The sequence below is a fragment of the Medicago sativa genome, chromosome 4, assembly GCF_051527215.1.
Source record: "Medicago sativa cultivar Bolivia chromosome 4, Bolivia_mono, whole genome shotgun sequence".
Classification (NCBI taxonomy): domain Eukaryota; kingdom Viridiplantae; phylum Streptophyta; class Magnoliopsida; order Fabales; family Fabaceae; genus Medicago; species Medicago sativa.
This window is the reverse complement of record NC_140752.1, coordinates 52,599,537-52,671,625: the sequence shown is the minus strand read 5'-3', so window position 1 is coordinate 52,671,625 and position 72,089 is coordinate 52,599,537. Positions and strand designations below refer to the sequence as shown.

The 72,089-nt window shown below is 35.3% G+C and overlaps 2 protein-coding genes and 1 pseudogene across 2 annotated transcripts; 2 read left to right on the top strand and 1 right to left on the bottom strand.

The window, feature by feature from the left end:
- The first annotated feature begins 18,368 nt into the window (after positions 1-18,368).
- On the top strand, positions 18,369-46,836 carry LOC146929768 (cytochrome P450 71D10-like). The gene is made up of 2 exons (XM_085701522.1): positions 18,369-19,303; positions 46,058-46,836. Exons 1-2 carry the CDS (start codon positions 18,401-18,403, stop codon positions 46,667-46,669), a joined length of 1,515 nt encoding a protein of 504 aa, XP_085557648.1. The 5' UTR covers positions 18,369-18,400; the 3' UTR covers positions 46,670-46,836.
- A 3,275-nt stretch (positions 46,837-50,111) lies between these two features.
- On the top strand, positions 50,112-51,418 carry LOC146929767 (protein FAR-RED ELONGATED HYPOCOTYL 3-like; annotated as a pseudogene).
- A 6,755-nt stretch (positions 51,419-58,173) lies between these two features.
- LOC146929766 (putative F-box protein At3g49980) lies at positions 58,174-59,242 on the bottom strand. The gene has a single exon (XM_085707402.1). It carries the CDS (start codon positions 59,240-59,242, stop codon positions 58,202-58,204), a length of 1,041 nt encoding a protein of 346 aa, XP_085563528.1. The 3' UTR covers positions 58,174-58,201.
- Between the last annotated feature and the right edge of the window lie 12,847 nt (positions 59,243-72,089).

Here is a 72,089-nt window from a genome sequence, read left to right as displayed (position 1 = left end):
TGCCCCTCTCCATCTCTGAGCATATTCACGAAGGTTTCGTCTGACTTCTGAGACAAAGACTTAAGAGAATCCCTATTCGGCTTCAAGCGGGTGTTAAACTCATAATGATTTTCGAAAGCGGCGGCGAGTTCCTTAAAAGTGTGGATATTGTCTTTACTCAAGCCAGTGTACCAGTCTGCCGCATCTTCCGTCAGGCTGTCCTGGAAGCAGTGGATCATTAGTGCATCATTATCTGCGTAGTTGGCCATCTTCCGGACGTAACGAATGACATGGCTATGTGGACAAGAAGATCCATTATATTTGTCAAAATCTGGCACTTTGAACTTCTTAGGAACCTCAAATCGGGATACCAGGCATAGATCACGAGCCTTAGCAGAAACACCGTTCCCACAGCTAGCTTTGACCTCACGGAGCTCTCCAGCTAGCTCTCTTAACTGTTCTCTCATAGCCTCCACTATAAGGTCTCGTCCACACGGAGTGTCAACATCGATTACCTGTTGCACAGTGTGTACAACAGGATCGGTAACAACGGTAGTTACTTGAGGCATAGAGGTGTTTGCAGAAGCAAAGGTTGTTGCAGGAATCTGATACCAGCTGCAGTGTTAGGAGCATAGAAAGCTGAGAGTCCATAAGGGCGCCCATTGGGCATAACAAACCGAGCGTCGGAAGCCACTGTGGACAATGGGATGGATGGAATCATTTCAGTAGTAGCTGGGACAGACGTGGCCGGTTGTTCATGAGCCTTGGCCAAGTCTTCTTTCATAGCAGCCAATTCGGCACGGAGCTGAGCATTCTCTTCTTCGAAATTAGCCATGTGTCTCCTTCTATATAATCTTGTTTGATGAACTCTGGTTGGTTGGTAAACTCTACGAGCACAAGCCACTTTTCAGACTGCGGCAGAAGAACCAGGAGGTAATGAGCACAAGGGGAGTTTTTTTGTGACCAATGAATGCATATGATGCATGAGATGTGTAAATGCATATGCCGAAAAGACTCTTTTTTGTGTTATCGAAGGGTTTTAGACAAATTAGAAATTTGTAAACATTACTAAGATAATTCCCAAAGTCTTACAAGATAATTCCCTTTGAAATGCTAAGCCAAGGGATAGACTTTGAAATGTAAAACAACATAAACAACAACTGGAAACAACAACAGGAAACAGAAATCCTCAAGCATAGGAAGTGGAAGGATCATCCTCAGACTCAGACTCAGACTCATAGCTGCAGTATCGGGCATAGAAGTCACGGGCCCCCTAGCCCTCTTGGAATCCCTCATAAGCAACTTATCTTTTTCTTCAATTTCTCTTCTAGCCATAGCCAACTCCTTCTTCAATATCGAAACCTCATGAGTCTTTTGCTCATCCTTTCCATCCAAAGTTATGATCAAATTCTCAGCATCATAGTATCTGGCCTTCCATTGGTGCTTCTCTCGGCTCTCCATAGCTAGATGCTTCTGATACATCTCCTGAGTAGGCAGAGGTAGAGGCAAAGGCATGGTTGGAATAGATGCAGACACATATCTCATGGCGAGGTAAGGCATGCCGATCTTCTCAGCCTGGTTTATTACCCATTGAGTATAGGCCTCATGAACAATACCGGATCTCACACCCATATGCTTCACATCTTTCTTTCGAATCTTGGACCAAGCCTCTATGAAATCTTCTCTTATCCCTATAGAAGAAATAAGGAGATGTAGCAAGATAGATGGGCTTCTCTTTCATCGGGAAACCAAATTGTCGCAAGGCGAGCTCCGGGTTATAGTTGATTCCACCCCGGGTACCAAGAAGAGGTACATTAAGAAACTTTCCACCACCGAAGATGAATTCTTTGACCCTAGCGGCGGGAGTGAGCCAAACCACTTCGTTAGGGGTGAGAGCCATAATCCACTGTGAAATAGTCCAATTCTCTGGATTATCATGGAAAGACTTCGGGAGGTGCAAAATAAACCACCTGTATAGGAGATGTACACATCAAAGAATATATCCACGACCCTTACCAGATCGATCATGAATAGCATGGTATGTGTCAGCCAACAAAGTAGGAACCAGATTCTTGGAGCGGAAGATCACAATAGCATTCATATCCACAAAGTCATCAAGATTTGGAAAAAGGATAAGCCCATAGATGAGTAGTGCAAGGATAGCCTCGAGAGTGTCCTGACAAGTAGTTTTGAGATTGGCTTTCTCAAGTAGATACTTCGAAGTGAACCCTCGGATGTGAGCCTTAGTGACAATATTCTTGGAGACATCAGAGGTCTTGAGATGGAGATCCTTAGCAATGACCGAGTAGAAGGGTGTTCAAGACCCGTGAAAGGTGTTCCTTCGGCTATGGGTAACCCTGTCAAGGAACAATAAGCCTCAAGAGTAGGTACCAACTGAAAGTCAGGAAAAGTGAAGCACCGATATTCCCGATCATAGAATTGCACTAGAGTGTGCACAAGCTTCTCTTCCACATTAGTCCGGAGAAGAGTAAGTAAGTCCCCGTAACGATGTCGGAAACTGGTCGGATCCTTGATCTTGAGTGCCAAGTCTCTCAAGCTAGCCAAATAAACCTTCATGAACTTCTAGGACTTAGTCTTCCCCATTCCTACAATGTTTACAAATTCAATTTGTCTAAGCCCTTCGACAAATGCATGAAAAGAGTTTATGCATGTATGCATGATCACATTCAAGTACGGAGAGAACATGGTGGGTTAAGGTTTAAAGTCAAGGAGTCAAGGGCGGACACGGTGTCCGGTGAAACTAAGGCTTTGGATAATAGTAACCGGGTTCTACAAAAGGTTCCCAAGTCGCAACCTCTCCTACGTATACCATGGTGCCACGAGACAAACACTCGCTCCATGATTATTCGTAAGAAGGTCTAACTTGAGTGTAGTATCGCGTGACGACTAAGACTCGAGACAACACTCGGTTTAGCCTCCGCACTACATCCTAGAAAAAGCCATGGATGGGTTTGGTTATCTACGGTCCATAACGTCATAGAACAATTGGAAGCAAAGTGCCTAAACGCGACAACACGCGCCGAAAACATCACCCCCAAAATTCCTCAGCTATGTGGGATTGATCGCATAATCCAATACACGAGGCAACCCTCGGAATGAATTGTCGATTATATCCCCCCTAAATCCTAAGTTCACTCAGCCCGGGTGTAGGGCTTTAATATTCTCACCCCCACACGTTTGCAAGAATTTAAACATTTATTCATATAAGAAAGCAAATAAAAGAAGCAAGTAAAAACAAAAGCGCAAGCGTGGAAATAAAGACTAGGCGTAACTCTCGAATCTCCCCAGTGAAGTCGCCAGCTGTTTTATCTTGGTTTTTCGATTGTCAAACATTGATTAAGTTTGAACCTTTTTAACCTTTGATATCTCATTTTTTCTTGGGAAGGGAAAAATAAGAAAAACCCTTGAGAAACGAGGTCCGGGAGTTGTTTTCGCTATAGGAAGGTGTTAGGCACCTATAACGACTATAGTATTCTATAGGAACCGTATTCACTTTCTACGCACGCGCTTTGCTTTTAAATGCTATTTGAAAATGTTATTTACACCTAAGGGTTTGCTAGGTTAAGAATTGGAGGGAGAAGAATGTGTTTGGATTTTTGTTTTATTGGACTTGGAGAAGTTTTGACTTCTTGCCTACATACCCTTTTAAGGGATCAAACTCCATGCAGTTCTCTTCCAAAAAATGTTTTTGTGAGTTAAGTTTGATTTTAAAAGTTTGAAAAAATAGAAGTTGAAGAATAGAAAGAGGCCTCATGGGCTTGAGGATTGGAAAAGAGTGAGGTTGGTCAATTTATTTACAAAAACTTTAGTCAAAGTATTTAGCAATTGTTTTATCATTTATTAAGAAAATAAAAGGGAAAATTCAATGGGACTTTGATCCCAAGGTTTCTTTGGAAAATTATTTGAGTGAAGTTGTTCACATTTTTTTGGAAAAGATAATTTTTCTAAGTATCGCGATTACTAAGCATACATCTAAAGCATACATTCCCTAAGCATACATCTAAAACATACATGTGATGTGTGTGCATGTGCCGGTGAGTGTCGGTGTACATCTTTAGAGTCCATTGTCCTTTTACATCATTGGCCTAGATACACACTAAGGTCTTGCAAGAAAGATAAAGGCATAAAAGTAAAGTTACAAAACCTCAAAGTTTACATTCTAAAATTTGCAAGGAAACTTAAATTGCAAGCAATGTAAAGCTAGAGAATGAAGGGTGAAATGCTATGTCAAGATGAATGGAAAATGTATGAGATGGTTAGTAGCACAATATAGAGGAATATGGTAAAAATTATAAGCAAGTAAAAGCTCCAAACAAGTAACAAGAATTAACAAAAAAAAGATGCTAAATATACCTAAAAATTTACCACAAGATAATGGCAAGTGTAGGACCTATAATTCCTACATTATGACAATTTTATAGAGCATTTTTCTTTCAGCCATAACATGGAAATTAAATGGAAACAACAAGCCAAGAAATCATAGCAAGATTTTAGGTATATTTATCACTTTATTTCTACAAAAAATTCAAGTTACTTAAAGCACAAGATACCAAAAATTCACCACACAAATCAAGGTAATTGCATACATTTCAGAGGTAGAAAATTCAGCATATTTATTATCAAGAATCATTATCAAAATACAAAAACACATGATCAATTTTGGTGGTTTTTTCACAAAATTTTAACAAAAGAAAAGCATTAAACTAACAAGAATATCAAAACTCATCTCCATATATTTTTCAGGTCAAAATTAACATGTAAAATTTTCAAGAACAACTAAAACTAACAAGAAAAAGCATTGATAATTTTTTAGGGATTTTATAGCACAAAAACAAGCATGCAGGGGTTCAATCAGCAAGAAAACAAGTATATATAGCAAGAAAAACAAAGGAAAACGAAAAAGAAAGCCCAGGCCCAAAGGAAGAAGATCCAGAAAGATCAGGGAACAACAGGGAACGCAGGATTGATCCAGATGGATCAACCCTAGATCCAACAGCCAGGATGAAGGGGAGTGGACCGGTTTCGAACCGGTCCGGTTCAGTCCTTTATAAAAACCTAATCACACCGGTTTGTTTCATTCTCCTCTTTCACTTCTCTCTCTTCTCTCGTTCTAGTGAGAGAAGCACTCGCCTCTCTCCTATCTTGTTCATCCTTCCCCGGAATCTTCATCGACTCCGCCGTGAATTCCAGATTCCGGCGAGCCCTAACAATACCGGTTTAACTTAAATCAAACCCTAATCCACTCTGTTTTTCACACTGATTACGAATATGAACTTAGTTTTGCAAAATAAACGGTGAAAAGTCGTAGATCTACATTTGAAACCTCGGTTTCAAATCTTTTCAATCTGTTTCAAAGTTTTTCGAAAGGACAAGTCTTAGAACTTGTTAATCTGCTTCGATTCACCGTTTATTTGTGTTTGTAAACCTTCGTTGAGCTTTTGCGATGAAAACGAGAAAGTTTTTTGCGATTACCTGAATTTAAACGGAGATTCGAACAAAGAATTCTTCGGAGAACTTCGTAGTAGCTTCGAATCCTTCTGGTGATTAATCTTTAACTCTGGAAACCGAAAATAAATCGGTATTTTCTTCTCTCTTCTTCACCGGTTCGATTCCTCTTCTTCAATCCTTCTTCTTCTCAACTTCGATCCTTTCGTAATCGTGCTTGAGTCCGTTGCTTTCAGTGATGAAGATCCAACGGTGAATCTCTGAGAACTCTCACAAATTTGTTGAAATTGTGTTGAATTTGTGGTTCTGGAATTTTAGGGTTTGAGATTGGGGATGAATTTTCTGGAAAATTGTTGTGTTTTGATCGTAACTACCAAGAGAGAGAAAGTGTGATTCTGTTTCTGTGATTTTGATGAGTTGTTACAATCTGAATGGGACTGTGATGATTGGGCCTTTATATAGGTGGCATGTGTACTTGAGACCCAATGAGCTTGTCACATGTGTCCTTGGACCAATTGGCTCGGACTTGGACTGATTTTGGCTTGAGGACCTTTTTGTAATTTCTGGAAATTAAGGGACTGACCTGCAATTATTTTAAAAACAAGGACCAAACTGCAATTTGCAACATAACTAAAAAACAGAGTTAAAAAGCTTTGAGGGACTAAAATGCAATTTTAACAACTTTGAAGGACTGAAATGAAATTTAAAATAAAATTGGTTAAAATTGGTAAATTGAAAATAACGTAAGGTGAAACAAATAAAAAACACAAAAAGGACTAAAATGAACCAACTACAAAAATGAGGTACTTTAAAGTAACCTCTCTGTCAAAATTTTATGTGAAATGACCAAAATGCCCCTAGGGACTAAACTGACTCAAAATGACTCAAATGCAATTTTTGAAATGGATTTTAACATGGAATTAAAGCAAGGATTTATACAAACTAATTGAAGAGACTCAGAGACAATTTTCAAAGATTAAAAGGAGTTTTAACACAGGAAATGACTAAAATGCCCTTTTCAATGATTTTTGCAAATAAGGTTCAAATAAAATGCAGAGAAATATGCAATTGATCAGAGACAAATTCAAATGACTTGAGGTGCAAGAAAACCCTTTTGGATGGCTTGAAATGCAAGAAAACCACAGACAAAAGCACAATTAAACATTTTCAAGTAATAGTAGTAAATTTCAGATAGAGTAGAGTAAAATGTCAGATTAAAACAACAGTCAACTGCAATCTCTCAAGAGTCAAAGACCCATCTCAGAGAAGAGGAAAATCATTTGGAGCAAGTATTTTTAGGTCCAAAATTGGGGTATGACAAACTCGTGCACACTTCACTTAAGTCACGCAGAGTTATAAGGTGCGCGACTTAAGTCACGCAGCGTGACTTAACTAACACATGGGTATTTTGGGAAGTTCAGTTGGGCGCGAGTTATTTTTGTTGGGTAAAGAGCAGAATTCAAAAAATCATACAAATTATGGATTAAGGAGTTCAGGCCCACTTCTATTGTATTATAATTCTGAGTCCAACTATTTATGTAATATGAGTCAGAAACAAAGGGTAATAATGTTATTTTGTCCTTAGAGTTTTTTAATGATGTTAAAACAAGAATAAACTAGCCGTCATTCAAAGCCTTTCTTCTTTCTCCTCTTCTTTCAGCCATGCAATTGCGTCTGTGAAGACAAAACGACAATATTGGGAAAAAGTAGACAGGGTGCGCTGATTGTTTGTGTTTCCTATTGTTATATCCTAATTTTGGACATAAAAATACTTGCTCCAAATGTTCTTTATCTCTGATATGTGTCTTTGATCTTCGAGAGATTGCCAATTTGCCACTGTTTACTCTGATATTTTACTCTGCTATATTTGCATATTTCTACTGTCTGTGTTTGTAAATATTTTCAATTGTGATTTTGTCTGTGTTTTCCTGCATTTCAAACCATCCAAAAGGTTTTTCTTGCATTCCAAGTTATTTGAAATTGTCTTTGATTAACTGCATATTTCTACAATGTTATTTGCAAAAATCATGAAAAAGGGTATTTTAGTCATTTCCTGCATTCAAACTCATTTTCATCCCTGTAAATTGTCTCTGAGTCTTTCCAATTAATTTGCATAAATTCTTGCTTTAATTCCATGTTAAAATACCATTCAAAATTGCATTTGAGTCATTTTGGGTCAATCTAGTCCCTAGGGGCATTTTGGTCATTTCACTCAAAATTTTGACAAATAGGTATTTTAAAATACCTCATTTTGTAATTGTTTCATTTTAGTCCTTTGGTTGATTTTATTTTTTTGGGTTGCACTTTACTTTTACTTTGTTAAAACCAATTTTGTTAATTTCTTTTTACATTTTGGTCCTCAAGTTTTAATAATTGCATTTTTAAGTCCTTTTCCTCATTTGCAGATTAGTCCTTCAGTTTTCTTATTTTGCAGAAAGGTCCTCAAGTCCAATAAGTCCAAAGCCGAGTTACCCAAGTCCAGGGATGGGTGGCGCATTGCTATTGGCTCAAGAAATCACAGTTGTCCTATAAATAACATCCATCTCATCACATGTGTCAGAGAGATTCCATTAATCACACGCCACATCACAAACGCTTCTCAACTTTCTCTCTCCATTCGGTTAAGATCAAAACCCAGAAGAACACCAAGAACGTGAAGAACAATCCAAAACCCTAAATTTCTAGAATTCAAATTCAAGACCAAATTCAACGAATTTGTGGTGATTCTCAATGATTCATTGAAGAATCTTCATCATCGAATCATTACCTCTGCAATTCAAGTGTGAATCTACCACTGTTAGTGGCGAACTCAAGCACGATCACAGAGAATAACCAGAGAAGAAGAAGAAGAGGGATCGAAGGCGAAAGATCAAACCAGAGAAGAAGAAGAAGAAGAGGAATCACCGATTTATTTTCGGTTCAAGCACTTACCAGAAGGATTCGAAGCTTTTCGAAGGATCTTTTGTTCGAATCTCTGACTAAAATTAGGTAATCACGAAGAACCTCTTTATTTTCATCGCAAAAGCTCAACGAAGGTTCGTAAGAACGAATAAACGATGAATCAAAGCAGATAAACAAGTTCCAGAACTTGTTCTTTCGAAAAACTTTGAAAAGATTGAAAAGATTTGAAACCGAATTTCCAGATGTAGATCTACGACGTTTCACCGTTTATTTTCCAGTTTTGAATTCATATTTGTGTTCGGGTTGAAAAAACAAGTGGACTAGGGTCTAGAACTAAGAAGATCGGAGTTGTTTGAGGTGGTGCCGGAATCTGGAAATCACGCCGGAGAATACGAAGATTCCGGCGGATCTATGAAGATCCCGGCCGATCTTCATCTTCCCCGGCCATTTCTTTCCAGAAACCGGCGAAGGGGAGAGAACCGGTGAGAAGAGAGAAGCGAGAGCTTCTCTCACTAGAATAGGTTAGAGAGAGAAAGAAAGGGGAAAAGTGAGGAGACCGGTGTGGGGAGGGTCTTATAGACCTCTCCTTCGCCTCTCAGCCGTTAGATCTAGGTTAGGATGGATCTGGATCAATCCAATGGTTGGGAGCCCTCCCTGTGATCCGGATCCATTAGGTTTGGGCTTGGGCTGGATCTTGTACTGGATTCCATTCTTTCTCTGTTTTCCTTGCTATTTTCATTTTGTGTCTTGCTTTTTACACCCCCTGCCATGCCTAAAATCTTTTAAAAATTCTACAAAAATTCATGGGTGTTTCTTGTTAACTTTGTGATGTTTTGCATTATTTTTTTACATGAAGACTGATGAGAAAAATGATGTGATGGCTCCTTTCTTTATTTTGAATTTCATGTTAAAATCATGTGAAAATTCGCATAATTTTGTTTCCAATCCTTGATATATGTTTGTGGTTTGTGAATTGATAACGAATTTACCTCTGTTTGATATGTTTTTACTGTATGTGAATATATTGTGGTTAGTTACTTGTTTTACAAGTTTTGTTTGTGAATAATAAATGAAGGATATGTCCAATTTCTTCCTAAAAATGCTTATTATGACACATTTCTTCGATCCTCTTTGCAAAACCTGAATTTATGCCTTTGAAAATGTATTGGATTATGAGGATTATAAGTCATGTGAACTTGGCATTTTGTGGTATGATTTTTAGGCATATTTTTACTTTGTTTTTGCTTGGTTTTATGATGATTTTCTTACTTTTGTTATAGTGGTTTTACTTGCTTTATCTCTTGTTATTATATCATGTGCTACTAACCCTTTTGTTTCATGTTTCATGTATCACATAAGCATCTCATACTCCATCCTTTTCTACACCTTAATTTCTCGCACTTTATTTCTTTACGGTTCATTTTTGTGCGAGATTAAGTTCTCGCAAGGATAATAGTGTGTATTTAGGCCAATGATGTAAAAGGACAATGGACTCTAAACATGTACACCGACACTCACCGACACACGCACACACATCACGTGTATGCTTTAGATGTATGCTTAGGGAACGTATGCTTAGATGTATGCTTAGGAATTTGAAACTTAGACAAAAATTCCTTTTCAAAAAAAATGTGAACAATCTCACTTGAAAAAAATTTCTCAAATAAATAGGAGTCAAAACTCCTCCCTTTTCCCTTTATTTTCTTAAACGAGAATTTCAATGAATTTTAATCATACTTAGATCTTTTTTGCAAAATAACTAATCATACCTCACGTTTTCCAAAATCTTATGCCCTTGAGGCCTCTCATTTCCTTTCTTCAAAAATCCATTTTCAAAGTTAAAATCAACCAACGAAAACAAAAACTCTTTTTTGGAAGTGAACTACGATTGGTTTTGATCCCTTAAAAGGGTACGTAGGCAAGGAGTCAACACTCCTCCAAATCGAATAAAACAAAAATCCAAACACATTCTTCTCCCTCCAATTCTTAACTTAGCAAACCTTTAGGTATGAATAATATTTTCAATAAATAGCGTGTAAAAGTAAAGCGTTAGGTGTAGAAAGTAAAGACGGTTCCTATAGAATACTATAGTCGTTATGGGTGCCTAACACCTTCCTATAGCGAAAACAACTCCCGAACCTCGATTCTCAAGGGTTTTTTCCTCATTTTGCCCTTCCCAAGAAAAAATGGAGATATCAAAGGTTAAAAAGGTCCAAGCTTAATCAATGCTTGACACCCGAAAAACCAAGATAAAACACCTGTGAGTGTGATTGATTGATGATTATATGTAAATTGAATAGAGTGAATGGAATAATCAGACAAAAAAGAACCATGGGTTTGAAGCCATTGCACCCCTAGCACCAAATCAGCACCATGAATGGGTAAAACGAAAAAACGGTATGTGGAAAACCTGATTGGACAAATTCACTGGTACATCTGAGCAAAATCCACTGCAAGTTATGGAAGCACCGTTTCCCACTACCACAGAGAAAGGAGTAATTGCCATCATGGGTAAGTTGAGAAATTCTGCAACTCTTGGTTGTATGATATTGTGCGAACTTCCTGAGTCAATCAAAACAGTTACCTTCAATTCACCAACACGTCCCTAGACTCGAAGTGTGCGAGGCGAAGGTGGGCCCATAAGAGCAGCCTGAGACAACTGAAAATGCTCTGCTGACGACGGCGAAGATGTTTTCGGTTGCGAAAACGGTGGCGACGGTGCGGGAAGTAGCAAATTTGGTGATTCGACCATCATTGTTTCTGCATCTGCTTCTGGTGAGCTCAATTACACTTCCAAATCATACATGAGTAACAACAGGAATTATTTCTTAGCACATCGATGCCATGTATGGAACTTCTCATCACAGTTGAAACACAGTCCCTTAGCTCTGCGTTCAAGTTGTTCAGCTAGCGTGAGATGCCAGATTGGAACGGACGGCGGTGCACCGAGAATGGAGGGTTGCGGGTTAGATGTGGGTAAGGAGGGTTTGTTGGGTCTGATAAAAGGGAATTTAGTAGCTATGTTTGTTTATTCAACCAATTTGGCTAGATCTATGGCTTCGGTAAGAGATGAGGATTTGCGTATTGTAACAGCCCGATTTTTCGCTAGATTTATTTTATTATTTATTTATGTGTATTTTATGTGCTCTTATGTGATTAATTGCCTCTGTGTGTATTTTTGGTTGGGAGCGTAGAATTCGGTGTTAGAAGGGTATTTTAGTCATTTTGGACTCAGGGGTATTTCGGTCATTTTGTGAGTAGGGGTAATTTAGTAATTTTGATGACGATTATTTTTAGTGCTTAGTGAGAGCTAGTATTATTTTCCTAAGTGCTAGGGAGTTGTAGTGAATTGTTTTATTACCGGTGAATGACCGTTATTATTACATTTTACTGTTAAGTGGATAGAAACAATTTGAATTGGATTAGTAATGGGTTAGGCCCATTAAGACATTGTGAGTTGAGCCCAATTATGTAGAGCCTATATAAACTCTAGTGTTAGAGAGAATAGGGTCTACACCATCATTTTTCAATTTTGAGAAGAGGTAGAGAGAGAAAGAGCAAGAGAAGATAAGGGTTTGAAGAGGAAGCTAGAGAGAGCTAGAAGAGGATAGAGATTCAAGTCTTGGGAGCTAAAGTGAAGCCTTAGTTGGTGATTGTGAAGAATTAAGGTAAGGGGGGTTAGAATTCAATCATAATTAATAGTTGTAGTTCTTCCCTAATTCTTTGCTTAAGTGGTTAATTTGAATTTTGTTGTAGAAATTCGTGCTTAATTTTGATGACATGATTATGTACATGAATTGAATGATAATTGTGTTGTTGTTGTTGAATTTGTATGTCAAAATGGGTATATATGAACATGATGTGTTTTTGTGTAAAATTGATGATGAATGATGTTGTGGTTGTTAGATTGAGGATGAATTCATGATTATATGTTGTTGTTGTTGTTGTTAAATGTGTTGTTGATGAATTGATGCATTGGGTATCATGAATTGGTGAATTGGTAATGAGAATTGTTGTTGTTGTTGAAAGTTGTGGAAGTTTGGTGAATTGATGAATTTTGTTGTGTTGATGTTTTAATCTCAAACCTTATGCATGTTTAAGTGTTTTGAAGTGTATATGACCTATAAACATCTTTGGGATTAAGTTTTGGGGTTTAGAATGATCAAAATTGGGATTTTTGGGTGAAAAGGGGTGAAACCCGTAACATTTTTTTTTCTGCAGAACTATGATTGTTTGCTTAAGTGAACGCTAAGCGAACACCATAGCAGGTTCTGGAACTTGTTCGCTTAAGCGAACCAGGCCTTCGCTTAAGCGAACCTGCCCAGTTTCAGCAACCTTAATTTGACTTTTGTTTCGGGGACTTGGGGACTAATCCGAGCTTTCTAAAATGTTTCTTTTGACTTGTTTAACCTTTGTTTACATACTTAAACCTAATGAAACATCGTTGAATCGAATTGGACTTGATTTTGTGAATTTCACTTAACTTTTGAAAAATGGTCCAAAACGTCAATTTTCCGAAAACTCGTTTTTCTCATGGAATTGAAGTATGGTTAAGGTTGTGTACTAATTACATGATTTCTAAAAATGGTTTTGATTGGTTGCATCAAGTCTTAGCATGTTTTGCTTGAAATTGGGATTCTTTTGTAAAAATGATAAAGAGAGACGAACTTTGTGATTCTCATGATTTCGTCGTGTTTAGCCGGTGAAACGCCAAGGTATACTCTACTGCACTTATATGTAGCCTAGAGGAATACTTAGTTGAGGCATTGGAACTTGTTTACTTGGTTTTGGATCAATAACTTCAATTATTTTGAAAATGGTAGTATGATAGACGAACTTAGTTGAAAATGGTTCCTTTAAACCAATTACCTTATAAATCTTTCGTGAATGGTTTTATATGATTAATTGAGGATATGTGGATGGTTGTTGGAGGTTGAATATGATGTTTATCATGAAATGTTGTATTGATCCATTTTACTTGGTTTATAAGGAGTATATGGAATTGTTGTGATATTGTGTAGTTAATGTTGATGTATGTTGATCCATGATGACGACTCTTATTTGAATTGTGATTTGTTGAATGTGTGGACATAAATACTTGATAATACAATTGTTGTTGAGATAGTCAATGTAATTGGAGGTGTACTTTGACATTGTCGTTGATAATTGTTATGTTGAAGTTGCGCATTATCGGGTCGTTGTTGTATGTCCATGCATCATATCATATGAGTCGTATGTTGAAATGTAAAAGGAGGTGTACTTTTACATAGTTGTTGTAAGAGGAGGTGTACTCTTACATAGATGTGCGGTTGGCATCTAATGTTGTTGTATGGTACCACATGCATATATGTGTCGAGTATAGGCGCATTGCATATAGAAATGAGATCTTGTTGTGATATGTGAATGATATTTGTTGGTGATAAGTGTTTGATAAATGCTTGCTTGCGATACTTGGATTATTCGTATGAATGTATATGAAAATTTATTGTTCATGCAAACTATTTGAAAATGGAATTGATTCATTTATGTCAATTATTATTTATTAATTGTGATTGATGTAAAGCTAACCTCCAGTGGTTTTGACCGCCTACCTGTCTGTATGGATGGGTAGACACTGTGCAGGAGTAGTTGCTTTTGGTGAGTGCTTGGATAGCGGGAGCTATCTCCGTTATCGTTGGAGTCGTAGGTTTGGGCTCTGATTAGGTGATCGTGTCTTTACGTTATTGTTGGATTCTGTTTTTATTTAGCTGATATTTGCCCACTTGTCGGGACTTGGAGGATTTTATATGATGATGTATTGTTGACCATGGCATGTACACTTGGAGATATATGATTGTATCCGCTGCGTTTGTTGAGATATTTTTATGCATGCATGATTTTGTGGATTTTGTTGAGACGTAGTGTCTATTTATTGAATATATGTATTATTCGCGTGTTTTATCGCTTTAATAGAAATAGGGCGTTACACGTATTGTGAGTTCATGGTGGATTTACTTTCGGGAGGGAAGTTGGTGAGAGGCCAGTGACCCTATTAGAGAGGGTTTCAAATTGTTGTTGATATTCCATTACAGATCCTGTTTGGTGAAGTTTGTAGAGGGAAGCTTTATGATTGGCAAACGAGGAAGGACCAAATCTCACCTCAAGGGCGTGAAGGAACTCTGGCCAAGTAGTGAGGAGGTGGTTGGAATGAAGCCACTTGAACCAACTCAGAGCTGGATCGTGAAGGAAGAACGGAATGAGAATGAGGTGGCGGGCCGGTGGTGTTTCAGTGAGGTCAAAGTAGTTCTCCGCCTTGAACATCCAGTCCATAGGATCTTTTTCGTCAAAGGGTGTAAGGGTAATTTTAGGTAATCGAAGTTTGTTTTGCGGGTCGGGTCGGTTGAAGTTAGATCCCAATTAAGATTCGGGTTGGGCATGGAGCTGTTCTTTGATGAGCAGAGGTAATTGGGTTATGAGAAAAGATTGGAAATTGGTTTGTTGTTTGGAGACAGAAGCAAGGCTGGTCTGTAATTCTTTAATTTGGGAGGACATCTTCTGCAATTTGTTCAGATTTGACATCATTGTAGGGGGCCATGGTACAAAGTGAAAGCACCAATGATAGTGAAAGGATAGGGAAAGGGTGTACTTTAGAGCAGTACCAACTCCAGAAATAGAGGAAAGAAGAGATTAATTAGTTTTTCATTTGTATCTTCATTTCATACAGCATATAGACTATATAGAGTTAATAACTATCCTAGCTTATCAGATCGTTGACACATGTTAATGAAGGTGAGAAAAACACAAGAAGGGGGTTGAATTGTGTTAGCTTTTTCTTCGTTTTCTCCTAAGCTGAAAACACTGATTAGAAGCAGATAGAGTTCTACTTCTGAAGTGATGTTCAGGACTAGATGCAGCGGATAAAAACAGAGAGAGAGAGAGAGAGAGAGAGAGAGAGAGAGAGAGATAAAGAAGAAAGACACAAAGCAATTATACAGATTCCTTCCACAAACCGGAAGTAGTCCTGTCCCCTTGCACTTCCAAGGAGAGTTCACTAAAATGTAATATCTGATTACAACTGCTCACTGCTAAACTTAGCAAGAGACTTCAAACTGCTCAAGCATAACTGCGAGAGACTTCCTATGCTCCTGAACACAATCAAGAGACTTCTAATGCTCAAGCACAACTGCAAGAGACTTCTAATTCAAACAGAATTACAAAGAAAAATGTTTGAGGTTGAACACTTAATATACAATCAGTGGTGTTCACAATACAAATCAGATACAAACTCTTAAGACTCTAGAATTTCTAAGATATGAACTTTGAAAAAGAAATTCTAAGTGAACTTTTGAATGCAGGATAATTTCGACAGAGTTTTGGCTCTTGTAAATTGTTGTTGAGTCTTGCCAATCTCTAAGTCTTCACTCCTTTATATAGAGCTGTGAAAGAGACGTTGTGAATTGCCAGCACATCAAAATAGAGTCGTTTGAAGCTTTGATCAATCACCAATGATCTTTCGCTTGATATGGTTATTATCCTATGAAGGATCAATTTCAAATCCATTCCAAGTATGAAGGAACATCGTTGCAGGCATAGCTGTTTTTCTTGTCCTGTAGCAGAGACAAAAACAGAGTAGTGGAGGTAGTGGTTGTACACTTCGTACAATTGTACTTTGTCAACGCTCTTCAAAGAACATGCATCCAATGCTTTTAAATCCTTTCAAAATAGTTGTTGCTTCACTCTTCTAGTCTTCTGCAATGCTTAGATGAGATTAAATTCATTGAACAACTTTTGAAGCTTTAAGTCTTGCATCTCCTGATGAACTTCAGCTTCTGGTGATCTTCAGCTTCTGATGAGATGCTTCTGATGAACTTGCTTCTGATGACGTCATCACTTCAGGAGCACTAAACTTCAGGAGCACTTCTCTTCAGATGCTTCAAGCTTTCTTTTTGTTGATTCCTTAACTCTCTTTTGTTCTTCCAGAACCTATTTAAGATATCAAATTTTTGTCTATGGTCTTGTACACTTGAACAAATATTAACTTATCCAATTGACAATTTTTAATACCTTGTTATCATCAAAACTCTCAAAAGGGTAATGTTAAACACATTTTGTTCCAACAGTTAAAAGATCCTTCAAGTAGAATAACAAATTCTTTCTAGGAATCTAAGGAATACAATGATAATTCTAATTACTTAGTGACTTGTATGACTCCTACATAGTCACGTGACCAAACTGGGGACCTCCTGTCTCTTTTGGGCCTGGTAATTCCACTTTCATTCTCTTCATTTAGTCCTGAATTCCCTTTCTGTTTTCTTTCTGTCTGCACCTCCATATCAGGAATCCACTTCATTAAAACGAAGTGACGGTCCATATATATCCTAGCATCTAACTGAATCATATGGTTCATAAAAATTCGTTAAGTATCCAAACATCAAAATGGATTTAACGATTCATTCATCCCTTAAACCCTCCAATTCTTACTCTTTTACCAATTTGAGTGTCGGAGTGTTGCATCCCGCCGTTTGAAGCTTACAAATATCAGAAACCACCGCACTAGATTCTAAATATGTCTGGAAAACAAAAATCATTAGTATATGTCGAACATATGACAACAATATGGACTAAAACTACTTAAAAGAAAACTTTTAGAGGACAAAGAGTAAGATTTTGTTTTTATGGAACGAAAAACAAAATTTGACTATTTTGTAGTGACTTAAACATATCCAACTCTGAATTTTATATGAGCATTAATATTGTATTAATTTATTAGATGTCGGCCGGCTCCCTTAAAAAAAAAAAAATTATATGCGTGCTGTCTTTAAATTGTAAATTGTATCTTGGACAAATACCTTCTTTAATAGTAAGATGTCTTCTTGTTTAGTTGCTAGATCAACCACTTAGTGGATGTAATTTTATTAAGGGTTAAATAAGTAAATGATTCCTTAAATATACTAACATTTGATTTTAGTCCTTTAAAATATTCCTTCAACTTTTGGTCATTCCAAAAATTTTAATCAATGAAATTAGTTTCTACTTTTTAGTCAACTCTTGTCTACCCTTCGTATTTTTTAATGAAGTTTTCCAAAAATTGGTAGAATATTATAACAATCTCTACAAAAAAAAAAAGAATTTTTTTAACAAAACATGAATTAAATATGATTTTTTATGTTTTTGGTGTTAAAAAATTCATGTTAAATATAATTCATGTTTTGTTAAAGAATTCTAATTATTTTTGGAAAATATTGTCATAATTTTCTACCCTTTTTTGAAATTTTTTATTAAAAAATATGATGATTAAACATGAGTTGATTAAAAAGTAAGGATTAATTTTATGGATGAAATTTTTTGGAGAAACCAAAAGTCTAAGAAATATTTTAGGGAGACTAAAATCAAATGTTTGTATATTTTGAGAATCCATTTATTTATTTAACCCTTTTATTAATGTATAGAGCATCCCAAAACGTAGGTAGCATCAAAATTATAAGACCGATTTATTTAATAAGGAAAAGACTTAACCAGAGGCAACATGAGTCGAGCGTGGTTGGTGAAATGGACAAAAATAATATATCATTCTCCACTTCCATCGTATTCTACTACTATACTATAGCACGTGTATCTTTATTTTAATATTGCATTAATTTTATATTAGTTTTAAAATTGTATTAAGGGAGATTAGTTACTTTAGTCCCTGAATAGGAATCGTCACTTTAGTCCCTGAATGCAGATAAATTGTAAATTAATCCCTGAATGCAGATAAATTGCAAATTAGTCCCTGAATGTAGACTTTGTTAGTCAATTTAGTCCCTGAATGTGGACTCTGTTAGTCACTTTAGTCCTTGAAATTGACTATCAGAGTCTACATTCAGGGACTGTTTTGCAATTTCTCTGCATTCAGGGATTAAAGTGACTACTCATTTCTCATTCAGGAACTAAAGTGACTAATTCCTCTTGTATTAATTAACATGTCGGCACTTTCTTGAATAGATAGGTACCTTCATCTTGGCATATAAGTTGTATAGATAGATAGATACATTCATCTAGTCATTCTTCTATAGCTCCTAGTTTGACCACAATAATGGAGCTACACAATATTTTCTCTAATATCACCTTCATGGCCTCCTTTCTCTTCCTTTTGGTGCTACTCAAAATAGTTAAAAGATGGAGTTGTAACAATTCCACTATTAACTTACCGCCTGCACCATGGACATTGCCCCTCATAGGAAACATACATCAAATTATCACTGCCTCACTTCCCCATCACCGTTTCAAAATTTTGGCAGATAAATATGGGCCCCTAATGCTCCTAAAACTAGGAGAGGTACCACACCTAATAGTTAGTTCACCAACAATGGCCAAAGAGATTATGAAAACACATGACCTTACCTTTTGTGATAGGCCTAACCTTCTTTTGTCCACAATACTTACTTACAATGCTTCTGATATTGTATTCTCTACATATGGAGAACACTGGAAGCAACTGCGAAAGATATGCGTTGAACAACTTTTAAGTGTAAAGCGTGTCCAATCATTTAGATCTGTAAGAGAAGAAGAAGTGTTAGATCTTGTTAAATCAATATTTGCAAGTGAAGGATGTGTTGTTAATCTCACTCAGAAGATTTCTTCTTTAACATATGGGATAGTGGCGCGAGCAGCTTTTGGGAAAAGGAACAAACACCAACAAGTGTTCAAATCAGCAATAGAGGAAATAGTGAGTTTGTTGGGAGGATTTTGTATTGTTGATTTGTATCCTTCTATCAAAATACTTAAAAGGGTAAGTCAGGTGAAGACCAAAATGGAAAAACTTCATAAGAAAATTGATATGATATTGCAAGATATCATAGATGGTCACAGAAGTGGACAAAACAAAGCACGCAAGGATGAAGATCTAGTTGATGCTCTTATCAAGATTCAACAAGAAACTGAAAGTGATTACCCACAAAACTCATTGACTGATGACAATATAAAATCAATCATCCAGGTTAGTCTTTTTTTTTTTTTGTGGTGGCCGGGTTTGAACCCCAGACCTTGCATATTTTTATGCGTTGTCCATACCAACTGAGCTAAGCTCACGAGAACTCATCCAAGTTAGTCTACTAGCAAACATCCATATCACAATTTAATGACTAGTTTATATATTTACCAAGGTTTCAAAAAACGGACCTTTACCTGGATTGCGGCCGTTACAAATCGGTATCGGCAGCCACCGTGACCGTTTTTGGACCTTTTCACGTTGAGAACAAAAATCACAGCAAAATCGCCGTTAGGCGTTACGGAACGCCGTTACGGCAGCGAAACGCCGTTACGGACTCCGTTCAGACTTGAAAATTCAGTCAAAACTTTTTTCTCACTTTTCTCTTTATACAAACATTCACTGTGAAATATAAGCTTAGATTCATGATCAGCGTGAAAATCCAAGCAAAATGGTATTTTAGTTTGTGAGATTTGGTGAAGAATTGATATTTTAATTTTTGAAGTGATAATGATGTTGTTGTTGGTGTTTTACGTGAACTAGAGGAAGAAGAAGGAGTTGACCTCCTTGAAGGTGAGGAAAACACAAGAAGGGGTGGTTGAATTGTGTTTTGAAAAATTATTCGTTTCTCCTAAAACTGAACACACTTGATCAGAAGCTAAGTGAGACAACTTCTGAAGTGATTATCAGAATCTAAATGCAGTGGAATGAAACAGAGAGAGAGAGAAGAAGAACGACACAAAGTAATTATACTGGTTCCTTCCACAATCCGGAAGTAGTCCAGTCCCCCTTGCACTTCCAAGGAGATTTCACTAAGAGTAATATCTGATTACAATTGCTCAAGCACACAAGCAAGAGACTTCCTTTGCTCAAGCACACAAGCAAGAGACTTCCTTTGCTCAAGAACACAATCAAGAGACTTCCTGCTCAAGCACAACTGCAAGAGACTTCTAACTAAACAAAATTACACAGAAAATTGTTTAAGGTTGAACACTTGATATATAATCAGAGGTGCTCACAATACAAATCAGATCCAGACTCAATGGACTTAAGAATTTCTAAGATATGACTTTGAGACACAGAAATTCTAAGTGAATGCAGAACAATTTCAGCAGAGGTTTGGCACTTGTAAAAATGTTGAGAGTCAGTTGTTCAGCATTGCCAAATCTTTAGGTCTTCACTCCTTTATATAGAGGTGTGAAAGAGAAGTTGTGAAATTGCCAGCACATCAAAGAGCCGTTGTTGAAGCTTGATCTTTCACCTTTGATCTTTTGCCTGATATGGTTGTTGTCCTATGAAGAACCAATTTGAAATCCATTCCTTATCCAAAGGAACATCTATGCAGGCGAAGCCGTATTCTGGAGCTGTTTTCTTTACTTGTAGCGTGGACACAAAACAGAGTAGTGGAGAACGTGGTTGTACAATTCGTACAAATGTCAACGCTTTCGTCCAAATTGCAAGCACATGCCTTCAAACACTTTTGAAATGACCGTTGCAAAATTCCACTAATCCTTTGTTGTGTTTTCGAATCGAATAGACAGCTTTTGCAGTGATGATTCTTCAATCCTTGAATCTTCGCAAATCCAGTTGATCTTCAGCTTCTGGTGAAATGGCTTCTGATGAGGCAGCTTCTGCAGCTTCTGATGATGCAGCTTCTGATGATATGGCTTCTGGACCTCTTGTCTTCAGGAGCACTATTCTTCAGAAGCGACTTAACTTCAGGAGCGCTTTTTCTCTTCAGTAGCAAGTTGCCTTCAGGAGCGTCCAAGCTTCAAATTTTGTTGTTTCCTTTGCTCTTTATTTGCTCATTCAGAACCAATGATGATGTAACTATTTTAATTATGGTCCTATACACTTGAACAAATATTAGCTAGTCCAATTTACAATTTTTAATACCTTGTTATCATCAAAACTCTTTAAGGTTCATTGTTAAACTCATTTTGTTCCAACAATCTCCCCCTTTTTGATGATGACAAACAAAAGTATTTAAAAATTGATCAATTGTTGTTAATCTAATTAACAAGTTGACTTTGGGGTCCTGAGGTTTGTAAGCTCAGAATCTGAGGTTTGTAAGCTCTAACTCCCCCTGAGTCTGATAGTCTTTAAGGTGAGGTTTGTAAGCTCCCCCTAAGTTCTATCCAGGTTAATTAAATTCAATTTACGCATAATAAAATTATCAGAGTTAAAAAAAAATTGAATCATTGAAAGAATTAACTTATAGATTAGAAGAATGGTTCAATTAATTTTACTTGATTTTTGATACTCCTTCTTTCGTTCATAGCTTATACCAATAAGGTAAAAAAAAATGATAGAAGTTTTTCAAAAAGTTTCAAATATCATTAATGGGGCTCAGAGCCTTTAAATACTTGTCACATATACTCCCCCTTTTGTCATTATCAAAAAAAATTGAAATAAAAGAAAATAAGCATAAGAGACAAAAAGATGTGAGAAAAACTCAAACATGAAGAGAGTATAATAAGTAAATAACTAGAATATTCAGGCAATCAGAGACAGAATCAGTTACGCATTCAGAAGCAATAAACATTAAAGCAAGACAGTTTCAGAAGCAGAGACTAAGAACTTAAAACAAACAACAAACAAAAGAAAACACTAAGGTGTGCAACTAAGGGTTGGTTTGTTGTTGTTTCTTCATCTTCTCCATTTCTTCAATTTTCTTCTGCAACTGTTCTTCAAGATATTGTTGCCTCTGGAGAAGAGCATGTTCCCTTTCTCTAGCCTCTTGCTGCTGTTTTGCCATCTGTTGCCTCAGAAGCTTAAACATCCTTGCGTCTCTGGTCAAGTAGTCCATTTCTGAGAAGAATGGCTTGTTTGCCAGGAGCAGTGTAGGACTTCTAACTCTGAGACTTTGCTTCAGATTTTCCATCAGCCTTCTAGCTGAAGCTTGCTTGATTCTGATGCACTTAGCCTTTATATCCTCAATTAACATCGCAGCTCTGTTCTGAAGTGATGTCCATGCTTCTTCATATGCATTGGTGAGATCAATTGTCCTTCTTTGATCCACCAGACCATGCATTTTAGAATGAATCTTGAGTAGCTCATTGTCAATACGTTCAGATTCCAGGATGTCCAGGGGTGGTTGTTCAAGGGTTTCCAGGTCAGAATCATTAAGAGTATTATCTTGAACAAGGATGGATTCTGGAATTGTGAGTTGTTCAGCTTGGGTTGAGGTTGATGGTTGGTCAGGATCAATGTCCATGGGAGTGTGTTGGTGAGAGGATTCTTCTGGTTATTGGTTAAGTGGGGAGTTGGTTTCAGTTTCAGTTGGTGGTTGTTGTGGTGAAGTTGATATTTGATTGTTGAGTTGGGGGTCAATGTTAACAGTTGGTGATTGAGGTTGTGGAGGTGATGTGGGTTTGTGTGATTCAGGTGGTTGTTGATGGGGGCTTTCTGAAACAACATTTTCAGAAGCAGCTGCTTCTGGAGTTGTTTCAGAGGCTTTCTCTGAGTTAGGTTCAACATCTTCTGGAGGTAACTCACCTGAATAGTGAAGTGCAAGATTTTCTAAGACAGAAGTGTCTTCTGTAGGTTCAGGTGCGGGTGGTGAAGAGGATGAGATGGGGGTAGAGGTAACTGGAATCTAAATTACCTTGACTGAAGAGCCAACTACTGACATGGTAGCATCTGATGCTTTTAGAACAGCTTCTGATGTTCCAACTTTCTTCAAAGCTTGAACGGCCACTTCCTTGACTTCTACAGATTTATCCTTAGTTATGATAGGTTCTGATCTGCCTTTACTTCTTTTGATGGGAATAGAAGCAGCAACAACTTTCTGTCTCTTTCCTTTATACTTTGTAGCATCAGATTCTGAAGCATCAGCTTCTGAAGTTCTAAGATTTTCGTTCTGACCCATCTGTCCTTGCTCTACATTATCAGCACCAGCAAATTCCTTCAAAGCTTTTTCTTCTCGCCAATTTGCTAGATAATCATCAGAACGTTCCTTAGCCATCCTCTTCATGGCTGGATTCACTTCAACCATAGAGCTTTTCATATCAAGAGGAGCCTTCTTCCTTTTCAGCTTTGGCTCAGCCTCTTCTCTCTCTAGCTCATCCAGAGCTTCCTCCAACCTTTCTTTATGGAAAACAGTTTCAGATTTCCCTCTCTTCCTTTTAGCAACCTTCTGTTGCTTGCCCTTATCAGTAGCAGTTACTGATGCAGTAGTTCCCTTGAATTTCTTTCCTTTTCCAAGAGCAGCTTCCTCCTGAGGGCTAGCATCTTCCTCCAGGACGTACTCAGCTACTGATTTGGCTAAGATTTCAGGATTGCTTTCCTTAAAGATGGAAGGAAAGTCCCTGATAATCTCAGTTTCTTCTGTGGTCAACTCCAACCACTTTTCATCTTGAGGGGCGTTCTTGAACTGACCCATGGAATGCAAGGTTTTGCTACAGATAGTCTTCTTAGCAGTGGAAACCTTAAAGCATTCATCAGAAGCATCCCTTGTCTTTCTCAAGAAGTCCAGCACTCTTCCTTGATGAAAGATCTCAGACAATAATCTTCCATAAGGCACTTGCTTCCTTCCTCTGATAATGCTTTCATTTATAGCCCAGCAGAGATGATCCATTACATATCTTGGGAAGTTTATCTTTTCCAGAATAGCCATGAAGTTAATTGCTAGCTTCTGTTGGTTGTTGGGTTGATCAGACCCTCCTGCTCTTTGAAAGAAGCAATCATTACTGAATTTCACCAACATCCTGTTGTGAATCTCCATTTCAGAAGGCTTGGCATCTTTCTTCCCACCCAGAAGAGTGTTGTAGTAACCTTGTAGCAGGACATCTTCCTTCTTGACTATTTCTTGGAATCTTCCCTCTGCATTCATTCTACAAGCTTTAGCTATAACATCTTCAGTGATGGTTATAGGAATGCCCATCACTTCAGACCTTATTTCTAAGCTACCAAATGAGGTAGGATTCATATCCATGGTCATTTTCCCCTTCTTTGACCCAGCTTGTTTGCTTACGACTTTTGCAGACTTTTCATTGTTCACCTCAGCCCTTAACCAAAAATCCTTGACCAAGTTCACATACGTTGGCCCATTTAGCATCTTGAAATACTCAGACAGCTTCTGAGTTTCTATCAATCCTTCCATTTTCACTTCGTACTTCTTAAGTGAAGCAAAGTCCACCGGTGATTCTATTTGGATGATTAAGGATTTCCATGGAATATCCATAGTCTTCTCTTTGTAGATGGACCCAGATTCTGGTGCGCTTTGCATGTTTGAGGTAGATTCTGAAACTTTTGAGCTTGATGATGCCATTTGATGATGTTTGAAGAAGATTTGAAGAAGATGAAGATTTTAGGGTTCTAGGATTGAGAGAATGCGCTTACTTCGCACTAACAGGTTTGAGAGCAAATGTGTTTGTTGTGAGTGAGTAGTGTGTGAATTGACAAAGTGTTAAAAGTAAAACGATTGCAATTCAAAAGAGACAAACAAACATAACATTAATGACAAAATTGGGGGCGCGTGAAAAGTACTTTCAAAGCTATTAAATCATCATTGCTCTTTTAGTTATACACCAATACAAACAGGCCACGTCAGAAGTTCTCAGAGTAACTACCAAGTTAGTGGGCCAGAAGTTACCTTAAAAAGTAACTCCCAACGTTTCCACTAATTCAACTATTCAGAAGCAAAAAATCCAGCTTCGGACTTCAGATGCTGACGTCATCATCAGAAGCGAGTTTTCCTCAGAATCTCAATAAAGAGCTTCTGATGGACTACTGCTTCTGAACTAACTTCAGAACCTAAAATCCTATTCAGGAGCAAGCAAACTTTAATCAGACACGTAGTGCATGTTCAAATTTTTCTTTATAAAATCAAATCTTTCAACAGTTAAAGGCTTAGTAAATATATCATCCCATTGATTTTCAGTGTCAATGAATTGTATATCTAAAATTCCTTTTTGAACATAGTCTCTGATAAAATGGTGTTTGATTTCAATATGCTTAGCTCTTGAATGCAAAATTGGATTTTTAGACAAACAAATAGTAGCAGTATTATCACAATAAATGGGAATACTGTTAGCAATTATCTGATAGTCTTCCAACTGATGTTTCATCCAAAGTAGTTGTGTACAACAACTTGCAGCTGAAATGTATTCTGCTTCTGCTGTAGACATAGCAATAGTTGTTTGTCTTTTGCTAGCCCAGGATATAAGATTATCTCCCAGAAATTGACAATTGCCACTGGTTGACTTTCTTTCAATCCTATCAGCAGCATAATCAGCATCACAGAATCCAATTAGCTTATAATCTAAGGATTTCCTGTAAAGGAGTCCAAGATTTGTTCCTTTCAAATACCTGAAGATTCTCTTGACGGCATTCATATGAGATTCTCTAGGATCTGATTGGAATCTTGCACACAAGCATACACTGAATAAAATATCTGGCCTAGATGCAGTAAGGTATAACAAAGAACCAATCATGCCTGTATACAGCTTCTGATTAACTTTAGCTCCTTCATCTTCTTTGCTTAAGGTGCACGTAGGGTGCATTGGAGTGTTCATCACTTTACAATCTTCAAGCTTGAACTTCTTCAGAAGCTCCTTTGTGTACTTTGATTGATGAATATAGACTCCATCTTTGCATTGATTAATTTGAATGCCCAGGAAGAACTTCAGCTCTCCCATCATGCTCGTTTCAAATTCATCCTGCATTAACTTAGAAAATTCCTTGCAAAGAGATGCATTAGTAGAACCAAATATTATATCATCAACATATATTTGCACAACAAGAATATCTTTCCCAAGGGTTCTTCTGAAGAGTGTTGTATCAACCTGTCCTGTTTTAAAATTATTTTTGATTAAGAAATTACTTAGTCTATCATACTGTTAGCCAATATATTTTACTAGCTGTAATAAATGTGGTCAAAGTATAGTTGACCTAGATTTAAAGAAGATTCGAACAGAGTGTTGTATTGAAAGCAAAGATAGGTTCGAAGATGGTAGAAGACTTCGATAGAGCAATTTTCGAAGGTGGTTATCAACAGTTATTCTTTAAGTCAATTTGTATTTTAAGTTTGTTTTCAAATAAGCAAAACTGTCGACTTGTGGCAGTTGTAGTTTGAATTTCAAAGAAGTGTAGTTATTTCTAGACTTAGTATAAATAGTAGTTTTTCATAGGAAAAACGGGTCACAATTCCATCATACAAACTTACACTCAAAGTATCCGTATGGAAGCGAGAAACGAGTCACAAGTTGCAATGTATGAATCTGTGTACCAACTTTCATTTAATCAATACAATTTACCCTTTTTTCTTTAAGTGTTCTTGCACTTTACTTTATTAAGTTCGATTGAGTTCAAGTGGATTGAATTCGATTGTTTTTATCGTATTTCTTATATTTTCGACACCAAAAACACAGAATTTCTAACAACAAGAACAAACACAATATGTCCTAAGATTTACTGGTTGATCTTGCAAGTTACCATTTGTAAACCAGCGGTTGTTTGCGAAAATCCAACGTAAACAAATTGGCACGCCCAGTGGGACTGTTTGTGCTTTTTGTTTATAGTTTTTGTTAGAATTTCTTTTAATTCTGGTTTGTTTTGTTGTGTATGCAATTAAGAAACAAGAAATTGCTTCTTAATATGACACGCGCTAACAACCAAAAGAAAACAAATCCAACATCTTCAAATGAAGATGTGGATCAAGTGACGGTTGAAGATGATGTTCCATCCCCAGGGAATGTTAGAACATCACAGGCTGTTCCAACTAGTAATACAGCCACTCAAACATCGTCTCAGGCCATGCCTTCGATGGCCACAGTAATTTCTCAAGCCATGCCTTCGATGGCTACCCAAACTTCCCATGATTATCCAAATAATACTTCTATTCAAGGAGTTTGGGATCATAGATCAATGCCATATGGTATGCCATCATCATTGATGCAAGGCTTACAAACTAGTGGTAATATGTTTTCAGAAAATTTAAATGTTTCATTACCACAACTTTTTGGTCCTGGGGTATCTACAACATATAGAAGTCCCCAACAAAATTTAACCAACGCTTCTATGGCTGCCATTAGGCAAACTATGGAAGAAACTAATCATGATATGGTTAATATGATGACCCAACAAATTGGTACTGTCATAAATCCTTTAATTCGAAACACCAACACTAGTTATCAAAGGTTGTCTGATCAAATGGAAAGAATTGCCAATTTCTTTGGCGCTCCACCAATCCAAAATACCCAATTGCCTCAAAATCGAAATTTGAGGGCAATTGAAATAATTGCTGATGAACCAGTGGTTCGAAATCATGAAAATATTGTCCAACCACAAGTAGTACAACCACAAGTTCAGGCAGAACCTGAAAGACAACCCATTTTGGTTAATAGAAACCAAGATGCCGATCAAGTGGTTTTACAAGCCCGTCGAAACAATTTCGGTGGTCAGAATAATATAGCGGGTATTGTCGAGGCTTTGTTAGCCCAAAATGGTTTTAATATGGGTTTACATAGACCAAATTTTGTGTCTCCTTTGTCTGAGTATGTTTTAGACGCTGAATTGCCTAGAAATTGGAAAATTCCAAAGTTTACCAAATTTGCTGGAGAAACTAATGAATCTACTGTCGAACACATTGCTAGGTTTCTCATGGAAGCAGGAAATATTGCAGAAAATGAAAATTTGAGAATGAAATATTTCCCAAGTTCTTTGACAAAAAATGCTTTTACTTGGTTTACAACTTTACCTCCTCATTCAATTTATAGTTGGAACCAATTAGAAAAAGCCTTTCATGAACAATTTTACATGGGTCAATCTAAGATTAGTTTGAAAGAATTGGTCAGTGTTCGACGTAAAAGTCATGAGTCAATCGATGATTATCTCAATAGGTTTCGTCTCCTTAAGGCTAGATGTTTTACTTCTGTTCCAGAACATGAATTGGTGGAAATGGCTGCTGGTGGCCTCGATTATTCTGTTCGAAAGAAATTAGATACCCAGTACTTAAGAGACATGGCCCAATTGGCAGACAGAGTTCGACAAGTTGAAAGACTTAAAGCTGAAAAAGCTAGAACTCATAACAAATTTCCTAAAAAGGAAAAAATTGCCTATATAGAAACAGGAGATAGTGAACCTGAATTCGATTGGGGTTTAGATATCGTTGAAGACAATGATATAAACCTAGCAGAATTAAAAGATGGACCTCCATATGCTTGTAAAATGTTGAGGTCATCCAATGGAAAAAATCCTGAAGATCCCAAGAGTGACAAATATCCTTCTAAAACTTATACTTTTGATATTACTAAAAGTGAAGAAATTTTTGATCTTTTAGTTAATGATGGCGTAATATTAGTGCCACCTAATATGAAGTTGCCTCCTTTGGAACAAAGGAAGAAAAGAGGATTTTGTAAATTCCATGGTTTTTTAGGTCATAACCTATCTCGATGTACTCGTTTCAGGGATTCTGTACAAAAAGCTCTTGATGAAGGGAGGCTGAAATTTGGAGAGAAACCAAAACAGCAAGTGGATAGAGATCCTATGAAAAAGGCAGAGTCCATGTTTGCTAATGTTTCTGCCAATGTGGCAGAATCCATGTTTGCTGGTATTTCTATCAATATGGTGGAAATTTCAGAGAATATTGATGCAGAAATGGTTATTAAGGACCATCAAATTGAAGAGCCAGTGGTTACTGAAGATCAATTGGCCAAGGAAATGGAGAAAGCATATCCAAAGGCTGAAGAAGATTTGGTTGATTTCTTAAACCGATGCAAAATATCTAACACCAATGCTATGCTTTGTCCTCGATGCAGTGCAGTGTTCGATAAAGAAGCTGCGAAATCTGTTGAAGGATATCAACCTCAAACAAAACGTAAAGGAGGGTGGTTCGAGAACCGTTCTAAATTTGGCTTTAACAAAAGAGGTGTTCCTTACAAGATGAAAACTTCAGAGAAGTATCAAGTGAAGAACCATAAGAAGACTTTTGTTCCTTCATCGAAGTCTCCTATTGATACTTGGGTTTTCTCTGGGGGCAAGAAAACTGGTCATTCTGCGCCTCCAGCACCACCAACAAAATGGGTAAAAAGAGCTGTCAAAGTTCCAGACCAACCAGAGAGTTCTAATCCTAACAAGTATGCTTACAAAAATAACTATAAAGGTAAGAATCCTATGACTAGAACTCAATGGCGCCGTTTTCAACGCCAGAAAAAGGAAGGAGTTTTGAAAGATGTCACTAATGGTGACAAAAGTAAGGGAAAACAACCAATAGTTTTCGAAATGGTTAAAAAACTAGCTACTGAAAGAATTTTCCCTCCATTATCTTCTGCTTTAAACATCCCCAAAGGGGATGATGATATTCTAACTTCTACTTTTTCAGATTCTGAACCAAGTCTTGACATTATATGTGTGGTTTCTGTACTACCAATTGAATATGCATATGATGTATCTTCGAAGGCCAATCATGATGATGAATGTGATTTCACTGAGGAAATGGCTCGTCATAGGCCTCTGTGTTATTATGTTATGAACAATGGCTGCATCGAAGATCAACATGCAGTGTTCGAGAAACCTGATGATAGCATGAAGCTTCATTTAAAGCCTTTGTTTATTCAAGCTAAATTAAATGGTGTTGGAATTAACAAAGTGTTAGTAGATGGTGGTGCTACTGTTAATCTCCTACCACAATCTTTTCTAGGGAAACTTGGTATTTATGAATGTGATTTGAAACCACATAATGTAGTGCTCACTAATTATGAGGGATCTAATGGACAATCTCTTGGTGCTATCGAACTAGAATTGGTAGTAGGAAGCATAACCAGAGCAACTGTGTTTTTGGTAGTTCCTTCTAAAGCCAATTTCAATGCATTATTAGGAAGGGAATGGATCCATGCTGTAGGTGCAGTTCCTTCTACAATGCATCAAAGGATTGTGATTTGGAGGAAAGATGGTTTGGTAGAGAATATTGAGGCTGATCAGAGTTATTATTTCAAAGCTGAAGTTGATAATCAAGATATCAACAAAAAGAACTTTGACAAACAGCTTCAATTTATTGCACCATTCATGGAAAATGATGCATCAAGTTCTATGACTAAAGAAGAGAAATTCTTTGTAGAACTTGCACCAGAATGGGGTTTTCGTTGGAAAACTGCATTCGATGATGACTTCGTAGTGGTGAACAATGAAGATTGCCATGAGAAGATGCCTGTAAAGGAAACAGATTTGCTGAAGACAAGAAGTACTTCGTACAAGAGGGTTACTGATGACCAAGGATATTCAGCAAATAGAATCTCACCAACTGGGTGGGATATCAATAATTGATCAATGGTTGAGCCCAGCATATGGGAAAAGATTACGGCTTATGTAGCCGAGAAAAACTTCGATTTGGCTGAAACAGCCAAAGAAGAAGAGGTCTTCGATGCTTCAGTAGAAAATAATTCTGATGACCTCATTGATGATCAAAAATTAGACTGTATTTACGATGATGAACCTTTGGGTTTTGAAGAAGATCCAATGGGATCTACAATAAAAATGAAGGCCCAAGATCCTCTTGAAGAAGTGGATATAGGAGATGGTTCTGTAAAAAGACCAACATACATAAGTTCAAAGATTCCTAAGAGCTTCAAAGATCGAATTGTGGCGCTTTTGAAAAATTACAAGGATTGCTTTGCTTGGGATTATCATGAAATGCCTGGTTTGAGTAGAAAGGTTGTAGAGTTGCAATTGCCAATCAGGACAGACAAGAAACCAGTGAAGCAAATTCCAAGAAGGTTTGCACCAGTGATTCTACCAAAAATAAAAGAAGAGATCGAAAGACTCCTCAAATGTGGCTTCATCAGAACTGCAAGGTATGTTGAATGGTTAGCTAATGTAGTTCCTGTTAAAAAGAAAAATGGTAGTATAAGAGTTTGTATTGATTTTAGAGATTTAAATCTCGCCACTCCTAAAGATGAATATCCTATGCCAGTAGCAGAAATGTTGGTAGATTCTGCAGCAGGTTTCGAATATTTGAGTATGCTTGATGGTTATTCAGGTTATAATCAAATATTTATTGCTGAAGAAGATGTTTCTAAAACAGCATTTCGATGCCCAGGGGCATTAGGATGTTATGAGTGGATAGTAATGCCATTTGGTCTTAAAAATGCTGGTGCTACATATCAAAGAGCAATGAATTCAATGTTTCATGATTTTATTGAAGATTTTATGCAAATTTACATTGATGATATTGTTGTGAAATCATCTTCTGAAGACAAACACTTAGAACATTTACGTTTATCATTCGAAAGGATGAGACAATATGGATTAAAAATGAATCCATTAAAATGTGCGTTTGGTGTTTGTGCAGGTGATTTTTTAGGATTTGTTGTCCATAAAAAGGGCATCGAAATCAATCAAAATAAGACTAAAGCTATAATGGAGACTAAAGCACCCTCTACCAAAAAAGAGTTGCAGTCTTTATTAGGCAAAATAAATTTCCTCAGAAGATTTATATCTAATCTAAGTGGCAGAGCACAAGCATTCTCGTCATTACTTCGATTAAAGAAAGAGGAAATTTTTAGATGGGAGCCTGAGCACCAAAAGGCATTTGAAGACATAAAGTCATATTTATCTAATCCTCCTATTCTTTCACCTTTGTTGAAAAACAAAAAGATGAAGTTATATATAGCATCATCTGAAAGTACTATAGGGAGTATGTTAGCACAAGAGGATGAAAATGGTGTAGAAAGAGCCATTTATTATCTTAGTAGAGTTTTAAGTGATGTTGAAACAAGATATCATCCTAGTGAAAAATTATGTCTTTGTTTGTATTTCTCATGTATGAAACTTAAGCATTATATAAAGCCTTTTGATGTTTATGTTTATTCCCATTTCGATATTATTAAGCACATGTTATCTAAACCTATTCTGCATAGTAGAGTTGGTAAATGGGCTTTGGCACTCACAGAATATTCTTTAACTTATCAATCTTTAAAAACTGTGAAAGGCCAAATAGTGGCTGATTTTATTGCTGATCATTCCATTGAAGAACCTGTGACTGGGGGCATCGAAGCATTTCCATGGACATTATATTTCGACGGGTCTAGTCATAAAAATGGTTCTGGAATAGGTATAGTTATTGTTTCACCAACAAATGAAGTAACCAAATATAAATTTCGAATTAGCCAATATTGTTCGAATAATGAGGCAGAATATGAAGCCTTAATAAATGGTTTAGAGATTTTGCTCGAACTGGGGGCAAAATGTTTAATTATTAGAGGTGATTCTGAATTAGTAATAAAGCAAATAACAAAAGAATATAAATGCCTCAAAGAAACTTTGATAATGTATTACACTATAGTTAATGCATTACTTAAACATTTTGTTCAAATTGAAGTTCAACATGTTCCTAGAGCAGAAAATCAAGAAGCTAATGATTTAGCTCAATTAGCTTCTGGATACAAACTTTCGAAGGAACAAGAGCAAGAGGTTATTGAAATTAAAACAAAGCGTAATTCGATAGACATTGTGCCTAACAAATTGTTAAGACCAAAACTTGGGGGCATGGAAGCATCTCAAGGATACCTTCAGAGTACAAAATTTTCTGAAATTTTGGTCATTAACAATTTGGATGATAATGATTGGCGAAAACCCATAGTCAATTTTTTGGAAAATCCAGATGGCACAACTTGTAGAAAAGTCAAATATAGAGCCTTGAGTTATGTGATAATAGGCAATGAATTATTTAAAAAGACTCCAGAAGGAGTTTTACTTAAATGCCTTAGTGAAGCAGAAGCATATTTGGCTGTATCGAATACTCATAGTGGTGCTTGTGGTACACATCAAGCAGGCCATAAAATAAAATGGCTTTTGTTTCGACAAGGTGTTTATTGGCCAACCATGTTAAAAGATTGCATAAATTTTGCTAAAGGTTGTAAAGAATGTCAAGAACATGCTGGAATTCAAAAAGTACCAGCTAGTGAATTACATTCAATAGTGAAACCTTGGCCATTCAGAGGATGGGCTTTAGATGTAATTGGGGAAATCAAACCTAAGTCATCCAAAGGCTACAAATATATTTTGGTTGGAATAGATTATTTCACTAAATGGATAGAAGCTGTTCCACTAAAAGATGTTACTCAAGATGAAGTTATAAACTTCATTCAAAAATTTATTATTTATAGATTTGGCATACCAGAAACTATTACTACAGATCAAGGATCTGTATTTACTGGTCGAAAGATGGTAAAATTTGCTGAAGAAATAGGATATAAATTGTTGACTTCAACACCATATTATGCTCAGGCAAATGGTCAAGTAGAAGCAGCAAATAAAAACTTGATTACTATAATCAAAAGAAAAGCTAGCCAAAAGAAAAAACCCAAAGAATGGCATGAGTTTCTTTATGAAGCTTTATGGGCAGTTCGAACTTCTCCTAAAGAATCTATAAATACTACTCCTTTTCGATTAACATTTGGCCATGATGCTGTATTGCCAACAGAAATCTTACTTCAATCTACTCGAATTCAAAGACAAATCGAAATTCCAACAAATCAATATTTGGATATGATGTTGGATGAATTAGTAGATATTGATGAAGAAAGATTAATGGCTTTAGAAGTGCTTACAAAGCAAAAAGAAAGAATAGCAAAAGCCTATAACAAAAGAGTTAAATCGAAATTATTCTTGCAAGGGGACTTAGTTTGGAAAGTTATCTTGCCTATGGATAAAAAGGATCGATGTTTAGGAAAATGGTCTCCTAGTTGGGAAGGACCATGGAAAATTCTAAGAGTTTTTTCGAATAATGCGTATGAGATCGAAGAACTACAAGAAGATCAGAGAATTCTACGCATAAACGGTAAATATTTGAAAAAATATAAACCGATGTTACAAGAAATTAAAATTACACAAGAGTAATTTGATTCGAAATAAAAACTTGGCATTAATTTAAAAATGCCAACTGATGGGCAGGTTACATCGAAATGCTTAAAATGGAAAAACCATTACAAAAGAAAACATAAAGTACTTAAAGACTAAAAAGCATTTAAAGATGGTTTTCACCATTCAGTTACAATCCCAAAACGATCGAGAAACCAGCGAATTTCCGTATCGAGACGACACCTGAAGCAAGCATTGACCAAGTAGTATTCATGATCTGGCCCAGGTAGAAGTGCATACCAGCCTCCAATTCTCCCATCTCCTGCACAGTTGTGGTAGTTGTTGCAAAAACGACGCCTAGTAAGCCAAATAGGCATGGGCCTATTCCACCAAGGACAGCGAAATCGATAAGTTGAAGTCCCTCCCAAAATGTCGCTTCGAAATTCTGCCAATCGATGTGTCCATGCAAGATCTTCGAAGTCTTCGAGGATGTTTTCTGGCATAGGCATGGAGAGCGCATTGATGAGAAGACGGTAGTACCTTGCACTCAGAGAGCCAGTGGCGTTGATAGCAACAGTGAGGAGGCGTTTCATTTCTTCAATGTTTGGATTAGCATCCAACATGTGTTGAGTGCTTCGAAGAATACAGAACATGGCGTTGCCATGATTCCAGAGTCTAAGTTTAAAAGCAAACTTAGAATGAGCCACCATAGCATTGTTGTACCATTCATTGGGGTCGTAGAGGAAGTAGAGGACATCATTTCCAAAAGCCCTAGAAACTTCAGAATCCTCACTGACACGCCAATGCCTGCTACTGGTATGGCGAAAGGCGAAAAGATCTTTCCTGCTTTGATCAGCAATCTTTGCAGCAATCTTGACTAAAAGATCATCACTCAGATCATTAATGGTGGTCATGATGATTTAAGAAAGAAAAAGCTTTGAGTAAGAAGGGTTTTTCAGACGAAGACGAAACAAAGAAAAGAGTGATTTTTATAAAAGGAAAATCATATTTATAGTGGGGGGAAGCTGAAAGAAGTGGTTCAATCAGACGGTTCTTCTTGCTTTGAAGATGATGACACGTGGGAACAGTTATTCCGATGGCCAATGGTTACTTAACTTTGTAACCTGAGGGAAGTTTTAAAGGTTTTCTTTTAAAAGGATTAATTTGTGTTAAAAGGTCATTTATTTGTTTTATTTCTTTTCAACTTCCTAGACAAGTTTAACTTGTTGGGTTAAACAAAAAAGTTACTTTTTTGTTTCCTCATCATTAAAATGTCTTGGAAATTGTTCCAATCTTATTTGGATTTAAATAAAATTTGAATTCGATATAAGAGAATAAAAAAGGAATTTCGATGATTGAAAAGAAATTGTCATTCGAAACAGAAAATGGTTCACAGATTGTTATAAAGACATTACAAACCAAGATATTCGATAAGGCTGAAATAAAATAAAAGTCTTAGAGAATAAAATAGAAACAGAACTAAATCTCAAATGATGAGATGAGTTTCTCGATTTGGCTCTTGTATTCAGCCAGTTGAGTATCGAGAGCATGGTTGTCACTTGCAAGTTGAGCAATGGTAGACTCTAGTTCCTTGGAGAGCTTGAATTTGTTAACAGCTTCATTGGCTTCTTGATTTCTGGCTTCATCCTTATCCAAAATTCCAGCTTTCTGAGCTTCCAACTCTTTAATCTTGGCATCGATGTCAACCACTTGCTGCTTTGCTGCTTTGCATTGTTTACCAAGTCATCAGTGGGTGTTTCTGTTTGTTGTTGTTGAGGAAGATTCACTTTAAGACCTTCTGGACTGCTAGCATCATCATGCTCATCTTCTTTGTCTTCAGCAATTGGTGAAGTGGTCTTCGAAGAAGGAAGAACTTGCCCATGTTGTGATGGATTAGCTTGTTCTTGTTCGATACCCTAAAAAGAATAAGATAAATGCTTAAAACAAGACACTTAGAAATATTTCGTATAAAATATGGTTTTGATAAAATACCTTCGAACCATTATCACCAACATGTGAATGAGCACTAGAGTGAGAATCCTTTCGAAGACGTTTGAATGGTTTAGATGATGAGATGGTGGGAGAACCTTCAGAAGCTTCCACTTCGACTTCCTTTTCTTGGACAAGTGATATTTGTTCTTGTTTTCTTTTCCTTCTTCCTTCAGTATTGACTTTGGGAAGTGTTACTTTGGAAGCTTCGATCTGTTCTTTAGTTATCTCCACCTCGCCATCATCATCAGAGAGATCAACAGTTGCTTGTTCTTTCTTGCTCTTTGATCTAGAAGGTCCTTTTGATGAAGTTGTTTTCACTTTGGGTTCCTTTGATTTAGGAGGTTTCTTCGATGCAGCCTCAGATTTCTTCGATTCAACTTCTTTAGTTTGGGAAACTTTCTTTTTCTTCTTGTCAGACTTGCTTTTTGAAGTGTTCTGGGTGCTGGCATCATCGAGCTTTGTTTCTCCTGGAGTTAAAGGCAAAGCTGAAATATGTGATTATACAGATAAGTACTATTTTTTCTAAAAATAGTATTAATATATTTTAGTAAAAGAAAAAATCATACCCATGATACTGGGAGTTTCGATTCGAACTTGGGATAATTCATAACCAAGTTCACCACCATATTGATATAAATTGCATTTAGCATAGGTTACTAAATTATCCTGTGGGATTTCGAAATTATAAAGTAACCATTTTGGGTATGGTGGCCTAAAGGCCAAAGCAAAATTACAAGATGGAAATTTTGCTAGTTTCATTTTCTTTTCTAAAACATAAAGATATTTATTGGGTGTTCCAGGGGGAAAAATTGTTTCTGGAATTTTTTCTCGAATTTTGTCTCTCAAGGTCTGAGCAGCATAATATACTGTCCTCCTTGGATGTAAAGGGTTATATGTTGTTTGATAATATCTTTGAAATTGCTGAATTTCTTTAATGTGCGTACCTTTAGTCTTCTTGTCTTTGTTCTGCAAAGTGTGAAAAGTACTGGTCAGTTGAGGCAGCAATTCATCAGGATTCCCTCGATTGGATTGGCGTGTGTAATAATTTCGCCACCATCGAAAGAATGTTTCAGAGCATGCAATTGATGTTGAGAAATATGTAGGCTCGAACACAGTTGTTCTCTTGGCTTGAATTATGGATTTCCACACAGGTTCGATCTGAGGAATTTTCCATTCACTTATACTTTTGAATAAAGAGCTGGGTTTCGATTGAACTATACCAAACTGTCTAGCTACATGGTTAGGTTGATAACCATATACTCCATAAGGGCTACCAGGTGTAAGTCTGCTAGATAGATAGGTAGGGGTCAAATAAGCTTCCCATATAGCATTGATTTCTGTTTTGTTGGCTGTTTTCGAAGTAGTGGGAAAATCCTCTTTGAACCAGTTAGGTCCATATTTCCTAGTGGTAAATGGTGCCATTATAGGGGTGAAAATGGGACAATCAAGCAAGGTTTTGTAAGCATTCTCAAAAAGTTGTTGTGAAGTCTTGTTCCCATCAGGTTGAAACATAGCTAAGCCTATACCTTCAGTGGTCCTTTCTGAGTATGCTGATGTGTAAGAGGAAGGTAGGATCGAAGCAAGTTTTGATCCAAAAATGGCTAAAAGCCATAGTTGGAACAACCATATGGGTCCTGATACAACTAAATTCCCACCAGTTCGGGGATAATCTCTAAGATTATTAGTTGTATGGTTAAGGGTTTCATACAAAGAACCTAGAATCAGTTTGCTTAAACAGATATCTGCTCCTTCATGTAACTGACTAGCTAGACACATGAATTTCTTAGGGACTTGTACTGACCTTGAGCAAAAAACATGCATAGATAACCAGTAGGTCAAGAAAGCTACATGTTCATCTGCAGATACTTCAGCACATTTGGTATCATGGTTGTTAGCTATAAACAAACCATAGGCAGGGCTATCGAAATCTACTGAGTATTGAGAGGTGGTAACATCTGGATTAAAGGTGTATCCAGTTGGTTTTAAGCTAGTAAGGCCAGCCACATCTAAAAGGGTAGGAGTGAGCATTCCACATTTCAAGTGAAGGCTGTTGTTCGATGGGTTCCAAAAATGTAAAGCAGCAAATATCAATTCATTATGGTATTTTAGACCATATCGAGATATTTGGATGAGATCAAAAATCCCTTTCTCCTTCCAGAATTGTCCCTTTTGTTTTTGAACTTTGTCTAACCAAGCAATGTATTCTGGGGAAGGTTTTGGTTCAGTCCTAATTTTGGATTTTACAAAACTTAGGTCAAAAGGACCTTTTGTGAAAATTAAAGGAGGTTGAGTTTCAATACATGGAAAAAGAGAGTTAATCTCTGGAGTTTCAGGTTCTAGAGAAATGGGGCCTAAGAATGCATGTGGAGTATCAATACAAGGGATGATTACCTGGGTTTTCCAGATAGCTTTTTCAGCTTCATTGATTTCTGGTTCGTTCACAAAAGCAGGGGCAGCACTGGCGATTTCTTCAGTGAAATCAATGGGTTCTTCGCGATTCACATGAGAAGTTCCTGCTACGTTTGTCATTGTTTAAATGTTTTTGTGAGAAGTTGATGAATAGTGAAGATTTCGTGTTTAAAGATAGGAGTTGCAGAAAATTCAAAGCTTTTTCTTTGAGAGAATTTTGGCGGAGAAGAGGAACAGTGAAAGTGAAAATGGAATGGTGAAAAGTGAGAAGAGTAAAGGTGAGTTTGTTTCTATATGGACCTTTGATCATGACACATGTCAAGATCTTATTTTGACAGTTTTACCATTAAAAATGGTATCTTTTCCAATGTTAGAGAACGTGGCCCACTAACTAAGATTGTGGGGTCAGTATTTAAAGGAAATTTGAATTAGTTTTGAATTAAATACTGACATCATTCATTTCGATGGAGAATGTTAGTTATTTTTTCAAAAACGTCTTTTTCTTCTTCGATGAAATCGAAAATGGCGTTTCTGGGGGGCAATTTGTTAGCCAATATATTTTACTAGCTGTAATAAATGTGGTCAAAGTATAGTTGACCTAGATTTAAAGAAGATTCGAACAGAGTGTTGTATTGAAAGCAAAGATAGGTTCGAAGATGGTAGAAGACTTCGATAGAGCAATTTTCGAAGGTGGTTATCAACAGTTATTCTTTAAGTCAGTTTGTATTTTAAGTTTGTTTTCAAATAAGCAAAACTGTCGACTTGTGGCAGTTGTAGTTTGAATTTCAAAGAAGTGTAGTTATTTCTAGACTTAGTATAAATAGTAGTTTTTCATAGGAAAAACGGGTCACAATTCCATCATACAAACTTACACTCAAAGTATCCGTATGGAAGCGAGAAACGAGTCACAAGTTGCAATGTATGAATCTGTGTACCAACCTTCATTTAATCAATACAATTTACCCTTTTTTCTTTAAGTGTTCTTGCACTTTACTTTATTAAGTTCGATTGAGTTCAAGTGGATTGAATTCGATTGTTTTTATCGTATTTCTTATATTTTCGACACCAAAAACACAGAATTTCTAACAACAAGAACAAACACAATATGTCCTAAGATTTACTGGTTGATCTTGCAAGTTACCATTTGTAAACCAGCGGTTGTTTGCGAAAATCCAACGTAAACACATACCAAGCTCTGGGAGCTTGTTTCAAGCCATATAGTGATTTCTTCAGTTTAAACACATGGTCAGGATATTTAATATCCTCAAATCCAGGAGGTTGCTTAACATACACTTCTTCTTCTATGACACCATTGAGAAATGCACTCTTGACATCCATTTGATATAATATTATGCCATGATTAACTGCATAGGAAAGAAGTAACCTGATTGCTTCCAATCTTGCAACTGGAGCAAATTTTTCAGTGTAATCAATGCCTTCTTGTTGACTATACCCTTGTGCAACAAGTCTGGCTTTGTTTCTTGTTACTTCTCCTTGCTCATTCAACTTGTTTCTGAATACCCATTTTGTTCCAATAATGTTCTTGTGCTGAGGTTTGGGTACCAGATCCCACACATCATTTCTTTGAAATTGATTCAACTCTTCTTGCATAGCTAAGATCCATCCATCATCTGAAAGTGCTTCATCAACTGTTGTAGGTTCAATCATTGAGATTAGTCCAATCATTGACTCTTCTTGTCTGAAATGTGATCTTGTTCTTCTTGGACTATCTTTGTTTCCAATGATTAGCTCCTCAGAATGTGAAGACTTGTGTTTGAATGTGTTTCTGGGAGGATCTTCTTGATGTGAGCCATCTTGTGCTTCATCAGAAGCAGTTTCATCTTGCGCTTCTGATGTGGGTTCAGCTTCTGGACTATCTTCAGATTCAGCTATTTGATCAGGTTCTGGAGTAGCTTCAGGAACCTGTATCTCTGCAAAACTTTCATCTTGCTTTGAAGTTTTATCTTCAAGCTCCTTGTCATCAAATTTAACGTGCATAGATTCTTCAACACAGAGTGTCTCTGAATTATACACTCTGTATGCCTTTGACCTTTCAGAGTAACCTAAGAAGATTCCTCTTTGGGCCTTGGCATCAAATTTCTTTAGGTAGAGCTTGTTGTTCAGAATGTAACATGTACATCCAAATTGACGAAAGTAAGAGATATTGGGTTTTCTTCCTTTAAAGAGTTCATATGCTGTTTTCTCCAAAATAGGTCTAATATAGATCCTGTTTTGAACATAACATGCTGTATTCACTGCTTCTGCCCAAAAATGTTTAGCCAAATTGTTTTCATGGATCATGGTTCTGGCCATTTCTTGTAAAGTTCTATTCTTTCTCTCTACAACCCCATTTTGTTGTGGAGTTCTAGGAGAAGAGAATTCATGGATAATTCCATGTTTTTCACAAAAAGCTTCAAATGGCTCATTTTCAAATTCTCCACCATGATCACTTCTGATTTTCAAAATCTTTGACTCTTTTTCAGTTTGAATTTGTGTGCAGAAGTTACTGAATACCTCATATGCATGATCCTTACTTTTCAGGAATTTCACCCAAGTCCATCTGCTGTAATCATCAACAATGACTAATCCATATTTACTTCCATACAAGGATGCAGTACTCACTGGTCCAAATAAATCAATGTGAAGTAGTTCTAAGGGTCTTGAGGTTGAAACGATGTCTTTGGTTTTAAAAGATGATTTCACAATTTTCCCTCTCTGACATGCACCACAGAGTGCATCTGAATGATAGTCAATGTCTGGTAGCCCTTTGACAAGTTGTAACTTACTAAGCTTAGAGATTAACCTCCAGTTAGCATGTCCCAACCTTCTGTGCCACATCCATTTCTTATCATTCACTGATAGAAGGCAAATCACCTTCTGATCAGCCAGTTCAGAAAAATTGATTTTATAGACATTATCAACTCTCTTTCCCTTGAACACAATGGATTTGTCTTCCTTGTTGATTACTGTACAGTTGGTTTTCTCAAAAAGCACATCATAATCATTGTCACAAAATTGACTAATGCTCAAAAGTTTATGTTCAAGTCCATCTACCAACCATACATTATTAATTGAGGTAGAGGAATTACCAATAGTTCCTGTACCTATGATCTTGCCTGACTGGTTGCCTCCAAATTTCACATTTCCTCCCTCTTTCATTGTTAGGCTGAGGAAACTGGACTTTTCTCCTGTCATGTGTCTTGAGCAACCGCTGTCTAGGTACCATGATCTTTGCTTTGGTTCTGCTCTTAGACATACCTGCATCATTGACATTTTCAGATTTAGGTACCCATTGTCCTATGGGTCCTGGAAGGTTAGTGCTTAAGGCTTTACTCTTCGCTCCTTGTACCTTGTGTTGTGAGTTGGGTTGCTTCTGATTAACCATTACCTTTGGTTTTGGTACTTCAGAAGCAGTAACTGTCTTCTTCTGAAACTTAGACTTCAGAACCTCAGATTTTGGTTTCACCAGACTCTGAGGTACAGGTTCTGATCTTTTCAGGATCCTGATCTTTGAAGTCTTGGAATCAGATTTGATCATAGCCTTTGACTTAGAGTTCTTTGGCTTTGAAGTAATCTTAGCCTTAGAACTAGAAGCTTCAGTTTCTGATTGAACAACAGTTTCCAACTCAGCACCTTCAGGTACAAAGAAGGTTTTCAGACCTTCCTTGATGCATTCACAACAAGATTTTAGATTGGTTTTCTCAAGTTTTACTTCTGGAAAACCAATTCCTTTGCCATTGTTCTTGTAAATGCTATAAATCATAGAAGCCACTCTGCTTCTGTCAATGCCAGATATAATAAAATCTTCAAGAGCAATTTCATGGTTACTTAAAGGTTTTTCATTACACTTTTCTTGTAGCTTCTGACATAAGAACCTGAGCTGATCGTCATACGTTTTACACATGAAGTCAAAGCCCCTAAGTCCTTGTTCAGAAGCTTTCAGATCCAATAGAGTTGATTTTTGCTGTTTCACCAAATCAGCGTATTTTTCTTTTAAATCCTTCAACTCATTAGTTCTTACTTCAAAATGTGTAAGAAGTTCTTTAAGTGACTCAACAAGTTCATCTCTGGGAATTTTGGAATATACCTCGTTTTCATCTTCTGAGTCTGAATCTGATCCAGCTTCTGAAGTTGCTGTTGCTACCAACCCAACAGCTACATTTGCATCTTCATCAGCTTCCTCTTTATCAGATCCAGATTCACTTCCCAAATCATCACAGATTGCCATTAAACTCTGCTTGATCTGCTTCTTGAATTTGCTTGGTTTGAATGTAGACCTTTTTGACTTGTCCTTTGACTTTTCTTTTTGAAGATCAGGGCATTCAGCAATGAAATGTCCAGGCTTCTTACAGTTGAAGCATCCCTTCTGATCTTCTTTCTTTGAGCTTCTGGAGTTACTCCTCTTGGTTAAAAACTTTCTGTTCTTCTTGGCCAGATATTGAAGTCTGTTTGAGAGCATGGCCATTTCAGCAGCATCTGGTTCAGAATCTGAACTTGATTGATCTTCTTCTTCAGATTCAACCACTTTGAGAGCTTTTGATGACTTGCCTTTGGATGGAAGAGCTATTGATTTACTCTTCTTAGTAGACTCATGTTCATTAAGACTTAACTCATGAACTTTGAGAGAACTAACAAGATCTTCGACACTTAAAGTGTTTAAATCTTTAGCTTCCTCAATGGCAGTCACCTTTGGTCTCCATCTGGCAGGTAAGCTTCTGAGTATCTTGCTTACATGATCAGAAGCAACATAGCTCTTCTTCAGAATCTGTAGCCCAGAGACTCAGGTTTGAAACCTTGAGTACATCTACTCAATAGTCTCATCATCCTTCATCTTGAATAACTCGTACTGATGTACAAGCATGAGAGCTTTAGCTTCTTTGACCTTCTTGCTGCCTTCGTAGTTTGAACAGAGAGAAGCAAACATAGCTTTGGCAGTGGACTTATCACTCATCTTCATGTACTCTGCTTTGGGTATAGCAGTGACAAGAGCTCCTCTGATAATATGATGCTTCTTGTAGAGTTTCTTCAACTCAGGAGTATGTTTCTTTCTATCCACAGCAGCTCCTTCTTCATCAAGGACTAAATCTCCAACACCATCTTCCAGAATATCCCATAATTCTTCATCTAGGCTCATAATGTAAGTGTAAAAGTTGGTCTTCCACCAAGAAAATTCTTCAGCATCTCCATTGAATTTTGGAATCTTTCCAACACTGGATTTCTTACTATCACTATAATCATGTGAGACATGTTTATAGCTAGTATCATCAGAACCAGTAGGAGGAGGAGTAGACATGTTTTTCTCAGATCTTTGACTGTTGCACGGTTAAGTGTTACACAACAGACCAAGGCTCTAGATACCAATTGAAGGTGAGGAAAACACAAGAAGGGGGGGTTGAATTGTGTTTTGAAAAATTCTCCGTTTCTCCTAAAACTGAACACACTTGATCAGAAGCTAAGTGAGACAGCTTCTGAAGTGATTATCAGAATCTAAATGCAGCGGAATAAAACAGAGAGAGAGAAGAAGAACGACACAAAGCAATTATACTGGTTCCTTCCACAATCCGGAAGTAGTCCAGTCCCCCTTGCACTTCCAAGGAGATTTCACTAAGAGTAATATCTGATTACAATTGCTCAAGCACACAAGCAAGAGACTTCCTTTGCTCAAGCACACAAGCAAGAGACTTCCTTTGCTCAAGAACACAATCAAGAGACTTCCTGCTCAAGCACAACTGCAAGAGACTTCTAACTAAACAAAATTACACAGAAAATTGTTTAAGGTTGAACACTTGATATATAATCAGAGGTGCTCACAATACAAATCAGATACAGACTCAATGGACTTAAGAATTTCTAAGATATGACTTTGAGACACAGAAATTCTAAGTGAATGCAGAACAATTTTAGCAGAGGTTTGGCACTTGTAAAAATGTTGAGAGTCAGTTGTTCAACATTGCCAAATCTCTAGGTCTTCACTCCTTTATATAGAGGTGTGAAAGAGACGTTGTGAAATTGCCAGCACATCAAAGAGCCGTTGTTGAAGCTTGATCTTTCACCTTTGATCTTTTGCCTGATTTGGTTGTTGTCCTATGAAGAACCAATTTGAAATCCATTCCTTATCCAAAGGAACATCTATGCAGGCGAAGCCGTATTCTGGAGCTGTTTTCTTTTCTTGTAGCGTGGACACAAAACAGAGTAGTGGAGAACGTGGTTGTACAATTCGTACAAATGTCAACGCTTTCGTCCAAATTGCAAGCACATGCCTTCAAACACTTTTGAAATGACCGTTGCAAAATTCCACTAATCCTTTGTTGTGTTTTCGAATCCAATAGACAGCTTTTGCAGTGATGATTCTTCAATCCTTGAATCTTCGCAAATCCAGTTGATCTTCAGCTTCTGGTGAAATGGCTTCTGATGAGGCAGCTTCTGCAGCTTCTGATGATGCAGCTTCTGATGATATGGCTTCTGGACCTCTTGTCTTCAGGAGCACTATTCTTACTTCAGAAGCGACTTAACTTCAGGAGCGCTTTTTCTCTTCAGTAGCAAGTTGCCTTCAGGAGCGTCCAAGCTTCAAATTTTGTTGTTTCCTTTGCTCTTTATTTGCTCATTCAGAACCAATGATGATGTAACTATTTTAATTATGGTCCTGTACACTTGAACAAATATTAGCTAGTCCAATTTACAATTTTTAATACCTTGTTATCATCAAAACTCTTTAAGGTTCATTGTTAAACTCATTTTGTTCCAACACTCCTTCCTTCCTTGTTGACTGCGGGCCCCTCCCCTTCTTTTGTTCCATATGCAGCTTGTTATTACACCCCCTCTGTTTTAATTCGGCACCCTTGTTTTTTTAACTCTTTGATATTGATCTTGTGGCTGTGATGAGCCCTTTAGTGATTAAATTTGGACCCCTTGATGCATCAAGTGGTCCAGATTTAATCCAGCTGAGCCAATTTTGTTTTTATTTATTTCTTCACCATTTTTATTATTTTTTACACCATTTTTGGCACTTTAATGCCTCTTTTTTATTCATAAAAATTTATGATGTGAACTAAATGTAGTTAATTGATCATGAACTTTGTTTAAAGATATGTTATGAGTAGTTATTTATTATAGTTAATTTCTTTTCAATCTGTCAAACATTCTATCTTTACTAAATATAGTCTATTTTTATTATTATATTTACTTTAAACATGTTATAATTATGGAAAAAAAGTATTAATCTAAGTTATTATACATTATATGATAATATAAATAGTTTTAATATGTTTTGTGAAACGTTTTGATTAATTCACACCGCGAAGACCGTTATTTGTATCGCAGCGTCCGTTACAGCCGAAATCGCGACAACCTTAACGCGACCGCAACCGTTTTTTAGAACCTTGATATTTACATTTACATATCTTCATAAGTAAGATTTCTAAAAGAAAAAATAAATAAATATTATCTTCATTGATCATATTATTTTTGAGAGTACTCAAATAAATGATATACTTCTGTTGTTGTATGGACGAAAATACATGTGTGTATAGATAATGGATAATGTTATTATTAAAATGTCTGCAGGACATGTTTGCTGCCGGTAGCGAAACATCGTCTGGGATTGTGATATGGGGAATGTCTGAGATAATAAAGAACCCAAAGGTGATGGAAGCAGCACAAGCTGAGGTAAGAAGTGTTTTTGATAGAAAGGGGTATGTGGATGAAACAGAGTTGGATCAATTAATATACTTAAATTCTATCATCAAAGAAACATTGAGGTTGTATCCTAGTGTACCATTGTTGATTCCAAGACAAAGTAGGGAAAAATGTCAAATAAATGGGTATGATATTCCAGCTAAGACAAGGGTTGCTGTTAATGTTTGGGCAATTGGAAGAGATCAAAGGTATTGGGTTGAAGCTGAGAGTTTCAAACCTGAAAGGTTTTTTAAGAGCCCAGTTGATTTCAAAGGCACAAATTTTGAATACATACCATTTGGTGCTGGAAGGAGGATCTGTCCAGGCATTGCATTTGGCTTACCCAACATTGAGTTGCCTCTTGCTCAATTACTTTACCATTTTGATTGGAAGCTTCCCAATGAAATGAAGAATGAAGATCTAGATATGACTGAGTCATTTGGGATTACTCTGAGAAGAAAAAATGATTTGTGCTTGATTCCAACTACACGTCGCCCTTAATATATATATGTATTGGCTATGCAAAAAACTTCACAATGTGTTTAATTTCCTTCAACTATTTTTCAGCCATTAGTAATTTCAAAATGATTGTGATAAAAGTAGCAAATAACATTCCTTTCTTCAAAGGTGGTGTATGATATTCCAAATAATAGTGGAGGTTTGTATTATTCGTTTTTTGCTTTGAAAGACCTATTACTATATTGGTTTAATAGCAGTTTTGGCCCCCTATGTTTTAAGACGTTGTGATTTTGGCCCCCTAACTAAAATAATTCGATTTTGGCCCCCTATGTTTTGCCCCCTTTGCACTTTTGGCCCCGTAGGCCAATTTTGACCAAGTCAATACTGACGTGACGCCACATGTGTAACTTTTTAATTTTTAATTTTTTTTAATTATTAGAAAAATACTTTTTAAAATTTTTTAATTAAAAAAAAATAAAAAAATACATTTTTTTATTTTTTAATTAAAAAATATAAATAAAAAATAAAAAAATTACACATGTGGCGCCACGTCAGCATTAACTTGGTCAAAATTGGCTTAGGAGGGCCAAAAGTGCAAAGGGGGCAAAACATAGAGGGCCAAAATCGAATTATTTTAGTTAGGGGGCCAAAATCACAACTTCTGTAAACATAGGGGGTCAAAACTGCTATTAAGCCTACTATATATTTCATGGGTAGAGCCCATAAATGTGAACTTTACAAGTTCACAATAACATAGAAACGATGGAACTCTCCATTTCATTAACTTCAAATATTGTTGGTCATGATCATAATTCACAAAAATTTCTTAATCCTTTTTATTTTTTGAAATATAAAAAATTTCTTAATCCTTATTATAATAGTTATTATTTGTAGTGGAAAGACGGGTACGCGAGTTGCAGTATTTTTGCTATTTTTATTATTCTAACGAATGTAAATGATCATGAACGTTATTTTATATGAAGTTTTAATTTTGATTAAAATTATAAGTACAAATATTTGTGACTTTTAAATTATAACAAACACAACAAATTATGTTTATCTTTTTCAACAACAACAATAATTTAACAAATATAATATAATTTTGGCAAAATTACACAATTCGTTCCGTAACTTAATTTTAGGTAACACATTCATCCTTTAATTTTATTTTTTTTTTATTTAGTTTTTTATGTTAAGTATGAAGGCTTAAATGCAGTTTTGGTCGCTCTATTTTAACAAACCACAATTTTAACCCCCTATTTCTAATTACGCAATTTTGGTCCCCCACTTCAAAATTTTTGACCAAATTCTAATTTTGATTATTCAATTTGATGATATGGACCTAAATACATGGCATTAATGTCAAAACAAATGGATGACTTATCATATTTACACCCATTTTTAAATAAAAATATCATTTAATCATTTATAGATTTTAATAAAACAGACTTTTCATTAAAACTATTCCTACAAAAACAAACAATTAAATTATCTTTAACAAAAAAAAAAGTCAATTATCAAAACCCCAAAATAAAAAAAAATAGATCGTAAAAACCAATAATTCCCAAATTGAAAATAAGAAAATTATCAACAACTTGAGAGAATCAACAACACCATAGCCATACCACGGGTGCAAATCAATTAGTAGCAAATTCAAAAATTAAAAAGGCTTAATTGCCTATTAATTTCCATTGGTAGGATGGAGGATTCAAGAACAATGGAATGAAAGCAGAAACTATGGCATGAGAAATCTTAGAGAATGGATGAAGAAACCCTCCATCTTTAAGTTTGTGGTTTCAATTTGGGGTTGTTACCATCAGATTTTTTAAAATCTGGTGTTTTGAAGATATAATTATTTTTTTAGTTTTAATGAGAAATCTGTTTTATTAAAATGTGTAGATGAATTATTTTTTAGTTTTAATGAGAAATCTGTTTTAGTAAAATGTGTAAATGATTAAAAGATATTCTTTTAATTTAAAAATTTACACTCATTTTTAAATTAAAAAAATATCATAATAAGTCATCTATTTGTCTTGACTTTAATGCCACATCACCTCATTTAGGTCCACGTCATCAATTTGAATAATCAAAATTAGAATTTAGTCAAAATTTAGGAAGTGGGGGACCAAAATTGCATAATTAGAAATGGAGGGACTAAAATTGCAGTTTAGTGTTTTTTTATTTTGCCACCAAAGGACCCTAGTAGTATTTTAAAGGCTTAATTACATTTTTTGTCCTCTAACTATTTAATTAGTATCGGTTTGGTCCTCTAACTAAAATTTGATTTATTTCGGTCCTCTAAGTTTCTCACAGTTACTACATTAGTCCTTTCTGTTAGTTTTATTCAAATAAACATTAGGGTTTGTGTTATGTGGGTACCATACCTCCTATTTCACACATACATATGAACCATAACAGTTACTAACAATATCAGTCACTATTTAATCATAATAATTAATCAGGTATATGACCAAAATGATACTAATAAATAAAGTTAGAGGACCAAACTGATACTAATAAATAAAGTTAGAGGACTAAAAACTAATAGAAAGGACCAAATGTAGTAACGATGAGAAAGTTAAGGGACCAAAATAATTCAAAAGAGAAAGTTTAGGGACCAAAATAAATCAAATTTTAGTTAGAGGACCAAACCGATACTAATTAAATAGTTAGAGGACAAAAAAGGTAATTAAGCCTATTTTAAAATAGAAAAATGATACGCTGACACCCTTTTTTTATGTACTACACATGTACACCCATATGTGGAAAGGGTATTTTAGTAATTTCATATCACATCATCGCCTCATTTTTGGATGAGTTTCACTCTTTTTGCCACATGTTACATGAAAATTGTTGTTCACACATGTTATAAGGCTGTAAAACACCATTAAATGACTATAATACACCTCGACAATTAACTGCCTCTGAATTCACTATTCCTTGGCAGTTAATTGCCGCCGAATTCACTATTCCTCGGCAGTTAACTGCCGCCTATTTCTTGAATTCCTCGGCAGTTAAGTGCCGAGGCGCTATTTCATCAAATGAAACAACCACCTGCTCCCCCCACACAATATTTCATCATCACCTTTCTTTCCTCTTCCATCTAAACGCCCAAATCCAATATATGTTTCACCAAATCTTGCTCAAAAATCATTGAAGCATCAAGCATAGGAGGTATCAACACACTTTTGATGTAAAAAAACATGTATTAAGCATTTTAATCAGTTTATTTGTAGTTGTTTTTGGGGGGTTTTATGTCAGTTTACGTAAACACTGACATGGGATCCTCGGCAGTTAATTGCCGAGTTATGGGGGCATCGGTAGTTAATTACCGAAGTAACTTCGGCAGTCATTGCTGAGGAAAACTGGGCAGTTTTACGTAGCTACTGCCTCTTTTCCAATTTTTTTTGGATGTTTTTTCTTTGTTTTTTTTTGTTTTAATTCATTATGGGCATTGATGTTTATGCATTGGTTAGTTGTTAATTCATAGTTTTGTGTTGTTTAATTATAGTGATGGTTGAGAACGCGGAAGATGATCCAAGAGAGACAAAACCAAATTTTGTCGAAAAATCCAGAGATGTCAAACCGCCTAAGGTTGAAGCCAAACCAAACATTGATGGAGCTTCCGCCCATGTTGAAGCTTCTAAATATGTTGACTCCAGTGTCCTCCCACTTCATGCCAACGAAGTTGACACAGCTAGGTTTTTCCGACGACGTTAAATGGAAAGATAAGGATGACTTTCTTAATTGGGTACGTCGTCAAGGAAATAAGGTGAGATTTACAATTGTTACACAAAGATCAAGTTTGATCAATCCAATGGTGTGAATAGTGTGTGAAAGGAGTGCAGCTCACAAAGTGCCAGAAAAAAAAACGAAGCATGAGTCAACGGGCTCAAGAAAATTTGGGTGCATGTTCATGGTTAGTGGATATCTAAGTAGGCAAACAAAGGAATGGAGATTGAACATTCTTAATGGAGTTCACAACCATGCGATGGAGCCGGCTTTAGAAGGACACATGCTTTCCGGTAGATTAAAGGAGGATGACAAGAAGATTGTACGTGACTTGACCAAGAGCAAGGTGCATCCAAGAAATATTTTGATAAATTTGAAGAGCAAAAGACAACATTGCATGACAAATATCAAGCAAATGTACAATAAACGTCAACAAATATGGAAGTTAAATAGAGGTGACAAGACGGCGTTGCAGTTTCTAATCTCAAAGTTGGATGAGCACCACTATGTTTATTTCTCAAGAACAGAAAGTGAAAGTACTACTATTGAAGATATCTTTTGGACTCATCCAACATCCGTTAAGTTGTTTAACAATTTTCCAACGGTTTTGGTTATGGACTCCACCTACAAAACCAAGATGTACAAGATGCCAATGTTTGAGATAGTTGGGGTCACCTCAACCGATTTGACATATTCAGTTGGCTTTGGATTTGTGACACATGAGAAAGAGGAAAACTTTGTGTGGGTTTTACAAATGATGCGTAAACTTCTTATGTCAAAGATGAATATGCCTAGGGTGGTCGTGACTGACATAGATACGTCTTTGATGAATGTGGTTGCAAATGTTCTCCCTGAAAGTTATGCAACGAATTGTTACTTTCATGTGCAAAAAAATGTTAAACAAAGGTATTCAAGAACGTCTCATGGAAGTCCCTTATGAAATGAAGCTTGAAATGAAAGAGGTTTTGCAGCAATTGGCATTTCCTGACACCACCATGTTGTCTCCACCACCACGAAAAGTACCAACCAAAGGAGCCAAGAAAAAAGTGGATATTGCGAGGTCTAGAGCAAAAATTACATCGAATCCCTTCTTCGTGGGAAGTTGTTGATTCCCAAAATCCGGATAGTCAACCATCAACGTCACGAACAACTTCATCATTTTCTAAAAAAAAAGGTGCTCGTCTTGGTAAAACATCACGTTCTTCACTTCCACCACCTACTCGGTATCCAAAGCCTATTCCGGTTCCAAAGCCTATCTCGTTTACAACGTCTATTCCGGTTATGAGCCCTATTGATTATATGCCAAAGTTCATGGTTTCATTTATTGAAAAAGTTGTGGATGTTATAGGCAATAAACATTGTGGATTTTGGGCTCTAGCCGAGTTCATGGGATTGACCGAAGAAAGTCATGTCATGATTCGTAGACATCTTATTTAAGAGTTGACAGATTATAGAGATGATTATGTGAGAGTATATGTGGGTGATGATCGTTATAACTACATTTTAAATGGCTTACATCCTCCCGCAAATATGAGTGGTATTGCACATTTTGATAAGTGGTTGACTTTTTCCGAACATGGGACATATTATTGCTAATTATTACAATAGGTGTGTGGTCTTGTTGACAAATCATGAAATTGGAAAATTGGAATCTTTTTTCCCACTAAGAGGGAACCACTAGCTAAGCAAAAAAGTCCCTTCATGTGCCTTGGGTTAATTTTGAATCATTTCGTGCATATTTTTTTTGAAGGATGGTTGTCCACTACCTTCATCATCTACGAAGTGGCACAATTACAAGAATGAAGAGGTGGTGACTTGGGAAGATGAGTATTTGGATCAACATGATTTGTTCCGAAAGCTCATGATTATTGAAAAGGGAGAGAAACCGCCACAACAACAAAAGGAGCCAAAAAAAAAGCGGAAGCTATTTTGCTGGACACTCCCGAAAAAGTAAAAGCAACAATTTGAAGATATTGCGGAAGATGAAGAAGATTCTATTTCACTTGATCTTCCCCAATCACTTGGTGATTAATGAGTGATTTTTTGTCGGTGTTAGTACTTTTTTGGTAGAAATTACACCGACGTATATTTTGGGGTCGAAGTTGTAAGGCCAAATTTTTGTGGCCAATATATAACTAACATTATGTAATTTATATAAATATATGATAATATGACTTTTATGTGGTGAAACTAGTGCATGCTTATTTCTTCCATATTAATCTTTATGCATTTTATATACATTTTATTGATTATTACGTTTCGTTTAATTTCATCCTAATGTATGATTTTTTTTCCATAAAGCTTTTGTGAAGTGAAACATGTCTGAGGTTGCAAAAATTGAAGGCCGTGTTCGGTACTCTTCTTTCAAAAAGACAATTAAGATTATGATAACGTCGACCGACTCACTAGCTGATTTGAAGGCACAAGTTAACACTTATTTTGAGCATCTTGGTGAAAATCAATATACACGTCACTTATTTGCTCAAATGCCTTGCATAGACCTAGGAGAAGATAGAGAAGAACACGCATGGAAACGACAAGCTATATGCCTTGGTTTATTCGCGATGATAGCAACGTCGGATTTATGTTTCGGAATATGGTGGAAAAATAATATATTATATATGTATGTTCGTTCCATCTGCAACTGCGTAAAATGTAAGTAGAGATTTAATTTAATGATATTTAATGTGTTGTAATGTGTTGTTTAATTATGGACACTCATTAACGTTTTGATGAATTTCAAACATTTGTGTAATTTTAACGAAATTTCGGTTTGATTTAATTATGGACAACTGTAAAAGATAATGTATTTTTCTAGTTTATGCCTGAGTATAAATGTTGTACAAGTAATATTGCCTTTTGGAAATGCTTTGGTTGAATTACAAGTAAAAACTAGCCGAAAATGGCTTGGTTCAATTATGCAGAACCCACTGTCTGCATAATTACTTTCCTCGGCAGTTAACTGCTGATGGAACTGGCGGCAGTTAACTACCAAGGAATTTCGGTAGTTACCTGTCGAGGAATAGTGAAACTGGCGGTTGTTAAATGTCGAATGGTATTTTCGTCTTTTATAGGTGTGTTTCAACCTTATCAAATGTGTGAACAACAATTTTCATATTATATTTATGTGTGGGTGTTAAAGTGTGTAAGCCACCTAAATTGATCCATGTATAAAGGCTCTTTAAAATATGGGTTTTATTAAGGCTGCTATAGTTTTTTTCTTTTTTTTAATAAATTAAGGCTGCTATAGTATTTATTTTTTTTGAATAAATTATGGCTGCTATAGTACTGTTTAGTATTTTTTTTGTTGAATAAATTAAGGCTGCTATAGCACCTTCTTTTTTTGAATAAATTAAGGCTGCTGTAGTATCGTTTAGTACTTTATCCTTGTTATTTGCAGTTTACAATAAGAAACAGATGATAATCAAATGCAATCAAGCCGTAAGGGATACGGGAGGTTCTTGATCTAAGGGGAACGGTTCAAGCCGTAAGGGACCCGCACAACACCGAGGGAGTCCGATGTACGTACATCGGTCATGTATGGGATTGTTCTCGGGGTTACTCCACCCGGGGCTCTCCGTAAAATGAATTAAGATAATGATTGTTTGTTCAACGCTAACTTAATGAATGAACTTATGTACGACCATGCATGTTATGTATATGATTATGTTTATGATTATGTAAGAATGATTCCATGCACGATTATGTTCAAGAACAAGAGCCCTAGATGCTATAAGACAAGTACAAGATATGGAATAAAACAAGTAAGTATGTTATGCCGATGACAATCTTAGGTTTCCCCTAATCATCCGGTTTAGAATCGTGCCATGATTATGTTATGTTTAAGCCTCAATACGTAGAGCGTATTCTTGGCAATGCGGTTTTAGTTTCCCCCTCGACCGCCATGACACGTATAGGAAGTGAAGCCTATAACAAGTAAGATGAACCTATAACGGGTCTAGCATGCACTATCGTCTAGGAAAACATGACCACACACGTATAATCAACCGTCGGGTTGTATTGTAGACACGTGGTGACCGTAGGTTTCCCCTGAGGTTTCCTATTGTCTAGGATTAGGTGGAACTCACTGAGACATTATGTCTCATCCCAATCCTTATTTGTTTCAGATAAACAGGTTGGATGGCAAGCTAGTAGCCGAATGGATGTTACGACAAGTGATCGTTCGTACCCGCAGCAGGAGGTTATGGATATTCAAGGATGTATATGTTATACTTTAGAAAAGATGAGTAGTATTATTATTGTACAAACGCATTATGTTGTATATAATATTTATTCGAAGTTTTTATGTTGTAAATTTTTAATGTATCCAGTACTAAACTAACGCACATGCTAGACTTTCTAGATACGTCTAATGTGGGTGTTACACGTACTTTCCGCTCTTTTTACTGCGCTGAAATTTGTATATTATGAACTATGTTTCTTTAATGAGATTTTGATTAAAACTAAAAATATAAGTATTTATTTCTTTCTAGTTATAACAAACCAAATTAACATGATTATTTATTCCAATAACACCAATAATATAACAAAAAAAATATAATCTAAATTTTTTTTTATGACATCAACAATAATCTTTATTATAGAAAAAGTGGTTTAAGGGTATAATTGGAATAATAAAAATGTAAGTATAAATATACTCATCTAGTTTGTTACACTTTCTAAATGATAAAGGAAAAAAAAAATCAAACATATATATATTCATATCGTGTTTGTTACATTTTTTTTAATATTTAAATTTATTCTTATCTATTTCTTACGTATGTTATTTGTATTGAAAATTGAGGGTATTTTTGAAAGAAAAAAATTCAGCCCAAAAGTGCTGAAATGGGTTGTTTTCTTTATATATACTAGCGAAAAAGACGGGCACTCATGTGTCTATCTTTCCGTTCTTATTATTGTGTTAATGTTTGAAAATTATGAACGATGGTTTTTTTATGAAATTTTGATTTTGATTAAAAGTAAAAATATAAATGTTTTTTTATTTCAAATTATAACAGATCAAATTAATCATGATTATCTATTTCCATGAAACTAACAATATAACAAAAAAAATATAATCTAAATTCTTATATTTTTAATGACACGAACAATAATCTTTATTATAGAAAAAGTTGTTTAAGGATAACGAAAAAGTATGTATAGGTACACTCATCTAGTTCGTCACGCTTTTTAAATGATAAAGAAAAAAAATAGACATTTGTATGTTATTCTTAGCATTTTTTCAGTTTATTTTAGTAGGAAATAGTAGCAAAACGGAGGAGTACTAGAACGATTGCCTATGAAAGATGCCAGAACTGCATGAAGCGAGCAAACAATGGGTTTTTATACTATTTACTCGCCATGGCGAGTTGGTGGCATGTGGAAGGCGAGTAGCTGCCCGCCACGGCGAGTTGGAGGCGAGCAGAACCTTGGTTATGTTCCGTTCTGCTCGCTATGGTGAATAATTGCTCGCCCCGTCGAGTCGTGACAGTCCAGAACCCCTAAAAATGATATTTTTAGCTCAAAAACCTCAAATCCATGTATCTTTAAGTATACTATGACTCTAAGGATCATAGAAAACCTGTAAAACAATCACATAACCAGTATTTCACAGCTTAGCAAGCATGGCATGAGAAGAAGCAACAAAACTCTATGCAAAACCCTAATATTTCATGTATTTCTATATAACTTAACCACACACTCCCAAGGGTGGAATCTAACTAAGAACTCACCTTGATTAAGATGAAGATAAGCTCAAAACTTCTAAACCTTGACACCACAACTCTAGCAAGGATTTCTCTAGTTGAGAGAAAACTATTTGAAAAAGCTTGCTTCAAAACTTCCTAGTTAAACACCCTTAGTATACCTCAATCTTGCTTAGATTTTATATTATTGAAGGATTGAGAAAGGATGGAGGGAAGATCAAGTGTAGAGAGGAAAGGAGAAGAAAATTTCTAGAGAGAAGGAGGAGAAAATGTTTTTGCCAAACCCTAGAGAGAGAGAAGGTGAAGAAAATTATGAGGAATTTTAGACTTAAATTCCTTAAATATTCCTTCCATGATCAATTACACAAATACACTTAGTCTTAAACGCGCACATTTTATCGTTATCTGGTAAGACATCATTTCACTAATAAGCGGGATATTACAGTGTTTCTATTGAATAACTTTTTATTTTATATGCAAAACACTGTTCAATATTTGCACCGCTCCCGTTGTAGATTTTATGTGTTTATATATGCATAAATAAATTTTATGTACATATATGAGAAAATCGATATGATATTATTTCGAAAACTCGTGACTATTTTCAAAATATCAACATCGATGTAATGTTTCTATTAAATAACTTTTTATTTTATATTTAAAATACCGATAAATATTTACACCGCACTCGTTGAAGATTTTATATACTTATATATGCAGAAGATTTTTTTTTTAACAATATGTAATAGTCAATATGATAAAATTTAGAAAACTCGTTACTATTTTTAAAATATCAACATCATTGTATTGTTTCTCCAAAATACCATTAAATATTTACACCGCACACATTGTAGACTTTATGTGCTTATATCTTAAAAATCAAATTTTATGTATACCGATATGAGAAAGTTGATATGCTTAAATTTTGAAAACTAATGATTATTTTAAAAAATTTAACATTATTGTATCGTTTCTATTAATTTTTTAAATATGCAAATTATTAAGATTAAGAGATTAAAATAGATGAGAACAAAATGACGATATAGAGAATTAGTTAGTCTTAGAAGTGATAAATCTGAAAAATGAAGATACATAGAGAATTAGTTAGGCTAGAAAGATAAACAAATATATATATATATATATATATATATATATATATATATATATAATAACTTTTGCCAAATGAATAAACTTGTCTTTTATTTTGTAAAATGACGATTAAAACCATAAAATTAAGAAGATTGTGAGTTTAATTGAGGATAATTATGAAATTTTACTTGAGTAAGATTTTCTAATTTTTTTATTATAGTATTAGTAGTAATAGATTAGTAGTACAAATAGATATTTAAATTTGTTGTGTGGAATTGAAAAAATAGTTGTCCGTAATTATCATGATAATATATTGGATTTTAAGAAGGACAATTATGAATTTTTTTTGGATTTTGATTTTGATATATATATATATATATATATATATATATATATATATATATATATATATATATATTTAATAAATATATTGCTTTTTAATAATTTTTTTATATATTGTTAGTAGATTAAAAAAAACAAATAATATTTAAAATTTTAAAGTATTCCAAAGACTTATTAATTTTGCAACAAAAATACAAATATTGGTGGAAATTTGTTATATCAACTTATTCGTGGAAGTAGAAATTAGGAACAATTATTTTTTTTAGAGAAAAAATTGGCTACACCTTTTTGTTTTTAATTTTTTAAACATTACAATAATATCACTTCGACCGACGGACACCTCAATGACAAAAATATGTTTTGTGTTTCTGGTAGGTTTCTGGGGATAAAGGGTTGATTGATCCCTATTGAACCCTGGTTCTACAAGTTCCTCTAGAGAAAATTGACTATATTTTAATGTTGTGCTACACTGATTAGAGATTATAAATTGCTCATTCTTTTGCATACATGTTTTTTCGAACTCAAATACTTATATATAATGCAGATGAGATAGAACTTGGTTTCAAATAACCATTCCCCAACTAATATGAGCCATCGAGCTTAAACAAATTCAATTTATTGATTTTGATTTGAAATACAAAAGAAACATTAAAGCACAAAATCAACATCTCAATAAACTTAAAGTGAAAACAAGAAAAGCAATTATTTATTTATTACACCGATCGATTGGAAGAAAATTTTCCTTGTAAACTAGCATATTAAAACTACAGTCCCCTTCGTTAACACCAAAATCTTCAATCATATGTGTAGTTAAGTCAATCCAAGCTAATTCTTTATCTATCCTTTTGAAAAATAATTTTCCCTTTGCCACTCTAATTGGGTACTCAATGGAAGGCAAAAATCCAACAATGACGAGTTTGATCCATGATTCTTTCACATTTAATTCACCTAAAATTGATATATTAAAAGTAGTCATCTTTTCGTGATATGTGACCAGGGCAATGGATTCGTTTAACACAATCAAGTGTCTCCGAAAACATCCTTTATCAAGAGTACCATCTATGTCTGATGGTATAGCTGTGGTAAAGAACGTCTCATTGCTTAAGTCAAACGACACTAAATATGATTCAAATTCGAAGTCTATAGATAACCAATGACACACTCCATCCATGTACACTCTAGCATCAGGAGTACGGTAAAATGTAGGCATAATGACATCAAGTTTTCTCCAAGAATTACTTCTCAAGTTATATATCTCCCAGAAGGGTTCGAAAGTTATATCTCCCAATGACACATATCCGGTGATGCTTGGAGACATATTTCGCATAGAAAATCGTATATGTTGAAGCACCTTATAGTCATGCTTAACACAATCATAACCAAATCCATGAACACTCACATACACATCAACCCGTTGAGACTTAGTCGGACTTCGAGGAATGACCTTTGATTCATCCGTAGTTGGATTCCACAGTAAAACTCTTGTATAAATTTTCCTATCGTTATCACGAAAAAACCAACGAAAACATATAACTTCATTAATACCACCCATATTTAAAATATCAAACATGAAGCAAGTTTCAGTTTGCTCTTGAAATGGATTTGGAATATTTAGCTTGACCATATTCTCAATCCTCTCATCTAAAAGAGAATACAACGTGATTGTTGGTAAAGACCCCTGTCGTAGAAGGAGAAAGGCATCACGGCGATGAGAAGGGTCTTTGGATAAAAAATAATTGCGGACCATGTTCATGAAATAAGTGTTTTAAAATAAGAGGGACCATGATTTTCGGACGCATCCAAATCGCTTCAAAGATTTAAGAGGTAACTTTGATAGAATAGAGAAGACTATATCATCATGTAAATAGTTGTTTACCTTTTCATTCGTCACGATCAAAGGTTTCTTCTGGTGTGACATTGATTTCAGTGGTAACACGAACGGGTGGATAATCAGACTAAGAGAGAGAGAGAGAGAGAGAGAGAGAGAGAGAGAGAGAGAGAGAGAGAGAGAGAGAGAGAGAGAGAGAGAGAGAGAGAGAGAGAGAGAGAGAGAGAGAGAGAGAGAGAGAGAGAGAGAGCACTCACGCTCAACCAAAACCAACCTAAAACAAAGGAAGCGATGAATAATATTTGTTTGGCGATATAATTATAAAACGTAATCAAGCAAAGTGCTTTATATATTTTTTTTCTTTTGAAACAAACCCAACCGCATTATATGTCTCACTAAACTAAACAAATTTCGTAACAAAAAAGACTAAAAAAATTTAATGGATAATATCATTGGTTTTTTTTTTCTTTAACAAAAAAATCATTGATCTTCTTTCTTTTTTTATTCCATCAAAAAATCATTTATTTTTTAAGGGTGGATAATAGCATTGGTGTTCCTAAAATTTTATCTTTTTCCATGACATCAATAATATAACAATATTATAAAAAAAAAAATTTAAGGATATCATTAGAATAAAAAAATAACCTAACCTAAAATCTCATATTTTCTTTAGTGTGTACTAGCAAAAAGACGGGCACGTACTTTCCGCTCTTTTTACTGCGCTAAAATTTGTAAATTATGAACTATGTCTCTTTAATGAGATTTTGATTAAAACTAAAAATATAAGTATTTATTGCTTTCTAGTTATAACAAACCAAATTAACATGATTATCTATTCCAATAACACCAATAATATAACAAAAAAATATAATTAAATTCTTTTTTTATGACATCAACAATAATCTTTATTATAGAAAAAGTGGTTTAAGGGTATACTTGAGATAATCAAAATGTAAGTATAAATATACTCATCTAGTTTTTTTTTTTTTTGGTTACAATATATATATATATATATATATATATATACTCATCTAGTTTGTTACACTTTCTAAATGATTAAGGAGAAAAATCAAACATATATATATTCATATCATGTTTGTTACATTTTTTTAATATTTAAATTTATTCTTATCTATTTCTTACGTATGTTATTTGTATTGAAAATTGAGGGTATTATTGGAAAGAAAAAAATTCAGCCCAAAAGTGCTGAAATGGGTTGTTTTCTTTATATATACTAGCGAAAAGACGGGCACTCATGTGTCTATCTTTCCGTTCTTTTTATTGTGATAATGTTTGAAAATTATGAACGATGGTTTTTTTATGAAATTTTGATTTTGATTAAAAGTAAAAATATAAATGTTTTTTTATTTCAAATTATAACAGATCAAATTAATCATGATTATCTATTTCCATGAAACTAACAATATAACAAAAAAAATATAATCTAAATTCTTATATTTTTAATGACACGAACAATAATCTTTATGGCGAGTAATTGCTCGCCCCGGCGAGTTGTGACAGTCCAGAACCCCTAAAAATGATATTTTTAGCTCAAAAACCTCAAATCCATATATCTTTAAGTATTCTATGACTCTAAGGATCATAGAAAACCTGTAAAACAATCACATAACCAGTATTTCATAGCTTAGCAAGCATGGCATGAGAAGAAGCAACAAAACTCTATGCAAAACCCTAATATTTCATGTATTTCTATATAACATAACCACACACTCCCAAGGGTGGAATCTAACTAAGAACTCACCTTGATTAAGATGAAGATAAGCTCAGAACTTCTAAACCTTGACACCACAACTCTAGCAAGGATTTCTCTAGTTGAGACAAAACTATTTGAAGAAGCTTGCTTCAAAACTTCCTAGCTAAACACCCTTAGTATACTTCAATCTTGCTTAGATTCTATCTTATTGAAGGATTGAGAAAGGATGGAGGGAAGATCAAGTGTAGAGAGGAAAGGAGAAGATGAATTTCTAGAGAGAAGGAGGAGAAAATGTTTTTGCCAAACCCTAGAGAGAGAAGGTGAAGAAAATTATGAGGAATTTTAGACTTAAATTCCTTAAATACTCCTTCCATGAGCAATTACACAAATACCCTTAGTCTTAAACGCGCACATTTTATCGTTATCTGGTAAGATATCGTTTCACTAATAAGCGCGATATTACAGTGTTTCTGTTGAATAACTTTTTATTTTATATGCAAAACACTGTTCAATATTTGCACCGCTCCCGTTGTAGATTTTATGTGTTTATATATGCATAAATAAATTTTTATGTACATATATGAGAAAATCGATATGATAAAATTTCGAAAACTCGTGACTATTTTCAAAATATCAACATCGATGTAATGTTTCTATTAAATAACTTTTTATTTTACATTTAAAACACCGATAAATATTTGCACTGCACTCGTTGAAGATTTTATATACTTATATATGCAGAAGATTTTTTTTTTAACAATATGTAATAGTCAATATGATAAAATTTAGAAAACTCGTTACTATTTTTAAAATATCAACATCACTGTATTGTTTCTCGAAAATACCATTAAATATTTGCACCGCACTCATTGTAGACTTTATGTGCTTATATCTCCAAAATCAAATTTTATGTATACCAATATGAGAAAGTTGATATGCTTAAATTTTGAAAACTAATGATTATTTTAAAAAATTTAACATTATTGTATCGTTTCTATTAATTTTTTAAATATGCAAATTATTAAGATTAAGAGATTAAAATAGATGAGAACAAAATGACGATATAGAGAATTAGTTAGGCTAGAAAGATAAACAAAAATATATATACTATGTAATATCCCGCCTGTCAGTATCGGAATATTATCAATCTATCGTGCCAGAGGATTAAAGTTTATGGAAAGAAGGTTGACGGAAATATGTATTTTGTTATGTCAGCTTAATACGGAGAAAGTATCAGTGTCAGATTAAACACGCTTGAGGCAGGAGCATTATGGTAATTGCACGCCAAAGGATATTTATTTGGAAAAGGCCCCAAAATATCTCATTCTTCAACTCTTTTCTCTCTCTAGGTTTTTGGCAAAAGATCCTCCTCTCCCTTCTCTCTACTCTCATGCCTTCCTTCTCTCTTCTCATCCTCAAATCTTTCCAAATCTTCGTCCTTTCATGGCAAGCTTCTAGGTTAGGTTCCCTCATGATCTTTTAAGCTTAAGGAAGCTTGGGTTTTGTTTGATTTCTCCTTTTCTCCTCTCAAGAATGGATTCAAAAGTTAGGGTTTGGATTTGAATAAGAAGCTAAGGCTTTGATAGTGGATTTGGCGCTTATGTTTGGCATATTTATGGAATTGGAGAGTAAGCAAGAAATAACTATGGATTGAGTGGAAGCCTTGAAGTCACCTTGAAAGCAAGAGTTGGGGTTGGTTCTTGGTAAGGTCAAAGATGATTCAAGTATGGTTTCTTCATGGTTAAGGATTAAGATGCTTTGATTGCAAGGAAGAACAACAAGTTTGAGTGGTTTGAGCAAAGAAGCAAGTGGATCAAATGTATCTTCATATCCTCGATTCTTCACTTGATGTCTTGTATTGCCGATTTACATGATTTCTCACTAAAAAGACTCAAAATACCTATGAAGTTGCATGATTTAGAATAAAAGTGAATTACATTGACTCGAATGAAAACAATAGAAAAAGCTCCTCGATTAATTTCTTTATAGTTTTTCCTTGTTTTCGGACTTAGACCCTCATTTCTATTAAAAAAAATGTGGTGAAAGAGTTGTCACTTGAGAAGCACGTGAGAATTCTTGTGAGAAGCACTATGGAGCGAACAAATATACTTCATTAGTATTAATCTTTTTCTTTTTTCCTCCTCAAGAATAAAATCTTTTTCTATTTTCCTCCTCAAGAATAAAATCTTTTTTTCCTTCAAAAAAAAAATCTTTTTCTATTTCTACAGCGGAGCTTTTGAATTTTCTTCGAAGTGATGCAGTTAGAACTTTTTATTTGAGTGCTTAGCTCTCTTTTTTCCCTCTGTTTCTTTTGTTTTCTTTTTTCTTCTTTGTTTTAGCCTTGTACACCAAAAAAATAAAAAATAAAACACATGCTGAGAACATGACCTACCTACTCCATTCTTTATATTTTGCGTGTGTTCCTCTTTCCCCCACTTATAAATAAACTTCACTCTCAATATCTGAACGTAATAAAAAAAAAAAATTAGAAAAACTCATCTCACTCAAACACAAAACCCTAGCAGCCGGCCATTACTTTACCGTGTTCTTGCTTCCACGCTGGATCTGTACATCCTTTGTGGTGACCTCTGCTTCAAGGGTGAGTCTTCTAATCTTATATTTTTTTATTTTTATGCTTCTAACCTAAAAAATCCGGTTCTTTTTTAAAACCCTAATCTCATTTTTATTCGAGATAGTCATTTTTAGATCGATTGATATACTGATGTTGTAAAATTTTCGTACTATCTCAGCTGTATTATAAAATCAAAACGTTCCAATTTTTATTTTATTCGAAGTCCTAACCCAATAATTTATGCATATATTTGGCATCACCGCAGATGTGTCGGAATGACGGTGATACATTACATTCAATTAAATTCTAAAATACCTGTTGTTTGCATGGATTGAGATTTTGTGTTTAGATTTATATTAGCTTCTATTACAACTATGTTGAAATTCTTTCGGTGTATCCAAACAAAACCTTGGTATGATTTGTTTAAATATTAAATTTGCTGATTTTTAGTCACGGTTATTTTGTGATGTTTCATCCATTGTTGGGTTTCAATAAATTTCAATTTTAATTCATTATTCTTGTCGTGTGTCCAAGGTTTTGAGCTTACCTTTTCGTGGTATCAATTTCAATTATAATGAATATATGCCTTTGCTTGCTAATTTTAGGATTTGGTTTGTTTTTCCTTTGAATTTAATGTCGTACGTTATATTCAAATTCAAGTCTTAATATGTGAACTTGTTTTTTTTTTTTTTTTTGACATAATGTGAACCTTGTAGTATTAATTTTGGTTATTCGCAAGTCTTTTAATTTTGTTTAATCTGGTTTGTGGCAGGGTGGGCATTATGGAAAACAAGGAAAGCAATCATTTTCTGCAATCAGGAGTGGATGTTCAACAGGCTGTAAGATGTGTTAAGTCATATTTTAAAATGCACATGTAATACGCTAAAACATAAACCGAGCTACGAAATGACGTAGGAGGCATACTAAAACCATTACTCTGAACTCCCAACTTCAAAAAAAAAAAAAAAAAAAAAAAAAACCTCACCACGAATCCATGATCATGAGTATCATGAGTTCAATGATATTATTCATTCTTTACATTTAACTTCGTGTTGGGTTGTTTGTTGAACCTTCACCCGCAACTCCGCTTCTACAATCACCAATATCATTCCTCCCACCTTTGCCTTTATATTATCAAATACTTGATCTTACACCCTTTATAGAACCTCTAGGAAGAAGTAGAAAAAGGTCTTCACCACCTTCTCCATATTACCACCTCTCTTTGTATCTTTAATTGATTACTTTGTGGTAGTTGAAACATGATTACCAATATTTTTGAAGATTAAATATTGTGTCATTCCACTTTCAATAGACTTTATCATCCATGGTTTATTGATGTGATCCTAAAATTTTCTCTCGAAAAGAATAATAAAGTCATTGTGGAATAAAAGAACCAAATTAATTTTGGGTTCAAAGTTTTATTTTCGTAGGTCATGATATGTCAGTCTTGTTTTGGCTATATCTGGAGCTCTGGATGTCCGTTTGAGGTGATCTATAACTCGTTGGAAAGCTTACTAAATTCTCTACATTTCATCTGTTTGACTCAAGAGCAAATTCGGTATATTTAATGGTGTAAAATGAGTTGTAAGTTGAAAACGTGGTTAAAGTGTGTAAGCTGAAGAATTAAAGGTGGTGTTTGTGGAATTGTAACGTCTAGAAATAATAAGCCTTCACAAATCAATGTGCAAATGAATATGTAACCTCCTCATGCATTGATTAACCACCAACTTAGTGAGTCATTTTGTAACCTTTTATTTGCATTAATCAGCCACCAAAACATTATTGTAATTAGTGGTTGCATTTCCTTTCATTTTCTAAGAGTTTTAAAGCCAAAATCATCATGTAATAAGCTCATATAAATAGAGCACGAAAATGATATGTAAATATGTAGAATTTTGATAAAAAAAATACACTTTGTGTGTTGTGAGAGCTTTGTCTCTTTTTTTTGGTTCTGGATTGAACCAAGTTTATCGAATCTTATCCATGGCTTCCTTACCATTGTGGCGATTCTTCATGGCTTAGCATTCCTTCTTGGATTGGCAGTGAGTGTGACGCCTTCTTTACTATTCCTTTCCCCAAACCCATATTTTTATTTTACTTTTTATTCCTATACGATTTCTATCCTTCATCAAGTGGTATTCAGAGCTAGGTTCTGTTGGGACTGATTTTTATTTTTCAATTTCAAAATCTTTTTCATTTGCATATTATCCTTGAAATTTCTTCATCTCAGTTTCTTTTTGAAGTATTAAACAAAAAAATATGGCTCATGAAATTCAAGCTACAATTCAATATTTTGATAAAGTATGGAGAGAAAAAAGGCTTGAGGATATCAAGAGAAGATCAAGTCCTTCTTCTGCTCTTAGAGAGTTACAAAGAAATAGGAGAGAGGAAATGATGGCAATAATTGATAGAGGAATGACTGATATCTCTAAAATACTAGAGGAAAATCTCCTTCAAATCCAAAATCATTATATAGAGCCTAAAATAAATGTTGAAGAAAAAAAGAGTCTCGTTGTAAAGGAAACTCATGAGGAAGAATGTGAAAAGGAAAGAGAAGAAACAAAAGAAAGTGATGAAAAAGAAGTAGAGGAAAAAGGAGAAGAAAAGGTTAATGAGAAGGAAAATAAAGAGAAAAATGTTGGGAAGTTTTGGCCTACTATTACATTAGTACCTTCTTCTAAGTTGGTTTGTGTTTTCAAATGTTGGGATTGTTCTTCTAATATTATTCAATTGCCTAACATTTCTTTATGTCATGAAGGAAACAAAGAGAATGAAGAAACTTTTTCTCAATTGGTGGAAGGAAATTATGAGATTTGGAGCGATGATCATGTCCATAAATCAAAAGTGGATGAAAAGCAAACAAATTCTTCCAATAAAAGTGAAGAGCTCTCTAAAGTTGAAGTTACATGTGATGGATTCTATATATTTGTTTTTGACCCATGAGGTATTCAAGCTATAGATTCGAGGTCGAATTCTCTTGAAGAGGGAGAGTATGATGTGATCCTAAAATTCTCTCTCTTGAAAAGAATAATAAAGTCATTGTGGAATAAAAGAACCAAATTAATTTTGGGTTCAAAGTTTTATTTTCGTAGGTCATGATATGTTTGTCTTGTTTTGGCTATATCTAGAGCTCTGGATGTCCGTTTGAGGTGATCTTTAACTCGTTGGAAAGCTTACGAAATTCTCTACATTTCATCTGCTTGACTCAAGAGCAAATTCGGTATATTTAATGGTGTAAAATGAGTTGTAAGTTGAAAACGTGGTTAAAGTGTGTAAGTTGAAGAATTAAAGGTGGTGTTTGTGGAATTGTAACGTCTAGAAATAATAAACCTTCACAAATCAATGTGCAAATGAATATGTAACCTCCTCATGCATTGATTAGCCACCAACTTAGAGAGTCATTTTGTAACCTTTTATTTGCATTAATCAGCTATAACAAGTATAAAGTTTGTGAATATAATAATTGTTAAGGAAATAGGTGTGTGTCACCTATATATACAAGCCTGATAAAATACAGAAAAGAGGCCCAATAATAAAACAATACACACTAATAGGCCCTCTCAAGCTGGAGAGTAGATGTTTTTTAATCCCAGCTTGGTTATGAATGAATTGAAAGGAAGAGGGTCCAGTGGTTTAGTAAGGCAATCTGCCAGCTGCTGTGAAGATGAAACAGGAAGCAAATGAAATAGTTTTTGTTGTAATTTTTCTCGCACTATGTGGCAATCTAATTCGATGTGTTTTGTCCTTTCATGAAAAGATGAATTTGCAGCTATATGGCGTGCTGACTGGCTGTCACAATAAAGAAGAGAGGGACTGTCATGAGGGACATTGAAATCTTTGAGAAGATAAGTAAGCCATTGCAATTCACAAACTGTAGATGCCATGGCGCGATACTCTGCCTCCGATGATGATTTAGAAACAGTTGCTTGCTTCTTGGACTTCCACGAAATCAATGATTCTCCCAAGAAGATGCAAAATCCACTAATAGATTTTCTGCTATCCGGGCATGTTGCCCAATCTGAATCACAGAACCCTTTCAGCTGTAGGTGAGAATTAGAAGGAAAAAAAAGTCCCAAGGCAGGAGAACTTTTAATGTATCTAAGGACTCTTATGGCAGATTCATGGTGAAGAGTGGTTGGTGTGTTCATGAATTGACTGAGCTGCTGTACCGAATAAGAGATATCTGGTCTTGTATTGGTAAGGTAAATCAATTTACCAATTAATCGTCTATAGGATACAGGATCTGCAAGTGGAGTGCCTAATTTTTGTGACAATTTGGTGCCCCTTTGCATTGGTGTGGCTGCTGGTTTTGAGGCAAGGAGACCTGTGTCAGCTAGAACATCCAATGCATATTTTCGCTGACAGACATGAATACCAGATTGAGATCTTGAAATCTCCAATCCGAGGAAGTACTTTAAATAACCCAAGTCTTTAATCTTGAATTTGTCATGAAGAAATTCTTTGATACTAGTAATTTCCTCGATATCATTTCCAGCTAAAATAAGATCATCTACATAAACAAGCAAAGCTGTAAAATAGGCAGTATTATTTTTAATGAAAAGGGAGGGATCCGAAACGGATGGCTTGTATCCTTTTAAGATCAAGGCATGTGACAATTTGGAAAACCATTGTTTACTGGATTGTTTCAATCCATAAAGGGATTTGATTAATTTACAAACTTGGTTTGATTTGGAAGAAGTAAGACCAGGAGGTAAACTCATGTAAACTTCTTCTTCCAAATCACCATGCAAAAATGCATTGTGTACATCTAATTGATGTAAATGCCAGTTTTGAGAAGAAGAAATAGCAATTAAAAGTCTAACAGTTGTAAGTTTTGCAACAGGAGAATAAGTTTCAAAGAAATCAATACCTTCAACTTGAGTATACCCTTTAGCTACTAATCGAGCTTTATACCTTTCAATATCACCATTTGCTTGATACTTAATTTTATACACCCATTTACATCCTATGGGTTTCTTACCTTGAGGAAGATTTGTGATCATCCAAGTGTTGTTCAGATGAAGAGCATTAAGCTCATCATTCATGGCTTGCTTCCAGCATTCATGCTGGACAGCTTCATCAAATCTAGATGGTTCATGATGTGTAGTGATAGAAGAAATGAATGCATAATGAAAGGATGATATTTTTTCATATGACAAGTAATTTGATATAGGATATAAAAGATTAGAATTTGTTAAAACAGTGTTGCATTGAAAATCCTTCAAATAACCTGGAGGTTTTATGATTCTATTTGACTTTCTCAAAATTGTTTGTTCCATGTTATTTAAAGGGGAATCTACAACAGCTTCAAGCTGTGATGAATCACTTTGAATTTGTTGAGTCTGTTGTTGACTGTTAGGAATAGACATAAATGAATCATCAAATATCAAAGGATCATCAACATCATCAGAATGTATGCAATTTCCAGCATTAACATCATGTAAATTTGTATATGGAAAAATTTCTTCATGAAAAATAGCATGTCTAGAAATAAAGGTGCTTCTAGTAGTGAGATCGAATAAGATATAACCTTTGGTACCAATTTTATACCCCAAAAATATGCACTTCCTTGCTCTTGGGTCAAGTTTGTCTCTTTGCTGAGCCAAAGTGCTAGCAAATGACAGACAACCAAAAACCTTAAGGTCAAGGAAGGTAGGAGGTTGTTGAAAAAGTAACTCAAAGGGGGTTTTGTTATGAATGACAGGAGTAGGTAATCTGTTGATGAGGAATGTAGCATGACTTAAAGCATATGACCAAAAACATTTAGGTAATTTGGAATGAAAAAGAAGAGATCTTGTAACATTCAATAAATGCCTATGTTTTCTTTCAACAATGGAATTTTGTTGTGGGGTTTCCACACAAGAGGTTTGATGAAGAATTCCTAAAGAAGAATAATAAGTAGACATTTGAAATTCTAAACCATTATCGCTTCTAATTGCTTTGACCTTTGCAGAAAATTGAGTGGAGATAAAAGAAATGAAATTTTGAATACATGACCTTGTATCAGATTTATGTTTCATAAGAAAAGTCCAAGTATATCTTGAAAAGTCATCAACAATGGTCAAGAAGTATTGAAATCCTTGTAAAGATATGGAACTAATGGGGCCCCATATATCCATATGCAAAAGATCAAAGCAATTGGAAGAAGTATGTTCACTATTTGGAAAAGGTAATTTGGTTTGCTTAGCCAAGTGACAATGATCACAAATCAAATTTTTATTGAAATTGATATAGGGAAAATAAGTACATAGTTGCTGCAGAACAGAATTTGATGGGTGGCCTAGCCTATAATGCCAGACATCAAAATTATTATGAAAGCTACTAATAGAGTGATTAACAGGAATTTGAAAACTATTGTTGTTAAGATTTTCAGTTGCAGACTGGGAATCATCAGTGGTGACAGAAAAAGAAACACTATTCGGAAAGGAATGACCCTTAGGAGTTTGATTGAGTATGTAGAGGTTGTTAATGAGCTCAACATCCCCAATCGTCCTCGGGGTAGATGTGTCCTGAAGTATACAAGAATTAGAAGAAAATATTAATAGACAATTTAGGTTCTTAGTCAGTTGTGAAATCGAAATTATACTTAAATGGAACTCTGGTAGAAACAGTACATTATCTAAGTAGAGATTTTCAGAAAAGTGTATACTACCAGCGTAATAAGCAAATAACGAATTTCCATTAGGAAAACTCACTAAGATAGGTTTGATTTTAAAGATAGTTGTGAAAGATTTTATGAAAGGGCACACATGATCCGAGGCTCCTGAGTCTAGAATCCAAATAGATTGATGATACAGAGACTTACCTGTCTTGGCAATACTTGAAACCATGTGAGAAGATGTGTCGTTGGCTATGGATTTTCCTGTTGAAGACTCAAGCTTGGAAGATTTGAGAAGATTTATCAGGTACTGGTACTCAGTCCGTGACAAGGGCAAGTTGTTGTCAGCTGTATTAGAATCAACACTTCTGTTATTGTTAGGGTGTGGTGTTGGTTTAGGTTCTTGACCACCGTTGTTAAAAGAAGATTTCATAGCATCAAGTTGATTTCTTGATCTATATCCTGGAGGGAAACCATGCTTGAAATAGCAGTTCTCAACAGTATGGTTAGTTTTATTGCAGTTGGAGCATAACATTGAGGTTCTAGGACCTTTTCCACGTCCTCTACCTAGGCCATGATTTCCTTTGTGCTGAGCAGAACTGGTATTGGAAGAATTGACACTGAAAACATTGGATTCAGAAGGTTGTTCAGTGGGAGTAGAGTCTTGTTGAATAACTAATGAATATGTCTTAGAAATTGAAGGCAAAGGATCCATTAAAAGAATCTGGGTTCGAACATTGGTGTAATTGTCATTAAGCCCTTTCAAGAAACAGAGTATATACTCATTATTTTTATATGTACGAACAGAGGTGGAAAGTTTGCACGAACAAGGTATGGCACAAACACAAGATGGAGTAGGTCGCAAATCCTCCAATTCATCCCAAATGATTTTCATATCAGTAAAATAGGTAGAAAGTGTGCGATCACCTTGTTTCATCGAATGAAGGTCGCGAAGCAGATCAGAAACCCTAAAATAATTGCCTTTGGTAAATCGATCTTCAAGGTCTTTCCATAATTCATACGCAGAATCAATACAAATTGTACTTTGATAAATATGAGGGGAAAGAGTTCTGGTGATCCAAGAAATTACCATGTTATTACAGCGATCCCAGAGATCATAATTGGGATCAAGAACTGGAGGTTGAAGAAGTGTACCATTGATGAACTTGATTTTGTTCTTCGATGAGAGAGCTCGACGCATCGCACGAGACCAATTGTGATAGTTGTTGTCGTTCAGCTGCGGCGAAACGAGAACAGCACCAGGATTCTCACTAGGATGGAGAAAGTATGGACTACGCGGATCTTGCGACGGGTCTTTGGAAAATCGATCGTTGACGAAGCTTTGTACATCAGAATCTGAAGAATCTTCTTCAGCCATGGTGAATAAGAAAGAAGAAGAAAGATAATTTTAGGGTTTGAAAAGGTGTGCGGCGGAATCAATTTTTTTTTTTTGTTTTCTTCTGATACCATATAACAAGTATAAAGTTTGTGAATATAATAATTGTTAAGGAAATAGGTGTGTGTCACCTATATATACAAGCCTGATAAAATACAGAAAAGAGGCCCAATAATAAAACAATACACACTAATATCAGCCACCAAAACATTATTGTAATTAGTGGTTGCATTTCTTTTCATTTTCTAAGAGTTTTAGAGCCAAAATCATCATGTAATAAGCTCATATAAATAGAGCATGAAAATGATATCTAAATATGTAGAATTTTGATAAAAAAAATACACTTTGTGTGTTGTGAGAGCTTTGTCTCTTTTTTTTTGGTTCTGGATTGAACCAAGTTTATCGAATCTTATCAATGGCTTCCTTACCATTGTGGCGATTCTTCATGGCTTAGCATTCCTTCTTGGATTGGAAGTGAGTTTGACG

Bases quoted from the DNA above. Each gene is read 5' to 3' on its own strand.
- LOC146929768 (XM_085701522.1), top strand. From the start codon at position 18,401: ATGGAGCTACACAATATTTTCTCTAATATCACCTTCATGGCCTCCTTT. The intron at 19,304-46,057 runs GTTAGTCTTTTT...AAATGTCTGCAG, and splicing joins ATATAAAATCAATCATCCAG to GACATGTTTGCTGCCGGTAG.
- LOC146929766 (XM_085707402.1), bottom strand. From the start codon at position 59,242: ATGGTCCGCAATTATTTTTTATCCAAAGACCCTTCTCATCGCCGTGAT.